Below are 58,888 nucleotides of genomic sequence, written 5' to 3'. Positions count from 1 at the left end.
TGGTTATATGGTTTAAAAAGAGAAAACTGATGTCTTTCTTTGAAATGTGGTTATATGGTTTAAAAGGAGAAAACTAATGCCTCTCTCTGAAATGTGGTTATAATGGGCCAAGCTGAAAGATATATATGTGTGTGTGTGTGTGTGTGTGTGTGTGTGTACATATATATGTAACGACTCCACTGGGGATCGAACCCAGAATTGCTGGTTCCGTGGACCAGCACCTTATCCATTGGGCCATGGCGTCATTGATGGAACAATTTGAAAATTGTTCATTCAACTTCTGTAGACATGCATGCAGACTCCTTGGCCCCCCGCCCCCCAACACACACACACACACACACACGCACGCACTTACTCGAACCACAAGAGATGCTCAAACCATGACCCCATGTCGAAACTCCAGAGAATTTACCACTGAGGCATGGCAACAAGTGCACCATTTTGCCACATGCCTGTGGGCTGTGGCCTCTTAATGACTGGATCATCTTTACTACGACAAGGGACCCACCAGATGAACCAACCAGATCTCACACATGCATTGGTAGAGTGGGAATATGATAGCAACCGGTTTATCAATCTCATGACGCCCTAAGGTTGTGATGCGGATTAGGTAGTCAGGCCCGCACCACGCTGACCGCTGGTATGTTCTCACGGTGAGATGTGATTGGTGGGGCTGTACGCCATCGGAGGGCCACATGAGCATTCCGCCAAAACCTTAAAAAAGAGAGCGGATAAGGTGAGGCCCAGAACGTGGGGCCCATCTTGATGTATGTATTGTACATCCACTCTGTCCATCTGTTTTACCAGCTGATTTTAGGGCACGACCCAAAATCATGATGATGGGGCCCACAGATTTTCCTGCACCATCCTGTGGCACCAGACGGGTAACTGCCAAATCCAATATTTGGAGAAATCTGCCAAAGTTTTCACAAAAGCCATTCTGAAACGCACACTCAAGGTGAGCCACTCCAAAAGAAAGGGTCTGATGTAGGCAGTGATTTGGAAATAATTTTAAAAGAAAGGATTGATATATCAATAGCCTAAAAAGCAGGTGAGTGTGCAGCAAAGATTCTTTAAAGTTGCACTAGTTGCCAAATAATGCCCAAAATATCCCTGTGGAGGTATCCTTGACATCATCAATGAACAAGGCCCAGGCCATATGGCCCTCATGCAAGGTGAACTTCGTGAGATTTGGGGTCTTGTTTACAATTTGCCTAGCCCTCCAGCTACCTACCTTTTGATTGAATGGTTTAGAACCATTCTGTCAAAAGTGTTTTTAGGAAGGGATGGGCAATCAAAGGTGGGATGCAGGATGGTCGATCTAGATCAATCATAAAACATCTATCATATGATCAATCAAGACTGATAATATCACTTTTATCGATTGTTTCCAATTGAGTGGCCCAAAAGTTTTAGGACGGCACATCTATCATGTGGCCCATTTTATGAACCAGCTTGGCTGCAGTGCTAGATCACAAAATAACGAGTGGAAAGAACATATTTTACACCAATACGAGATCATTGTAAGTTGGAAGATATATCTTAGTCTTTGAATTGTACAATATGAGAGAACTCCAATTATATATTGGAACATATATCTTTCATTAGTGGTGTGATTGAGAGGAAATACACCTTCCATCTATGCTCAACTGAAAAAGGACCATCGACTGAGCTGCTAAGATTTTCCAATCTACAAGATCTTTAGTGCATGGGACATCCATGTTTCAGATTAAAAAACCATTGGCCCACTTACATAAACTAAAAAACCAAGGACATTGTAGACATTCTGGGTCCAAGCAATGTATTAGACCTCTGAATTCAAAATGACAATCACACCCCTAATTGCAATTCCACATCTTAACTTGGACTTTAAACAATGTTGGTGCTCATTTATTATTGAAATGGAATAATCACATTTCAGTATTCAGTTCAACTGAGTATTCGGATACAGTCTGGAAAAAAAAAGTTCTGAAATTCAGCCTGACAATTCAAATTCGGTTCAATCGAGCATTCGAATCCACTGCAGATAAACAGATTCTCATCATATTGCAAATTTCCTTATAATGGTGTATAATCCCAGGCCCCAAAAGCAAAAATTCCACTTGGGGCTCACTTGAAATTCTCTTAACAGCCACTAATAAGCAACCTTCAAAGAATATCTTTCCACTAAACCAAGACAACTATGCTCAAACTCTCATCATCTCTTCATTTGCACTGCACCAGTTGTTTGGCGACAAATCTCAAACTCATGGGCCTGAATAGATGATACTACAATTGCACCACTGTTCATTCAGGTGTTAGCATTCCGTAATATCCTCTTGGCTTTGGACTCAGCAGCATGAGACCCATCTCTTCTTGCATCAGAAACACCCACATCCAAATGTGAATCCTCATGATACTCCAATATCTTTCCAGAAGATGCATTAACATAATGGTAATCAATTGACTGCAAAAAGTTAAAATATGCATATTTGATATCAAACTGCATATCATACCCTGTGAGACAGAAAAGCTTCTTAGCCAATCTTCAATGGGACAAAAGATGGGAAATAAGATAATATCGCATTGGAAATTATAATACTCACAATAATTAACGGCAATGGTCCGCCCTTTGTTGTCCGGACTCTGCCTCACGTGATGAAACCACATACTTGGCCTGCATTGTCTCCAGCCAATCATTTCCACATATCGACTGACGTGTATAATATAGGTAACATGGAAGACCAGAGATATGCATGATTCTGGAATAATGCAATCTTTTTCAGTTTGGGAGTTATCAAACTGCAATTTCATCAAACACTCCCTCACTTCAAAATTGGAATCTTCAAACAGGTATTGTTTATGCACTCTCCTTTCACACGGATAATGGTTCTAGTACATGATAAAAATTGAACTGGGAGAGAAGAAGAAGAAGAAGAGGTTCCTAGAATCAGGAGGATCCACCAAAGTCTTGTAGCCTGGTCTTAAAGACAGATTTTCATGACAGGACACAACTCCTATTCGATGGATTCAGGGGCTCCCATTTAATGCTATATCTGGTGGGCAGCCAATCACAGAACTTTTGCCTCTACCTTTCATAAGCAAAGCACATATAGCAGGGAGAAGGACAAGATATGATGATGGTGATCAGTAAAACATGTAATTACAGTGTGAACTTTATTCTCAGTCACAGAGACCATTTGGAAGCCGAAAAGGTTTCCACAATCCACACCAGCAGTTAAGGTTTAGAACTCAAGTAGGTCAAGTCTTGTTTTGTTAGAGATGAGAAGATCTTTGATGTTGTTCGTTTGGAAGCCAACAATGTTGAATCCAATGCTCCTTCGAAACATTCTCTCTTTTTGTAAGTATTAGAGGAACTACATAGTCTACCTGGTAGCAAATCGCCAGCCGATCCCAAGCCTGGTTAAAAGAGGGTTAATGTCAGGCTGCAATCAGTTGCCAAGCTTCTAAATTTTACCGAGCAATCTAGGAACGCAGCCCCAAGTCGGTTGGACCCAAAGTTTGAAATGGTGGGGATTACATAATATATCATTCGCCGTCTCAAATAACTAATTAAAAATAATATCGTTCACCATGGATACCATTACATATCGTTCCACATTGAGCTGTTTTGGGATGGTAAGAGACCAATACATCTGTTTCGTTCGGGCAATACCAGTACCTATCGAGTGATATGTACCTTTTTTTGGACGATACTTTTAAGCCTTGCTTGGACAAGATCATGATGGTGATGATAAAGACTTGTCCCAACTATTTGGGGCTGGCTTTACAAATCCTGTTTAACCAATCAATCCTACTGATATGGTTTTGACTAGTGGTATCTGTGGACGTATTAGCCTGGTCAAAAACCTATACAATATAGTGTCGTGTATTGGTATCGGCCCCATCCCATATCGGCCGGATTGGGCAATTTTTTGGAAGCCAAAAAATCACTGAAAAATATCAGGTAAAAAGGGAATAAAATAAGATATCCAAGAAACTATCTTTTGTGCACGCGCGTCTGTGTTTTGAACAGGTATTCAATGGTCTGTCCAACCATTCTATGCTACGAATGTTGTCTATCGGGTTGACGTATTGTAAGCTATGAGGTTGAACCTTTTTACTCTCTCTCTCTCTCTCTCTCTCTCTCTCTAAGCTATGAGGTTGAACCTTTTTACTCTCTCTCTCTCTCTCTAAGCTATGAGGTTGAGCCTTTTTACTCTCTCTCTCTCTCTCTTTAATGGTATGATATGTTACTAATATGATTATCTATCAACCATTCAACTATCATCTTCATCAATTGATGATGTATAAAGTAAAAATAGCCCAAAAATATAAAATTCATAATCAATAAACAAATAAAAAATTTCAAAAACATAGCCCAAAATTACACGCATAAATAGAATCCAGCATGAAGACAACAGATCTATGTTTCTGAACATAGATCTACCTAATTTATCATTCCCCTAAAGTAATCTTCTCAAAAAATAAAAATAAATAAAAAAATAAAAATAAAAAAATAAAAAAATAAAAAAATCAGAAAATGCCCTAGAATGGCTGAAAATGGATCGAATATACACAAATAATTAAAATCTAGCATATAGATGGTATATGCTCAGAAAACATAGATGTACCTAAATCTATCATTCTCCTAAACTAATTTTGGAAAAATAAAATACAAATGGCAAAAATTACCAAAAAAATAGGAAAAATAAAATAAAATCCAGCATAGAGAAGGTAAATATATGTTCAGAGAGCATAGATCTCCCTAGATCTATAAAAAATAGATCTATAAAAATAAAGAAACTTCAGAAAATGGCCCAAAAATATGCTTATAATTAAAATTCAGCAATTGATGGTAGATCTATGTTCAAAGAATAAAGAGTGACCTAGATCTATCATTTCCCTAAACTTGTTTGAATTTTAAAAAAAAATCAGAAATGCCCCCAAAATGGTCGAAAATGGCCCGTGTGTGTGTGTGTGCGCGCGCGTGAAGCTAAGGTAGATGAAGAACTAGATTCGCCATTAATTGGCATCAGAAGTGACCTAGACTCTGATGGCAACCCTCTTTCTTCAGAGTCTGATGATGGATCAGGCATCCTGGCATCAAGGAACAAAATCCCATGGACAATTATTATACCCAAGTATTTATTACTATTGTAATCCAGCACTATAGTATATTACTATTTTGTCGACAGCATTGTAGCTAATAGTGTCACTGTAACAATTTGTCTTTTTGTGTCACTGTTTTGTCGGTCAAGTCCTGTAGTAGAATTAGAAAGTTACGAAATCTATATCCTTATCCTCTGGTCCCTGTAGCGCAACTCGAAGGCCCTAAAATCTGGATTTCCCCATCTATAAAAAGGTAGATCCTCTCATCTGCCAAGTAGAGTAAGTCCTGGCTGAGATTCTTGTGGCCCCTTGTTTCAGTATTGTAGTAGAAGCCCCTTGTATGAAGAAAAAATATTTGAATAAAGATTTGAAATCCTTATGTCTTGCTTGTAGAATTGCTCTTGTTGCTCTAGTGTTTTTCTTCATCCGAAAAAATATTTGAAATCTTTGTGTCCTGGTTGTACAATTGCTCTTGTTGGTCTTGTGTTTTTCTTCATCCGAAAAAATATTTGAATGAAGATTTGAACTCCTTGCGTGTCATGGCTATACAATTGCTCTTGTTGGTCTCGTGTTTTTCTTCATCCTTTTACTGTGCATAGTTGGTATCAAAGCCATTGTTGCTCGCACATTTAGAAGTTTGTTGATCGTCTTATAGGATGTCTTAACAAAACAATTTATTTATGAAATGCATCTGTACATCTATAGTAGTAACCTTGTATTAATAAATCATTGCAAAATTTATTTGAAAAAATTTAAAAAAAAAAAATTGAAGAAAAAGTAAGAAAATTGCTGAAAATTTCAAAAACGAAAAGAAAAAAGAAAATGCAAATATCCCCAAACTGAACAAAAATCAAGCATGATTTAGTCGATTTTGGGGTTATCATGTTGATTTGACACCATTCCAAAAAGATTAAAAAATAGATATTTTACCTTTTTTCAAATTTTCCCCAAATTTGTGATCGGACGTTCAATTCTTTGATTTGAGTCCAAATCTCATGTTTTGATCTTCGAAATGTGCATAGATGTGGTCAGAAATTAGTTTACAAGAATGCTTAACACTTCACCCATATATTATAGCCATGTTGCCTTCTAACCACCTAACACTTCACCCATATAGTATAGCCATGTGGTGATCACACGAAACTCTAAAGGCACATCTCCACTTCATCCACCCAGCTCTAGTCCTGCTGAAAACAGCATCGCAAATCTACCCATCTTGTTTGAATAACATATTCAAGGTAAGAAAACACATTGTTTTGAGGACCATCAAATTTTAACTACAACTTTCCCTCTACAACCTTCTTGCTGAATTTGTATTCCAAATACTTTTTCTTCTTCTATTAATTTTTAAACCTCTAGAGTCAAATGGCTTGCTCCAAACCTCCAATTTAGCATTTTCCCTCTCTAGTCTCATTGACTAATACCACAAAATCCACAACTATGCCAAGAGACCTCACTTTGGAAACTAGCAGTTAATTCATCTATAACAGGTGTAAAAAGGTAACGGGCCTAACCTTGAGGAATACCAATGCTACTAGGAAATCCTCAATCTCACCACAGGTTGTTCTCACCCTATTGATACTCAGGCATAGTGTGATGGATGATACACAGGCAGAGAAATTGCATACATGGCATACAAGGAATTCAAAATAAACCATGCAAATTATGGGTACCAGCTTAGACATGTCTCGAACTAAAACTACTTTTATTTAGTTATCTAACTATTAGATTGCAGGACATTTATTGGATGGTAAAAAATGAATAGCATCCAGTTGTCTTATTTCAAAAAACAAGTGTCCACGAATCAGAGGTTAGGACTGTCCAACAATATGATTTTCAGATTGTAACTTATGGACAGTGGTTTCCACAATTTAGTTGGTTTAATTTGAATTAATGTATTTCACGTGTACCATCTCAAGTGCCTGTGTAACAAGCATCATACACAGCCAAAGTCTCATGTAACCTCCCTCTCCTCAAATTTGGTCCTCCATCGTCTCTCCACATGCATTCCACTTGCCACACCACCTTGTGTGTGTGTGGGTGTGTGTGCATGTGTATGTATATATATTGTGTATTCCTTTAAATTAAATAAAATTTAAAAATAACAAAACACAAAAAATGGTAAAAAAAAAAACGTAAAATAGAGAACAAATAAAGAATCAAGGCTTTACGTAACAGTATTGACCAGCATATTGGCTAGCTTGTTGGCCAATACTATATGGGCCGTATCAGCCATATAGCCCTGTGTTGGCCAATACGAGCCTATAACGGATTATTTTTTTTGTAAGAAAAAATCTCAAAACTGTTGGTAAATTCTATTAAAAAAAATGTGAGGATCCCAAATATATTCTTTTTTTGGACATGTATTTGATTGGTGTAACAAGCCATTCTTTGGTAAGAATGTTGTGTGTCAAGAAGTGTTAGCTTGACATGCTAAAAATCGACCAACTAAAACCTAATTGAACAAAAATCAAGCATGATTTGGTGGATTAGGGACCGTGACATATGAATACAACAAAAAGATGAAAACATTTTTTTTTTTTTTAAATTTAAATCACGGTTTATCCCTTCCTTCGATATTTCCTCAAATGGTCGACTCCACTTCAATGCATTAAATCCTACCCAAAATTTGTGCTTTGATCCTCAAAATAAACCTAGATCTAGTTTAAAATTAGTTTCCAAGTTTCCTTCATGGTTGAAATGAAAGAAAAGGAAAAACGATAGAAAAATTGAAGAAAAACTTTTTTACGAAATGGCCCTTTACGGCCATGTTGGTCTGTGACGTTTTAGTTTCAAAATAGCCCTTTATGGCCATATTGGCATGTGACGGCTGAATCAGCCCTGTAATAGTGACAATATGAGCGCCCCCTCTTTTTTTTACAACGGACAAATTAAACCCTGTATCGTGTGACAGGGGTGTGAATAACTGAATATTAAAGCTGAACTTTGATTGCAGAGATGTTAGGCAATTCGAAGCCAATTAGGATGGAGGTCTCATAAGAGACTAATAAGGGAGTTTCTCGGCACAATTAGTGTTGATAAATCAGTTAAGTGGACATTAGAACTTTGTGGTTTGGAGTTTTAAAAAAATGGTTCACTCCTCCCCAACACTGCCAATGATTAAATTTTAAACTGAATGAGCATTGAGGGCCAAGTGGCTATGCATGCAAGCTTGTCTATTGGATTGAGAATATTCACAAGATGTGTTCTACTTATACAATCATTTCCTAGTAATTTGGAGACGGATGCTTTAGTGGTAGAAGGGGCTTTAGACCTTCTTTGTCTTTGGGAATGGGTTCACTTTGATATACTTGTATCTTTTCCCTTGTTTCGATAAAATCTTTGTCAATGATTTAAAAAAAAAAAAACATTGCCTGAAAGTAGAAATATGCAATGAATAAAGGGAAATGAATAAAATGATGTTAGAAAAAAATGCGCGCGCGCGCGCACACACACACACACAATAGGGAACACATTAGGTGCCATGAGGTTAGAATCTAGCAAGGTTAGTGCAACTTCAACATGATGAATCAAGGCAAAGAAATGATACGATATCTAATTAAAAGCACAAGAAAAGGCTTAGTGGAGGCTGATCCATCATAGATCTACACTGGTGATTCCAATATGACTGCTCTAGCAAGATTTTCACAACAATGACATTTCTATTTCTCTAGTTCTTCTTTCGCAGTTCATCATTATCACTTTGATATATGTGTGGTTTGATTATCCTAGCACCCCAATGGATGAATTTAGTTGTCTAATCAATTTCAATCAGAAAGTAGAACCACTTCTTCCCTAGTTTTTTTTCCTTTCTTTCTTTCTTTCTTTCTTTCTTGAACAACGATTGCTTAATTAGGATTGAAAACAGAGTTTAGAAGAAGTTTTCAACTAAAACTTCCAATTCTCTATCAGCCAATAGAAGCATCAGGGAATAAGGAGTTTCATTTAAATACCAAAATACGAAGCAAAAACTAAATTGAATATCATGACATGCAAATGCACACATACAAGCATGCAACAAGAAGAAGAAGACGAAAAGAAGTCTTCTTGAGGGGGCTTCGTCCTCATGCAAAGCAAACCATGCAAAACCCAGTGCCATAAGGTCGGCACTAAAATGAACCACCTCATAAGCATTTTTTTTCACCCATAATCAAGAGCTTACCATATGAAATTTCCAAAATGGTTCAAAATCTACACAACCACAAGCATTGTCAAATTTCTACAGATAAGAAACCAATAAGGATATGGCATGGAAGGTACTGTTTTTGATATTCTCTCACATCGCATCCAATGTTTCTTTTTCTTTTTCCTCTTTTTTTTTCCCCCCAGAGGAAAAGGCATCACTGGATGAATTCCAGAGAAATGGAAGCACAACAAGGGAGCAATTTCAGTTAGAAATGGAACGACATAACAAGGAACACATTGTGCAAACAGTGATTTATGATGTAAGAAGACAACAAAGCAAGTTAAATTAAAGAAGCAACTTACAAGTAAAGGATCTCCCCAGCCTTAACAGTACACTCAAATGGCTTGGGGCCATTGAAATATAATGGGTAGAGTGACATCTCTCGCTCCTTGGTTGAGGCAGAAGGGTAAGGGTTTACACTGCACCAAGGAACATATCTCAGTGGGCTTTCCAGTTGCAATGTGAACTCTCCAGTTTCCTGTGAAATTGAGGAAAAAATAATAATAACAAGGGCATGGATTCCAGATTTATTCAATGAAATGCAAGGGAACAATAGAGAAGGAGAAGTTGAAATTATTTAAAGCGATGCTATGAAGTTGAAGTTGCATTGTATAGTCTTCACCTGAAAAGAGAGAAGAAGAAGAAGAAGAAGAAGAATAGGGACCTGAGAAAAGGAGTATCGAGCAGCAGGGTAATCACGTATGTACATCCTATGGAAGTCAGTGGGAGGGAGGAGGAGGAAATGCTTCTCTCCAGAGATGACAGCATAGAGGTTCTCGTAATGGTCCTTGTGGAAGGATGTCTCAGAGAGGTGATTTCCAATCCAGAGGTTGACTGCTTCAGGAAGGGTGCCGAGGGCTTCAGTGGCCCATGGGATGTGAGCATCGATGTCGTGGGCAAGATGGGAGTACTCAGAGCGAAAGCAGTCGTTCTGCTCCTGAGCATAAGCAACGTAATTGGGAAGAGGAGGAGAGACGATGTGTTGGAGGGCTTGGTGGAAGGGCATGCGCTGGACGTGGGCAGAGGCGAAGCAAAGGGAGGAAGGATCGTCGGGTAGGGGGACGAGGGAGTCAGCTCGGCCATGGGGGGTGAGGTGGACGGAGACGACGTGGTGCTGTTCGGGAAGAAGGGAAAATGAAGAAGGGGAGAAATGGGGCCATGTGGAGAGAGCAGGCCAGTGAAGAATGGCGTTGGAGATGATGCAGGGTTTGTTGGAGGAGACATAATGTCTTAGGAAACGGAGTGAAGAAGGAGGAGAGTCGAGACGGTCGATTGAGGTTCCCACACCCAGACTCAGCTCCCTTACTTCTCTCCATAAACCACCAATAAACCCACCGCTCCCCTCCAATTCTTTCTCTTCCTCCATTTTGTTTCCTTCCCTCACCTCCCTTTATTCGCAAATCAATCTCCCTTCCATTCTCATGCTCCAGTTATACTTTAAAAAAATAAATAAATAATAATAATAATAATTTACAAGAGCGGAGGAACATCAAGGTTGAGACGGCCTTTTGCCGGTCGAAATCTAAGCCGCCAACGGACAAAAGTTTTTATGACGTGCACAGGACAGCTGAGGAACAACTTCATCAGACCGAGTGTAGCTGAAGATGAGGATGTTAAAACAGAGAATGCGACGAAGAAGAGCTCAAAGGCCATGTCAAACATAGTCAATCTTATTTTTTATTTATTCTTACGCTTTACTATACATCTCGTTATTCTCCAACACCGTCGCTATGTTATCCTTGGATTAAATTAAGTGCCCGTGACTATATGTAAGCCCTAACTTAGAAGATCAATTAGATATTTATCTCTCATTTTATTTATTTCTCTAATCTATTTAAAACTCTATTCATTATTATGAAATTCATTCACAAATTAATAAAATTGATATTGTTATAACTTTATGTTTTTTAATCTATATATTTTTGTTCTTTCAAAAGTTACATCCATTAATTCAAAGAAAAGTTCTAAAGTTATAAAGCCAAAAGATACATCCATTAGCCGAATTTAGTACTATGCATTTATGTTGGCAAGTTACCAAGGTTTGATATTTTTTAATTATACACAAAATCTAAATACCGGCCGCCCTGATCATATATATATATATATAGGAAAAGTACTACGCGCTAGACCTCGCGATAAGCTCCCATGAGGTCGAGCTGTGTAGGCCTCACTGTGATGCGTGTCGACCATCAACACCGTGCATTTGATGGGTCCCTTCTAAATTATGGGATATCTCAAAAATCAGCCATATACGGAACTCAGGTGGGCCATAGCATCTAAAATCATGTGAAGACACCGTTAAAACATATAAAAGCACTTGGTGGGGCCCACTTGAGTTTTGAATGCTGCTGAAACTTGGTCTGAACCCTCATCCAAGTGGGACACACATAATGGATGGGCCGGATTTGCAAACCACATCCCGATGGGCCCAAAAAATGGTTATGAATGTTTTAATGCTGCACGGCCCCTCCTCACTTCTGTATGTGGTGTGGCCCACAAAAGTCACGGATTGACTTGATTTTTGAGACGTAGGCCCACGATGGAATGGTGCATCTGACTGATGGGGTAGATGTTCGAAACGCATCACGGTGGGGCCCACACAGCTCGACCTCATGGGAGGGACTCGTGAGACCTAGTGTTTGATTAAATTGTGCAAACAAGGCCCACAATATCCTGTATATTCCATCCACCTACTCATCAGGTGCACCTCACCATGGTGAAAGAACACATCGAAATTCATTCCGGACAAAAGCTCAGGCAGGCCATCCTGCCAGAACTATAGGAGCTATGATGAGTGATTTTACATTGTTCCTAGTGGTGGGGCTCACTCAGATGGAGCTATTTTTCATCTGTATGGTAAACATGACCCCTTTCACCTGATGGGCAGAGTGGATGCCACACACAAAACATGGCAGGCGCCACAAAGATGGGGAGTTGTAGATGCCTCCCATAACAGGTGTTTGTGGAGGTTTCTGGTCAATGAGTCCATTAATTAAGCTAAAAGCTAAGGAAAAACAACACGTGTCTATACATGTTAGGGTTTGGCTAGCTATAAAGCAAGCAAGACCTTCTGCACGGCAGGGCTACCAGGGGAACTTACTATTCAAACTCTACCAAACGTTAGTTCGTCCTGGCCAGCTTGTCTCAAAGCGCTATTGAAATGCTTAACTATTCTTAAGAAATGAGCATGCCCTTTGATTAGATGTATCGATCAAGGTTTTAAATAGGGGGAGCAAACTTGGTCAAGGCCAAGTAACACCTAATTGGGTTAGGTCATAACTATGGGGCCTGCCTTGATATATGTGTTGCATATCCACTCCGTGCATCCATTTTGCTAGTTACTTTTAGGGCAAGCGCTAAAAAATAAAGTAGATAAAAATTTTAGGTGAACCACACAAATATCAGAACTTTTTAATGGTGGGCTTTCAATCACCACTATTTCCCATCGTGTGGTCCACCTGAGATTTAGGGTCTACTTCAATTTTGAGATTATGTTTTAAAATGATCTGGCAAAATGGATAGATGACCTAGATATACAATACAACCGGGGCCTGATCCACCAGGTGTTACCCTGCCTTGACCCAATCGGATTCCTAAAATAGGTGTATCGGGTGCCATATCGTTCGCCACTGAAGTAGCCTCGTATCACCCTGTATGCATGGTGCCGTTTTGGGCTACTTACAGGCAATGAGTACTAACTTTGGACAATACTGAAAACCTTGGTTTTGATAGAATGCAGGCGGATTGGATGATGTAACCTGTGTGATTGATGTGGACAGCTCACCGGTGGATCATGGGAGCTATGAGGTGGGTGCTTTCATTACTGTGGGGCCTACCTTGATGTATGTGTTTTATATCCATGCCGTCATTTTAGGGAATGGGCGTTAAAATGAAGTAATCAAAATCTCAAGTGAACCACACCATTGGAAATAGTGTTGATTGAATGCTCACTATTAAAAACTTCTTAAAGGGCACAGGAGTTTTTGATGAAGCTTATATATTATCATGGGCCTTAAAAATTTTCACTTTAATCCAAGTCCATCCCACCTTATCAATAGGGCCTTAGAAAGTATTTAATGGTGGGCCTTCATTCACCACTGTTTCCTATGGTGTGGTGCTTTTCTGGCTCATCTGAAAATAAGCTAGCAAAATGATCCGATAATGTGGATCCAAAACACATATATCAAGGTGACCACCACAGTTGCAGAACCATCTACCGTGAGCCTGGTAGTCACAGAAACACAAACCAGTGGATCCACCAAAGTGCGTCCCACCAATATTGATCATTTATCAGGTAGCGCACACAATAGACATGCCAATTATCAAAATCAGTTCAATGAACTCATCAAGCAAACCACACATGTACATTCAAGTTTACATAGATTTTATTTTATTTTATTTTTATTATGTAAACCTTAGTTTATTTGAGGTTTTTTATATATATATACACACACACACACACACACGGAAATGCTCACCCGCGAACCAGTTCGTACGTACTGCGTACGAACTTTTTTGACAACCCATCATACGTAATGTGGATCCAAAATCTGAACCGTTCATGTGAATCAGCACCTCCTTTTACTTTGATATGAAACTTTGGTGGGCCATGAAAAATAAAAACAGTTTCCTCCCTTGATTGGCATTTCTCTTTGCTATGGCCCACCAGAATATTAGATCAGGGTGAAAATTTTCCACATGAGGTTTTATGGGATTCCGCATCACACGGACCGTTTAGATTAGACACCTATGGCACGTGTGCAAAGGTGCGCACGTGCGTAGGTGCACAGGAGATATATATATATATATATCAGAAAGCCATTATTATACTGAGAGCTGCTTATTTGTTTTTTGCCTTTAACTATGGCAGTGAATGCTTAGAGAGAGAGAGAGAGAGAGAATAATGTAAATCTCTGTACCGTGGTTTGGATCCTTCTTTTTTCCTCTTTCTTTTATTCCTCTTTTTTTTTAATTATTATTTTGATTTTGATAATATTGTACATGTGGTCGAAAAGGAATTTCTCTCCTAACAGGGAGATCGATATCTCTCTCCCTCCCTACCCCCAAAGGCTCAACCTCGAGTATCCGCAAGCAAGTGATGTGCTACGGGCCTACGGCCTATTTTTTAGGTAAGCAAGTTGGACTTTTGACTTTGGACACTAAAATGGGTAGGAATCACGTGGACTTTTGACTTGACTTGTCATCATGCATCTGTCCTTTGTGGACATTTCGCCATTAATGTGGAATCGGTCTATCCATCATATATATGTGTGTGTGTGTGGCATGTTAAACTCATTTTTCATCCATCGACACTTGATTCTTTTACTTGCTAACCTTCAAGCCATCTTCTTCCGTTTCTAAATTATTTTTTTTTAATTTGGCAATAGCTCTCAATGCAGTTAGCGTGGCTGGCACTTTCATAGTTTTCATTTTTGAGCTTAACCTACTGTCCCTGTGTCTGATAGGGAAAGATGAGGAGATTGCAGCCCACGCACTGCAGCCATTGTTGGCCTTGAACGACTTTGCTCGACTTTATGCGGTTGTTCTGTGAAGACTTCAATCCATTCTTGAAGACTTTAATGAAGCTTGGAGTCTCCATGACCTAGTGACTCAATTGCTCAAGACTCTTCAATCTTCATGGGCCTAACTTAAACAGAATGAACAAGAACAAAATAATACTCGAGCTTCTCTGGCCATCCTTCGTGCGGCTTACACTATATGAATGTATACGTCCGTTGAGAAATCCTTAATAAAAAATGCTCAATCAGATATGTTTGCATGCATGTTTTTATATATGAATTTTCATCAATGCATTCTGATTGTGTCTAAACATTAGTTTTCAAGAGTTTGCACGTCCAAAGGCCATCAATATTAGTTAGTTTCTTTGATGTTTATTCTGCAGATTTCTGCTTATTTATGTAATGTTGTTTTACATTCTTTCGTCCAATTTTAATGTGAAAACTGTGAATATCAAAGCCTGCAACTATATAAATGCTTGCCTTGAGTTAGTGTTTTCAAATTTCTTTTACACAATTCATTGTGGTTTCTTTGAAAGAAGAGATGTTCAACAATGCCAACGTTTTCTTCCGGACTAAATTCGTTGATGGGTTTCCACAGTTGAGACAACTGCTGCTTCGAGACAGAACGAGTGAATATCTCTAACAATCAGTGGGCAGTTCTAACTGGTAAGAAGCTTAGAAATCCATTCGAGATTCATTCTAACCGGTTCTAACAGTCAGTGATATTCCTTCCTTTTAATATGATTTTATCATCATTTTTTTCTTAAACAGAATTGGGTGATCTGGCGCTGTTGGTGAATCTCTTGTTAAGATGATGTGTGAAAGTTGGATATGTTGGTTTCATCTATGAAAATTGGTTCATGTATTTAGGGTCAGCTTGCATCGATTTATATCTGACCATTGAATTCTAGACAAAACAATCAATAGTAGTGGTTCAGGTCTGACTATACAGGAATTGCTTGACAAAAGGGATCGGGAATAGGTGTGTTGGAGATGGAAGTCTACATTAGTGGAATTCGGGTGTTAGGCCTACATGCATCGACAATGGGCTATATATGGTGTTTGGGTCCACATATGTAGGTTGCATTTGACTATGATGGGCTATTTTGGCCTAACTATCTGTTAGCCCTATTAACAACACAATTCTGACAATACGTCTCATTTTTATTGCACTCAGTTTTTTGGTCACCGGCTTACCTATACATCATCCATGGGTTTGTTTGCCATTTAACTCATCATCTCCTCATTGATGACTTTTGTTTGTAAGGAACGTGGATTACCTACTGACACCGCTAGCACGTTGCTATATATTGGACTGTGTTCTGTAGGCCCCATAATGATGTATGCATTTTATCCACACCATCCATCCATTTTAGAGAATGAGCCAAAAAAAAAAAGAAAAAAAAAAGGAGGCAGATCCAAATCTCAAGTGGACCACACCACAGGAAAACATTGGTGATTAACGCCCACCATTAAAAACTTCATAGGGCCCACTGTAATTTTTATTTTCCATCCAATAAATTGAGTGGGTCACAAAGACCTGGATGATCGGAAAACACTGATATCACCTTAATCCAAAACTTGTGGCCCCCAAGAAGTTTTTAACAGTGGGAATCACCACTGTTTACTGTGGTGTGATCTACCTGACATTTGGATCTGCCTCATTTTTTGGATAATGGGCTTAAATGAGCTGGCAAAATGGATGGATGGTGTGAATAAAAACATACATCATGGTCGGGCCCACAAGGAACCCTTCAGTAGCGACTCCCACTGGCAATGTCAGTAGGCAATCCGTGTTCAGTTGCCGGTTGATACATGTGGGGACCACATAGGCTTACAATCTTAATGGCTCAAGGCTTTATCTGTTATGACCTCATTGATAGTGAATTTTCTCCATATCAAAGTTCTTGAGACAACCATTGATATGTTTCCTCTGCAACACAGGGGCCATGATCTGATTAGCTTTGGGCCTCATCCACGAGCCTGCCGCATAATATTTTTTTTCTTTTAATGGGTCATGTCAATCATCTTTTATCCATCTTATAGAATAGGTTTATATATAAACTGTGATTATAAATAAACCACGGCAAAATAATTTTGGTTCAAAGGGACGTGAGTGGAACACACTTCACTAAATCTGCACTATCAAAATTAAGTTTATATATATATATATATATATATATATATAGTAATCATAAGGGCCTATAGGTGAGGTTGTGTAGACTCATCATAAAGAATCGAACTGTGGACACAGTTTACATAGAAGTCAAATCTTATAAGTTTTGGATTAAATCAAGAATCTTATCATTTTAAGACTAAATCGGCCTTCTTAATCAAGGCTATTGGACAAACCTATGGTGCTTGTCCGGACTATTAAGGGCTCAGAGGGCGATAAAGTGGCTAAATAAATTAAAATGTAATGACCACAGATGAACTAATTACTTGTCTCCTTATCTAAGGACATTGTGTGTATCCGTTAGGATCAATGGATTTGGTGGGACCTCTTCTTTATATATATATATATATATAAGGATTGGAGAGTAACATTAAGAGTTTTTTTAATCACCGTAAACCCCACCTTTTACCCAGCGGTTTTTCTAAATGCTCCCAAACTTTACTTTTCAAAACTAAATCATTCTGTACAGACACACTATTTGCAAACGAAAATACCCTTGTATTCACAATGCCACAGTGGAACTCTCTGTTATGTCCACCATCCAATACCAGGAAAAGGGTTAAAGGCCGTAGCTAAAGGCATCTGGCTATAGATTACAATCGTAACCATTGGCAGCGTTGCCATTGCTTTACTAGGTGGGTACCATGAACTCTATGGCTACGGATATAAACCGTAGCCATTTCTCCTCTAGTGAAAAGTTCATACAACCATGGATAATTGAGCAAGCCTCAACGAGCCTCAAAGGAAACTGAGTGAGGCAAACATGAGATTCAACGACTCTCAAGGGAAATTGAGTGAGGCAAACATAAAATTCAACGAGGCTAATATAAAATTGAACAAGACTAACATGAAATTAAGTGAGGTAAAGAGAAAATTGAGTGAGGCTAACTAAAAATTAGGCGAGACAAACTAGAAATTCAGCGAGGCAAACATGAAATTCAGCAAGGCAAATTAGAAATTGAGCTAGACAAACATGACATTTAACAAGGCAAACTATAAATTTAGCGAGGCTAACATGAAATTATGCAAGGCAACATGAAAATTAAGCGAGGCAAATTAGAAATTGAGCTAGACAAAGAGGAAATTAAACAAGGCAAACTGAAAATTAAACGAAGCAGACATGAAATTTAGCGAAGCAAACTGGAAATTGAGAGAGGCAAACGTGAAAATTGAGCGAGGCAAACTGAAAATTGAGCGAGGCTAACATGAAATTGAGCAAAGCTAAATGGAAATTAAGCGAGGCTCAGAGGAAATTGAGTAAGGCAAACATGAAATTGAGTGAGGCAAACTAGAAATTAAGGGAGGCTAATATAAAATTGAACGAGGCAAACTGGAAATTGAGCGAAGCAAACTGAAAATCAAGCGTGGCAAATTAAAAGTTGAGCAAGGCAAACTTGAAATTGAGTGAGGCAAATTGGAAATTCAGCAAGGCTAACATGAAATTCAATGATGCAAACATGAAATTTAACAAGCTTCAAAAGAAATTGAGCGAGGTAAACATGAAATTCAACGAGGCTCAAAGGAAATTGAACAAGACAAACATGAAATTCAACGAGACAAATAAGAAATTGAGAGAGGCAAACATAAAATTCAGTGAAGCAAATATGAAATTCAACGAGGCTCAAAGGAAATTGAGTGAGGCAAACATGAAATTCAACGAGGTAAACAAGAAATTGAGCGACGCAAACATAAAATTCAACGAGGCAAACATAAAATTCAATGGGGCACCAAAAACTAAATGCCCTCATTTAGTTTTTTTTTCCCTTTTCTTTCAAAGGTGGTGAAATCAAGTATTATCCATAGGAAATTGAGCGAGGCTAAAATGAAATTCCACGAGCCTAAAAGGAAATTGAGTGAGGCAAACATGAAATTCAACAAGGCTCCAAAAACTAAATGCCCTCATTTAATTTTTTTTTCCCTTTTTCTTTTAAAGGTGGTGAAATCAAGAATTAGCCATAGGAAATTGAGCGAGCCTAACATGTATTCAATGAGCCTAACGTGAAATTCAACGAGCCTCAAAAGAAATTGAGCGAGACAAACATGAAATTCAACAAGCCTCAAGGCAAATTGAGCGAGGCAAACATAAAATTCAACGAGTCTAACATGGAATTCAACGAGGCACAAAGGAAATTGAGCGAGGTAAACATGAAATTCAACGAGGCTCAAAGGAAATTGAGTGAGGCAAACATGAAATTCAACGAGACTCAAAGGAAATTGAGTGAGGCAAACATGAAATTCAATGAGGCAAACAAGAAATTGAGCGAGACAAACATGAAATTCAACGAGGCAAATATGAATTTGAGTGATGCAAACATGAAATTTAGCAAGGCTAACATAAAATTCAATGAGGCTCAAAGGAAATTGAGTGAGGCAAACTAAATGAGGGCATTTAGTGTTTGGAGCCTCATTGAATTTCATGTTTGCCTTGCTCAATTTCTTGTTTGCCTCGTTAAATTTCATATTTGCCTTGCTTAATTTCCTTTGAGCTTCGTTGAATTTCATGTTTGCCTAATTGAATTTCATGTTTGCCTCGCTGAATTTTTTGTTTGCCTCGCTGAATTTCCTATTTCCCTCGTTGAATTTCATGTTTACCTCGCTCAATTTCCTTTGAGCCTCGTTGAATTTCATGTTAACCTCATTCAATTTCCTTTGATGCACGTTGAATTTCATGTTTGTCTCACTGAATTTCATGTTAGCCTTGCTGAATTTTCAGTTTACCTCACTCAATTTCTAGTTTGCCTCGCTCAACTTCCAGTTTTACGTGCTCAATTTTCAGTTTTCTTCACTCAATTTCATGTTAGCATTGCTTAATTTTCAGTTTGCCTTACTGAATTTCATGTTTGCCTCGCTCAATTTCCTGTTTGCCTTACTCAATTTTTAGTTAGCCTCGCTCAATTTCATCTCTGTCTCGCTCAATTTCCAGTTTGTCTCGCTTAATTTCATGTTTGCATCGTTAAATCTTCAGTTTGCCTCACTCAATTTCATGTTTACCACGCTCAATTTTCAGTTTGCCTCGCTCAATTTCCTCTAAGCCTCGCTCAATTTCATGTTAGCCTCGCTCAATTTCATGTTTGCCTCGCTCAATTTCCTCTGAGCCTCGCTCAATTTCCGATTCGCCTTACTCAATTGCATGTTAGCCTCGCTCAATTTTCTCTTTGCCTCGCTAAATTTCATGTTAGCCTCACTTAATTTTCAATTTATCTTGTTGAATTTCATGTTTGCCTCTCTGAATTTCCAGTTTATCTCTCTCAATTTCTTCTGAGCCTCGCTCAATTTCCAATTTGCCTTGCTTTATTTCATGTTAGTCTCGCTCAATTTCTAGTTTTTCTCGCTCAATTTCCTTTCTACCTCGCTCAATTTCATATTAGCCTCGCTTAATTTCCAATTCACCTCGCTTAATTTCATGTTTGCCTCATTAAATTTTTAGTTTGTCTCGCTCAATTTCTAGTTTGCCTCGCTAAATTTCATGTTAGCCTCGATCAATTTCCAGTATGTCTTGTTGAATTCCGTCTTTGCCTTGCTCAATTTCATGTTAGCATCGCTTAATTTTCAATTTGTTTCGCTCAATTTCATGTTTGCCTCACTAAATTTTCAATTTACCTCGCTTAATTTCCTTTGAGCCTTGCTCAATTTCCAGTTTGCCTCGCTGAATTTCATGTTAGCCTCGATCAATCTCCAGTTTGTCTCGCTGAATTCCATCTTTGCCTTGCTCAATTTCCAGTTTGCCTTGCTCAATTTCATTTTTACCTCACCGAATCTTATGTTTGCCTCACTGAATTTTAGTTTACCTCGCTTAATTTCCTTTGAGCCTCGCTCAATTTCATGTTAGCCTTGATCAATTTTCAGTTTGCATCGTTGAATTTCATGTTTGCCTCGCTCAATTTTCAATTTGCCTCGCTTAATTTCATGCTCAATTTTCAGTTTGCCTCGCTCAATTTCCAGTTTGCCTTGCTCAATTTCATGTTTGTCTTGCTTAATTTCTTCCGAGCCTTGCTCAATTTCCATTTTGCCTCGCTCAATTTCCTCTTTGCCTGGCTCAATTTCATGTTAGCTTCGCTCAATTTTCAGTTTGCCTCACTGAATTTCATGTTTGAATTTTCAGTTTTCCTCACTCAATTTCCAGTTTGTCTTGCTCAATTTCATGTTAGCCTCAATCAATTTCCAGTTTGCCTTGCGGAATTTCATGTTTGCCTCGCTCAATTTCCCTTGAGGCTCATTGAATTTCATGTTTGCCTCACTCAGTTTCCTTTGAGGCTCGTTGAATTTCATGTTAGGCTCGTTGAATTAAATGTTAAGCATGTTAGGCTTCTTGAATTTCATATTATGTTAGGCTTGTTGAATTTCATATTATGCTTGCTCAATTTCATTTTAGGCTCATTTAATTTCATGTTAGGCTTGCCCAATTATCCATATTGTAAGTACTTCTTGCTACAGTAGAAATGTTAGCTACTGCTTTTACCCTTTTTCTGGTATTGGACGGTGGCACCATAGATATCACGGTGCCACCATGAGTGTAAAAGGTGTGGTTTACCGTGATTAAAAAACTCTAAAATTAATTGGGCATTCCACAAAAATGATGGTAGCTAAGGATGCTCGTCCTTCTTGGATCCTTATGTCTAAATGATCTATATCAACATATTTGTATATTTTTCAACTCCTATTGTTGTAGGTTGGAAGATGCAAGATTATATAGGTATTTTGTATACTAGCATGAGGTTTTCATTTCCCACATGCACCTTTACACAACACCAAGTCATGTGTTCGAGTATCAATTCTGGCATCACCCCCAATAACAATGGAAAAGGTCGGATCACTTTCACACAAAGGTGAAGAAACAGATGATCTACCGATTCTGCATCCCTCGTGCACATAAGACAGACAACGGAGACAACCGTTTTCCTTTTCTTTTCCTCTCTTTTCTCATCTTTTAGAGGTTGTCCGACTTAAAAGAACCTTACTTCTACCTAAGCAATCACTGGGGGATAACCATCTCCCTTTTTATAAGGTGATCCACTGCGATAACCTTACTTTTACCAACCAGCTAAGAAATCAAGAGAAATTCTATTTTGAATTCTGCCTAATGCGATCTATAAAGCCAGCCCAGGCGTGGGGCAAGGCTATAACTACGATGATGTGCGGGCATTCTATTTTGTAGCTGCACATATGCAGTTCCATAAACCCAGAGACCCCACTGGTGTACACAGCGCAACACCAACATTCATCGAGTAGACCCCAACGTTAATATGCCCTAGGCGAATCTGTTCATCAGGTGTACAGCTGCATAAAATGAACAGAGAGATTAAAGACCATTGACCCACTTCCAATGCACATGTGGCCCACCTGATGAGCAGACAAGAACCAGCCTGATTCTGGACCAGACCTCTTAGTGGTGGGGACCACCCGATGAACAGCCTGAATCTGCCAAAATGGCAGCATCTGAATCTTATGGTGCGCATTTGGAGAACCAGGTGTCACGGGTGATCCACGCTCCATTGTAGCCGCGCTCTGTACAGATCCACCAAGGAGATGACCCCCTTTTTCTTTTTCTTTTTTTTCTAGTGTTGAGACTAGGGATCTCGGAGTCACCAGTAACTGAGGATGATGGAGAGAACTACCCTACTTTCACTATCCAGAATGATTGTCCATGGCCAGTCGAAGAAGAGGTCACAAGTTGGACAGTCGAAATGGGAAAGGGCGCTGATTGTACTACATACGCATTCACTTGCCCTCTCGTGGTCGTGAAAGTTGTGAAATCAATTCCTACATGCAAAGCCCGAATATCCCCGTTTAAAGAAGCTCAAAATGTTGGGTCGGAGCTGAAACAACTTCAAAACGGAAGGAACAAGTGTGTATAAGGCAGCATATGTACATACCACTACATATAGGTATGAGATCCAACCCATCCAACACAAGGCTCCTCACTATTTTGATATTCTGGCACAAGATTCAGGTCAGGAAACCAAACAGGTGGACCAGGTTTATGAAGCAAATCTTTCGCTGAAAAATATTAAAAGCTTAACTTTCCTAAACCATAAATCAATTTCAAACATAATGTCCCACACCTGATGGGTGGACTAGCCTAATTTTTCGGCAAGAACATCTCCCTATATAGTCAGTTCCACCTGGTGAACGTCTTGGATATATCACAACCATCTGCCATTCTAGCACACATTACAGCATATTGATGACATGCCTTGTACACTACTGCGTTTAGCAAACCTCAAAGGGAAGAGTAGATTAAATCCGTGGGAGGTTTGCTCGAATACATCCTGACATATTACAATAAGATACGTTGGGACTACTAGCTGAAAACATCCCAAGAACGGAAAAGGAATTTATGGAATAGTTACAACTAGGATAGCAAAAACAACACAGGCATTAGATGGAAATATACCACTACCCATTTCTGTTAGCCAGCCAGCTTCAGCAGAAATTCGCAGCAAACACCTAACATATCATTAGATGTAGTGCACACATGTCAAGATAAACTACTCAACAACAGCATGAGCATGTTTATGATGCCCAATGAATCAGCTTATAGAGCCTCCTTCAGTAACCAGAAACCAAAATGACAAGAAGCATCTGGAGAGGTAACATCCACTTCCACTGAATTAAGCAAATCCCAACAGGCTGCAGAAAAAGAATTGATGTCAATATACAGGATGTTGTGCATAGAATTCAAGCTGGGTGGAAAAGTGGATAAGTGTCTCTGGAGTTTTATGTGACTGCTGCATACCAATCAATCTGAAGGGAAAAGTCATGCCATGCTTTATGGGACACAATGTTGGGCAGTTAAGGGAACAACATGTTCATAGGATGAGTGCTGCTGAAATGAGGATGTTGAGACAGATGAGTGGCAAAACAAGGAAGAATAGAACTAGAAATTTATGCATTCAAGAGAACTTAGGAGTATCACCATAAGTTAAGTAGAGGCTTAGATGGTTTGGTCAGGTGCAATAGAGAACAATAGTGGAACTGGTTAGACGGACTAGGTCGGTTCAAGCTGAAGGCTCTAAAAGGGCAGGGGCAATCCCCAAAAAGACATGGGTAGAGATAATAAGAAAAGACTTGACCTATGGTTTGACTGAAGTTATGGCCTCGATAGAGTGGAATGGCAGAAAAGGATTCGTGTAGCGATGATGATGGTACGACAAGCTATCACTTAAAGAGGCACTTAAAGTAAGAGGAATTGCCCCCATCAGTACATACCTCCCAGGAACCCAAATTCATATGGGGGGACTGTAGCGAAGATGCTGCTCATAAAAGCCAATCAACTGCCATTGAACAACCAAATGAGAGAAACTAAATAATAACAACAACAACAACAACAACAACAATAAGCAGCTTCAAATTCGGTAGTGTTTTAAGTAGGCTAATCTGAGAGTGAGGCAGAAAGCAGCTCGCACCAGCAGTGGATTGTTGGCCTTCAGAAATTTGTTATCCACCACCACTTCCTTCCCATCAGACCTGTAAAACAAAATAATTCGATCAATATAAATAAATTCTAAGAAACAAAACAGAATTTTATAATCAGCATTCCTCTACAGCAAAAAATAAAAATAAAAAAAATAAAAAAATAAAAAATAAATAAAAAGAAAAAAGAAAAAAGAAAAGAAAAGAAAAGAAGAAGAAGAAGAAGTCTGGGTGCTCAGGAGCATATATAGAACCATTTGCTTCATGTGTAAAATTAAGGTGGAAACAGTAAATCATCTCTTTGTTTGCTGTGCAATGCCTCGATTAATTTGGCTATACTTACTACTGCTCTTTGGAATTGTATACACGTATATTTCTAGATTAGGCCTTCTCTCTCTGAACCATGGGCCATCTCTTACTTTCCTCTTGTTTCTCTTCTTCTTCTTCTTCTTCTCCTTCTCTGAACCATGGACCATCTCTTACTTTCCTCTTATTTCTCTTCTTCTTCTTCTTCCTCTTTTTCCTTTGTTGCAAGGGTATTTTATGTAATTTGGGACATTACCTAATATAAATAAAAAGGGAGCTGGACTTCCTTTTTCTCCCAAAGGCTTTTTTTCTCTCTGATACTGTATCAGAGTAAAAAAGCTCCTAGCGTTTTCTCATCTTCTCTGATACTGCTAGTTCATCACCAACACTTCAGACAGTTGATCCCATCACCTCCAAGATGAAGAGGTTGGTTGCACATTCTGAGAATCCTGGGTTGCAGATTACAACTCGTAAATTTTAAGTCCAGTAATTGTCTTCAATGGTCAAACCACGTTGAGATGTTTGTTGGGAGAAAGTAAAAGTTGCGATATATGGATGACACTATTTTGAAACCTCCTACGACAAATCATTCTTATGGAGAGTGAAAATCAAACAATTTGTTAGTTATGCCTTGCTTCCTGAATTCAATGAAACCAGAGATTGGTGATGGACTTTCTTGGTTGTCCACTGAAAGTGAGATTTGGTTGGCTGCTTCTGAATTATATATTGATCAGAATAATATGGTCTGAATTGACAATATTTATCAAGAAATTAGTCATTTGAGATAGAATGATCAATGTTTGATTATTGTGATAAGATCCGTGGGTATGTGATAGGAATTGCCTTTCTTAGATAATCTTTAATTTCTTTATTCTACGATTTAAAGGCATATTAAAAAAAAAAAAAAAATTTTAAAAAGGTGTTTAGAAGAAAATGATATTTGACAAGCCATGATTCTGAATTTAAGCATGTTTGATCCTAGATTCTTGATTTTACAACTTTAAATTCGCTTAATAGTGTACATGCCTCGCTTTTACGAGATAAGAAGTGCCGTACAGCTATGTGATTGACTATTGTTGAAAACCTGCCATAATGACAGGATTCAAGAATTTTGATAATAATAATGCTGGGCGATCGTCGGTGCAATCATTATGGTAGATATAGGCATATTATTGTTGGGTCCATGGTTGACCTCAAGGCTGAGTTGCTAATTTTGTAGCTGCATATGTTAAGGATTCTCAGGATATTGTTGGAGACATTGTACCATTGGAAAATTCACTTGTGATTCCATAAATTGGTTATGCGGTTCATCTGTGGAAAAGTGAGCATGATGCCTTACTATGAGATGCCACTCGAAATAAGGCCTCTTCATTTACATCTTTGGCTCTAGCAGGCAATACTTTCATAGCCTTTTACACTACCCCTATATCAAAATTTTGGATAATTGATTCAGAGGCTACTAATCATATGACAGGTACATTGACTTTTTTCTTTTTCTTTTTTATCTCCACTCCTAAGTCGTGTGAAATTAGCAGATAGTACCCCAACACATATGAGAGGAAAGGGTACTATTTTCGTCACCATCATTCTCCTCATCCTTCGTTTTATTAGTTCTTAATTTAACCATTGGTCAAATTACAAAGGATCTAAATTGTAGTGGGACATCTTTTCTTGATCATTATGTGTTTGTTAAGCAGCGTGTACAGGATATTATCATTGTGGGTGTGGATGTGGATTATATCATTTTTACAGGTTATGGTTCTAATACAATGTCTAAGTTAAAATTCTTTGTGAGCAAGGTTTTTGGCATCAAAGATTTAGTAATGCTGAAATACTTTCTAGGAATTGAAGTCTCTTATTTTAAGAAGGGCATCGTTTTGTCTCAACGAAAATATGCCATTGATTTATCGACTTCAATTGGTAATCTTAGTATCAACCATATTAATTCTCACTTAGAAATTAATAAGAAGCTTCGCCTAATGATGAGTCCTTTAATAATTTTGTTCTTTTGTACCTTTCTTAAGTGTAGAATCATGTTAAGAAAAAATGGCATTTGATTCCATTGTGAATATTGTTTTGGGTTTTTTAATCAAAATCCCCAAATCTCTCTCTCTCTCTCTCTCTCTCTCTCTCTCTCAAAAGAAAAATAAAAATGAGGATATATTTAATTGGGGAGGCCTTTTTCATGTTTTATGAGCAAAAGGGTACAAAGATATAAGAAATTTTTGAATAATTTTTTTAATTGATTTTTAAGTAATTTTTGGGCCCATTTATGTAATTTACAATTATCATATGATTATTGGGATTTTTACGATTTGGGTGTATGATCATACGATACGATATGAATCGTACAATTCATATTGTGAATCGTACGATTCTGATAACACTAGTTGTGGTTGTGGGCATTATCTCTACTCACTTTATTCCATCTACTACTCAACTTGCAGATATCTTTACAAAGGTTCTTAATGCTGAAGTTGGAAAACATGTTCTTGGCAAGCCAGGCAAGATTGATATCTATGCCTCGACTTTAGAGGAAGTGTAGACATGACATCTCTAGAGCGTGAGCGCCCCCCCCCCCTCTCTCTCTCTCTCTCTCTCTCACAACCATAGCACATCTCTTATTTTCCTCTAATTTTTCTCATTATTTTTCTTTCTTTTGTTTTTCCTCTTTTGCCTTTGGTTCTAAGGATATTTTATGTAATTTGGGAACGTAAGTCACGTCTTAATATAAACAAGAAAGGGGTTGGACTTCCAACTCTTATTAGAGCTTTTTTGTCTCTCCCAAAGGCTCTATCTCTAATAGGGATCACATGGTCCTTCAAAAAGACCATAAGCAAGGTATTCCAAGATTAAGTTACTTTCAAGAGGAGAGGTAGAATCTTAGAGCACCTAACCATTGCACCCATAAATTGAAGGATTCACAAAGAGAAAATTGTTAAAACAATCACGAGCAATATGCTTAGGCGGACCCTCATTCTTAGGGGGTGTTTAGTGCAAGGGATTAGTTGGTATTATGTGGGATGGAATTGCTTTTTTCCAATAAATGCACTTGTCGGTGGATTATCTCTTAATGCCATGGGAGTGAGCCTATTCACTTTGGTGTTTGGGTCATCTAGGAGGTATGGCTTAAATACATGTTTTGATTCCATATAGTGTTTGGTTGTACATGGAAAACAACTTACAATCTTGAAAACCGCGTTTAAAAACCATATTGGGAAGCAAGGTGGGGCCCACCTTGATGTTTGTGAGGAATCCACCCCGTCCATCCATTTTGCAAGATCATTTTAGGGCATTCTACCAAAAGTCAGGTGGATCCAAAACTCAAGTGGGCCATACGAGAGGAATTCCTACTGTTGAAACATTCCCGAGCTCCAACTTGAAGTTTATATCTCATCCCAACCGTTTATAATTTCATTCTTGCCGCAATAAACGGACAACACAGAAAACCTTAGCGTGATACAAAACTTTTGTGGCCATATGAATGTTTCAATGGTGGTCACTCAATCCCCACTATTATCTCTCCTGTGGTCCACTTGAGTTTTGAATCTACCTCATCTTCCCTAAACTCATCACGTAAAACAAATGGACGAGGTGGATTCCTCGCAAACTCAAGGTGGGCCCCACCTCCCTTCCCAGCATAAGAACTTCCTACGTAAAAGTTTTAGGAGGAAATCCGAAGGATTTTGAAAATCCTGCTTACAGCGGAAAGGATTGCGGAAAGCCCTCCCTACTCCATCCGAATGAGCACAGGACCCGATGTTGGAAGCCTATGATAAACCAAACAAGGGATGGTTTTTCTTACAAGGGATTTGTAGTTCCATCCCACTTAATACCAACTAATCCCTTGCGCCAAATAGGCCCTAAGGACTCTATTATTGTAATTAAATGGGTTTCAAACTTTCAGTCAAACAATCTGAGAAGGTGTGAGCCAGTCAGCTCTTTGTATTGGGAAACTCTTTCTTAAGGGCTCTTATGCCTTCTGAATATCAATATGCACATGCAAGCTACGAATGTGTGCGCCAATCGATTCTTTGTAATTGCCCCTTTGCTCCTCAATATCAACACCAAGGTATTCCGTAATGGCCACCACCGTTACCAATACAGGTATCGGTCGTAACGACTGATAGGAGGGTGTAGCAATCGTAGCAAACCCCGAAATGATTCAAAATAATAATAATAATAATAATAATAATAATAATAATCTAGAAAATCCATAATAATGTAAATATTTCAAATTTGTATTCATTTTTTGTTTTGAGCATGTTTATGGTAGTGTAACGGTCCACTCTTTGGTGAGAATGTCATATTGGGTTGTCTGGTGAATTTATGAACATGGTTATGTGCATTTAATGTTTACACATCATAATCAAACATTACAATTAGAAATTGGGGGGGGTGGTTTAGAGTTTTTATTTTATTTCATTTTATTTAAAATGGCCCTTGGAGTTTCTGGTTGCCCAAATCGGTTCAATTTACTATTTTGATCCTAAAAATTATAGCACAAGGTTGCCAAAATCTATTGTAAAATGTAGGAAAGTTTTTGGAATGAGGAAAGTGAAAATTTGGTTTGGGGGGGGGGGGGGGGGGGGGAATAGATTTACATAGAAAAAAAAAAAAAAAAAGTGGTCGTTTTTTACCATTACGGGGGTAGCGATCGTTATGCCCCGTTATGGCCCTTGTAATGGCTAATATGGTCTGAAAAAAGCAACTGCCTCGTTTCACCACATGCACACACCCACCACCAACACGCACACAAAGCAACATATGCGAACTAATGCAGGACACATGATTTAATGCTAGCATGCAACGTGGAGATTATGAAAGAGTCCATAAAGTGATTCAATTAACAAAAGATGATAATCCACTAACTAATTAAGAGTAAACAATAGGAAATAAAATAGGATTTAACATAAATCGCATGCCCACATGCTAAGAAATCACATAAATCAATTAAAACTAGGCCCAATGGAACTTTCAATTTAGCATAATAGGCACGTTCCCTACTCAAGGGACAAATTTATAGGTTTTATAATTAGGGTTGGGAAGGGGGGAATGTGAAATTTGGAAAATTAGAATTCATGGGAATTAAGGATTTTATAATTATTTATAAAATGAGGAAAATAGGAAATTGGGGATCTAGGATTTAGGGTAGGGTTATGGATGGGGAACCAAGGGGTTTTGATGGAGGCATAATGCAGGGGCATTTTCACACCGGGCTCGAGTGGGGTCGCTTGTTGGATGCAGGGGCACACTCCGGGTGGGTGCGGCCCACGGAGGTCTCGTGTTCGAGACTCCTCACCGGGAGTGATTAATGCGCATTTTACACCAGACTCGAGTGGGGTAGCCCGTGGGATGCGGGGGCACACTCGGGGTGGCCGGCCCATGTGATTTGGGGCCCACGAAGGGGGTTCGACCGAGGTCCTAACCCATGCGATGTGGGGCCTGGGCTATGAGATAAAGGGATTAATTTGCCATGCTCTAATAGTTCGAGCTTTTAGAGCAAGTGGTTAATTGTCCTGCATCAAATTAGTATCAGAGCAGGAGGTCTCGTGTTCGAGACTCCTCACTGGGGGTGATTAATGCAGAGGCATTTTCACACCGGGCTCAAGTGGGGTCGCTTGTTGGATGCAGGGGCACACTCGGGGTGGATGCGGCCCACGGAGGTCTCGTGTTCGAGATTCCTCACCGGAGGTGATTAATGTGCACTTCACACCAGGCTCGAGTGGTGTAGCCCGTGGGATGCGGGGACACACTCGGGGTGGCCGGCCCATGTGATTTGGGGCCCACGAAGGGGGTTCAGCCAAGGTCCTAACCCATGCGTGTGGGGCCTGGGCTATGAGATAAAGAGATTAATTTGCCATACTCTAACAGTTTGAGCTTTTAGAGCAAGTGGTTAATTGTCCTGCATCAAAGCAGCAAGGGGAAATCAAAGGATTGAGCAGTTGTCCATACATTCAGGCTAGGGGCTCGCATGTGTGGGTCATTGGCTAGGGTTTTTGGATCCTCAATGATTGATTTTAGTTGGAGTTGAAGTTAGATGATGAGAAGTTGAAGAAAAAGATTACTTGGATGGTCTTGGATAGGAAGGGAAGAATAAAGATGAAGTTTTTTGAAAAATACCTCTTTTGAATAGAAAGGAAAAAAAAAAAAAGGAAGATAATAGATGGAAGCCCTATACCTCCGTTGAATGGGGAATGGAATCACACCACACCCAAGCTCCAAATCACATGGAGTATTCTTAAAATCACATGAAAAAGAGAAAACACAGCTTTTTTTTCAAAATAATGACATTAAGGCTTCACATACCCATCTTTCTCTTTTAAGTCTCAAAAAAAAACCTTCTACAAAAAGACGCTCTCAGATAAGATTCTCAACATAAGACCCTTAATAAATTAGAAGTTGTTCCTAACTCCCTAATCTCAACAAAAATACAAGGTATACCAAAAATAACAAAGCATGTAAACAATCTAAATAACTAAACTATTTCGTGGCCCATGGTAGTCCACGATCAATATGTCCAATGATGATACAATGGTCCGATCATCGTGTCCACCCAATCCAACAGTCCGATGTGTCCATCAAACTTTTATATGCAACTCACGTGTATCTTCCCAGTGTAAGGTCTTCAAAGATGCATGGACACGCATGTGGGGTCTTGAACGTGGCTAGAAATGTGAATTGGGCCGAGTGGGCCCCATGTAATGGTCGTCTAGCCATAAAGAGATTGGCTCAACCCTCCTCTGGTATGGTACTCGGATGTCCTCAATTGAGGAGATTTTGCCTCTCGCAAAATAAAGCTACAGTGATGCTCAAGGAGATCCAGGTCTCATTGTTGAAGCTTTGCATCTGTGATCCACATACTCTCCGACTTTAGTCTGCCCTTCCACTTGACAAGGTACTCCTGGTAACCTCCATGTCGTATGGAAAGCACTTCTTCATCTAAGATATCCTCTATCTCCCCTCTTCTCGCAAGTATGGATGGTATAGATGGTTAAGGTTGAGAAGACGGGTTAGGTAATGGCCATGGGTTTTGGGACGGGTCAGGGGCATCATCATCAAAGTTCATGTGAGGGTTAGGCGAAGGTCTATGAAACGGTACAAGATCTTCCACATTAAATGTGGAACTGATACCCATGTTAGGTAGAAGATTCATCAAGTAAGCATTTGAACCCAATCTTTTCATGATTTTATATGGTCCAGAGCTACGGGCTTGTAATTTTTTCATGATTCCCTGTGGAAACCTTTTTGGATGTATTCTAATCATGACTTCTGATAAGGGTCGAATATTTCATATCAGGCCCTAATTATTGCATGATTTTACGTACATGATAACGCTTAATGGAATATTTTAATCGTGTTTTTTGTTGAAGGGTGTAATCAGGAGCGTTGACTAAAAAAAAGTACTAAAAGCGTGGATTTGATGCTCCGAAGCCACCAAAGCAAGGGACAGACCCCAGGGGACCAAGATCAACAGATTTACATGCCAGGGATCCAAGAAAATTAAGCCGCTCACATTAAAAAGGCCCGAAAATAGTCCAGATTGCAAGATCACGTAGTACCCGCCATCCGATTGACACGAAACCTCATACATGGTCTGGGGAATATAAATTAACCGTACATGTAAAATTTCATCCATTGAATATCTCGGAAAGTGGCCCAACGGCCAGATCAGCCCTTTAATTCATTAATTGGGGCCCACCTATAATCTGGCTATACTTCAAAATTGACCTAGACAGTTTAAATAAGATGAGAAACAGGATGGATGGATTGGATTTCTCGACAGCATCACAGTGGACCCCATATGTACATCGTGTACATAGTGTACACACGCTCGACGAGCATCGGACCAACTAAGGCGGGTCAGCAGGCGCTGACCCGTTTCTTCCTCTCAAGACGGCAGTTGCCGTTTCTGGCGCAGCGAACGGACGGACGTTGTCCGTCTTACGGAAGCTTGTGGGCCCCACTCATGACCCGTAAGGTAGATCCAAGCCGTTCATCTTGTATAGGGGGAAAAACCCTTCAAAAAGATGCTGAATGTTTATTTCCATACAAACACATGTGTGAGATACAGAGGCCACAAGTGGACCGTCCTGTGACGTTCAAAATTGATTTTATTGTGATTTCTTCTATGGGTCGCGTCAATGGACGTTCAAAACCATCTATCTTTGAACGAAATTCCGTCCTGAATCCAATGTACGGGGTGGATTTTCCCAAAAACACTTCTGTGGGGCTCACCGATCATCACAGCGTTGTACGTGCGTAGGCTTACGCACGTCCTTGAAAAACGGACTTTCGGGCGGTTGTGGCCCACCATCTTTCATCAGATGGAAGATCTGATCCGCCCATCGTATAGGCCAGCCAAAAACGTCCCAGGAGACGGTATTTCTTTGGAAACCGAGCGAGGAAAGAAGAGTTGTTTTGCGTCTGAACTTGGCTGTGAAAAGGAGTACGCGGCTGTTGCTGCGAGAGCCTCTCCACCGACTCCAGCCTTTCCACCGCCCTTCCAGCACTTATAAGAGGAGTCTTGGACGTGGTAAGGAGGTAGATCAAGAGCTTGGGGAGAGCCAGGGAGGCAGAAGATTGTGAATGTGAGCGAGAGCAGCAGCAAAAGAGAGCAGATCCAGAGCTTGGAGGAGAGCTTGGAAAAAGAGAAGAAAGAAGGGAGAGAATGAAGTTTTTCTTTTATAAATCTTATTTTTCTGTCTTCCTAATTGATTCCATGAGTTGCTAATCTTTTAGCTAGGGCTGAGATGAAGCCCCTAATTTGAATAACTCTTGTTAAGTGTTGATTTTATCTAAATTTGATTGGGTTGTTTCTTTCTCTAGTGTGCTTAACCGAAATCTCTGTACTTCTCCATTCTATGAGCTTAACCAAAGTCTAGATGTGGATGTTGCTTGAAATACTATACTAGGTGCTTGTGTCTGACCATGAACAGGTTTCCTATAGAGGAAGAAACAGAAATCTACATCTCTTCATGCCTGACCATGGATGGAAAGATGTGTTCCATATGCTTTAAGGGATTATACATTCTATGTGCCTGACCAAGGACATAGTTTGTGATTTATTTAATTTATATCAATCTGAATAGGTTGAATCAACAGGTAAAACAAGGGTTAGGATAATTAGGGGTGGATTCGAAAGTCCTAGTCTTCTCCTTAATTGAATTTTCCTCATTATTCTCAACTATTTTCCGTATATTTGTGTTAGTAGTTTGCTCAATTATTTGTTGGATTAGTTAAGAAGAATCGTAGATTTAAATTGTGACAACCAGTCCTCGTGGGAACGATCTCGTAATACGTACCATATTTGCATCTGATTCGTATACTTGCGAGTTTAAAATCATTTAAATCAGATTGGTTTAAAAATAAAACATCAACTTCATCACCCACAACAAACGCTTTAAACCTATGGTGTGAGTCAACAATCATTTTGTGTGTTTCACTACTTATATTGATTCTTTTTCTAATCTCCACATGCAAGTCATGCATATGTCGTGTAGATGCATGTGTAGACTCTGAAGGCCTATGGAACAATGACATGGGTATGCAATTTATAGGGGTCCTTGGCTCATCTACTTGTCTTTGTAGATCCACTTCCTCACTGGGACTCATTTGATCATGACGAAGGTTTAGTAGAGTCAATGCATGAATGTCCCACACGAGTGTAAGCTCATCCAATATATCCTCTGAAATAACAACACTAGACTCCTCCAATACCGGATTCACCTCAGGTGGTAAATCTACACTACCCTCGAGTGTAACCTCAAGTGGCATCTCCATAATAACCTTTGGTGTGACCTTATTTGCTACATGAGCATACACTATCAAATCAGTTTTAATCTCTCTTTCAAACCCTTTGGTATTAACTATAGGAAGAGACTCATGCTAGAGTTTCGTCACATCTTCAGGACCACGTTTCTTGACGTGCTCCTTTTCTAGGGTGCTTTTGGGCAGGAGAGGCTTCAAGACAATCCTTTTACCTTTCTACAGAAATGAACACATATTCGAATGACCAAATAATGATGTCTCTGTCATACAACCAAGGCTTGCCCAAAATGATATGGCGTATATCCATAGACAACATCACACCACAATGTGTCCGTATAAGAACCAAACTAGATGGGAATGGGGCAACGCTGAGAAACCAGAATCAAAGACGCATCAACCCATGATACTCGAAGGGGCTGGGGGTAAGGAACAACTAGCATACCTATGCGGCCCACAGTGCTAACAAAGACCACATTGATGCAACTGCCACTATCAATGATCACCTTGCAGTTTTTGCCACCACGCTTGGCATAAGTATGGAAAATTAAATTATTACGCCAATAATCGCTTTCTACAATCTGACTTAAGGCGTGGCTAACAATTGCAAGTGGCAAAGTCTCAACTCCTTCAATTTGATCCCCAACTTGTGATTGGACATCTTCCCCAGTAATGGGATTCACCTAAAGGGAAGGCTTCAAGCTGATTGACACGCGTATTGGTCACGGTCAATTGAGTTGCGATGGTCATATTGTGCACTTCAATAGCCATCATACAGTTGTTGATAATGTTAAGGGCCTCGGCAATTTGTTCTACATTCATAGTGGGATATAAGCCAAAACCACGTCCAAAACGAGTGGGCATAGACAAGATAACTCCTAGGTGAAAACCTAGATCCTAAGATAATGTTATGACAAAGACAAAACCAACCTAGAGATCAAATTGGACATACTAGAAGCACTAATCTGAAAATTCAACAAGTTGTTAACCTGAAATACTACCCTGAAAATTCAGCGGAATGACAATCTGAGAATACCAAGCAAAAAATTCGGCAATGGGATACTCCCAACTATGACAAAATAATAATAATAATAATAATATCAGCAATATGATCCTACATGCAATGTATGCTCTACTAACCCTAAATGTGACTCTAACCTAGATGCAACACAAAAATCCTATACTAAACCTATAGTCTCTAATACCAAATTTGATGTAGGACACATGATTTAATACTAGCATGCAACATAGGGATTACGAAAGAGTCCATAAAGTAATTCAATTAACAAAATATGCTAACACACTAAGTAATTAAGAGTAAACAATACAAAATAAATCTGATTTAACCTAAATCAGATACCCGCATGCTAAGAAATCACATAAATCAATTAAAACTAGGCCTGATGGAAGGATAGAACTTCTAATTTAGCATAAGCACGTTCCACACTCAAGGGACAAATTTGTAGGTTTTATAATTAGGGTTAGGAAGGGAAAAATCTAAAATTTGGAAATTTGGGGTTCATAAGAATTGGGGATTTTGAAATTAAGATTTTTTAAAATTACAAAAAATAAGAAATTGGGGATCTAGAGTTTGGGGTAGGGTTATGGATGGGGAATCAAGGGGTTTTCATAGGAGGAAGCAAAAGGAAATCAAAGGATTGAACAGTTGTCCATATGGTCAACCTAGGGCTCACATGTGTGGGTCTTTGGTTAGGGTTTTTGGGTCCCCAATGGTTGATTTTGGTTGGGGTCAAAGTTAGATGACGAAAAGTTGAAAAAAAAATAATTTTGATTTGCATAGTCTTGGATAGGAATGGAAGAAGAGAGATGAAGTTTTTAGGAAAATATCTCTTTTGGATAGAAATGAAGAGACAAGGACGTTGATAGCTGGAAGTCTCGTACCTCCGTTGAATGGGGAATAGAATCACACCACATTCAAGCTCCAAATCACATAGAATATTCTTCAAATCACATGAAGAAAAGAAAACACAATGTTTTCTTTTTTTAAAATAATGGCATTAGGGCTTCACACACCCATCGTTTTCTTTTATAGTCTCAGAAAAGACCTTTTACAAAAAGTCGCTCTTAGATAAGATTCTCAACATAAAGACACTTAATAAATTAAAAGTTGTTCCTAACTCCCTAATCTCAACACAAATATAAGGTATACTAAAAATAACGAAGCATATAAACAATCTAAACAACTAAACTATTCCGTGGCCCATGGAGATCCATGATCAAAATGTCCAATGATTATCCAACAGTTCGATCATCATATCCACCCAATTCAACAATCCGATGTGTTCATCAAGCTCCTATATATAGCCTACGTGCAACTTCCTAGTGTGAGGTCTTCAAAGATGCATGAACATGCATGTGAGATCTTCAACGTGGCTATGAATGTGAATTGAGTCAAGTAGGCCCCATGTAATGGTCGTCTAACCATAAGGAGACTAGCTCAGCCCTTCTCTAGTATGGTGCTCAGATGTCCTCATCATGAACTACCACACGCGCACACACACACACACAAAAGCAACCCATGCAAACTAACATAAGCAACCCATGTGAACTATTGTGCCTTTAAATAATTAGTTCGCTATTGTTGTCAATTATAATATCACAGGTGCGTGTGAAGAATTACAACTATAAGAATACATGCATACGGTGCAATAAGCTCCAAACATGCCACATGATCATCTCAAACAACTAGGTATGAGTGAAGTGCCTTCCTAATTATTGGATATCAAACTGTTTCAAAGTTGAGAACGGACACATCCCATCTAAAGATACACAACCTTAATGTGAAATTGCTTAATATTGATTCTGTAAGAGTAAACAGACTCGTAGCATGTGTGAGAGTGCACTTTTTTTCATGCCCTATAATGCACCATATGTTGGTGTATATCTTTTAAGATTTGGTAGTATCTTGGATTGGGTTTATCAGTTGTTACAAATGGTCTGTAAATAAGAGCCAATAGAGGGAGAAATTGATGAAGAAACAATTCTCTTCTCCTCTCTTTTTCTTCCTCTCCACGTCTTCCACAATGTCATTTCTTTAGTTTAACAGATTCTTAGACAGATATCCTTGCAGCATCCATTACCGATAAATGGCAGGAAAATGCATGCAATTCTGTATTTATGGAAAGAACAGCCACCTAAGCTGCAAAGGTGGGGATCCAATCCAAGTCCAAGATCATAAATCATCTTTCCTTTTCTTTTTCTGGGTAAAAATGTGAGGATATAAATTGTGACAGAAGGGTTCCACAAATATCTGGACAAGGGGAAGAGTCCATGTTTGAGCAATTTTGCAAAGTTGGTGCTTCAAATTTGCTTCATGGCATTTACTAGAAGTCTCAAGAAATGTGCCCAAATAGCAATATCTTCATAAAATTGAGGTATAACATTTTTACCAAGGAGTAAGAAAAGTTTATTAAATAAGATAAGGGCCCGTTTGGCCGGTCGGATTGGAAGGGATTGGATGGTATTGCAAGGGATTGGAAGTCAAATCCCGGGATTGGCCTGGCGTGCCAAACAAAGTCGGTGATCTGATCCCAATCCCATGTATCTCAAGACAATCCGCTGACAACACCATCATTACATTTAAATCCCATCAAATCCACCCTCATCCTTCAAATTTGCCTGGGACGTGTTTGGTGTGAGGGATTAGAAGGGATGAGAAGGTTTAATACCGGGATTGGCCGGGCGCGCCAAACAGACTGGATATAGCAATCCAGGGATATATCAATCCCATGGATCTCTAGACAATCCACTGACAACACCATCATTACCTAGAAATCCATGCCATCCACCCTACTACCATTCAATCCCTTCCAATCCACCCGGCCAAACGGGCCCTAAAACTGCACGAATGGAGAAGGGATACAAGAAAAAGGTCCATCCAGGATCAGAGAAACACTTAACACAGAAGGGACTTTCCTACAATCAGAGAGTCCCTTCTCACTTCACTTCTGCCTAAGCTATTTGCATCCCCATTTGCATGTCTAGATTATAACTAAATGTAGCCAAAAGTCATGTAAACAAAGTTCTAACGAATTAGATAAAAGTCACAAATTACAAAATGCACTCTTATGAATAAGTGCTGAAATCTCCATCTTTAAGAGAGGTATTGATTTGGTGGGAACAGTACATTCATAGAGTCAATGTTTTAAATATCGACAATATCGGCCGATATATCGTGTATCCCACTTGCGTGATACGAAATGCATAGGTAGTGCCGATATATCCCACAGGTTCGATCCGATGAGCACTTTCAATTTTCGATCCCCTTTTTTTCTTGAAATTATGTTAAATCAATGTCAAATGGTTATAAATCCATTGGTTCTTCATGTTTTGCTTGAAAAATCATGGAATTAGAGCTTTGATTTCAATATCCATTGGTTCTTCATTCTCCCTATTTTTTTCAGAATTTTCCTTCAACCAGCTGTCAATTGAGACTAATTTCGAAGTATTTAGGAGTATTTCATGAAATGATCATCACATCCAGTCTAATTTCAAAATTTGAGTATAGGTGGTCCGATTTGGGGACAATTCAAATTTGGCCCAATTTCTCCCAAATTGATTGCAATGTTGCATTCCAAACATGAAATCAGGCATGTATGAGGGTTGATCTATTGATTTGTTAAGTCATTGTCAATTTTCAAAAAAAATAAAAATACATATTTAAAATTTTAAAATATATTTATTTTTTTTCGAAATTTCCCTTCAACCAGCTATCAATTGAGACTAATTTCAAAGTATTTAGAAGTGTTTGATGAAAAGATCATCACATACATTCTAAATGATATGCATTCAATTTGAATATAGCTGCATTAGTTCAGTCAAACAACGCAAAGCTTAGGACCCTATACAAATGAAACATATTACGTGCACTTCTTTTTGAGATGTTATGATTTAAAGTATGTTAAGGTCTTTTTTTAACAATCCCTGAAGTTTCATTGAAAAATTCAATCATTTTCCCAATGTTTGGCCATGTTTCACAAAATTTACAATAAATTACCCGATACAAACTATATATCCCGTGCGATAACCGATACGTATTTGTATCCCAAGGATACGATACGTAACGCGATACCGATATTTCGAGCACTGCCTAGAGTCACACACCATAAACCATTAATTCACACCTCTAGTAAGAGAGAGTATGAAGGACAATTGTCTATAGGGATTCTCTCTATCACCATTGAACGCATCTCTCTGACATACCACAAAAGAGGAATCAGACATTTGTATGCTTTTCACACATGGTAAGAAGCAATGTTGTTAAAGAAAATGGATGTCGAAGAAAATATGTCCGTGACTAGTTGGAAGAGACAAGTATGTTGGGTGCTAGACTGGTTGATACACCAATGGACCTTTACCTTAAGCTTGAACTTGAAGAAGGAGAAGTGTCAGAAGACTGGCATGTACAGGAGACTAGTTGGCAAGCTCATTTATTTGACCTTCACCAGGCCTCATATTGCATTCCTCGTCAATGTGGTGAGCCAGTTCATTCAAAATCTGGGGACATCACATCTTGCAGCAGTTACAAGAATCCTCGGGTATTTGAAATGTTCATTTGGGAAGGGTATTTTATATAAAGCATGGCCATCTCCAAGTAATTGGTTATTCATATGCAGATTGTGCAAGGTTGAGATGTGATAGAAGGTCAACTATGAGTTACTACACCTTCCTAGGTGGTAATGTGGTTATTTGGAAAAGTAAGAAACAGAATGCAGTTGCCAGATCAAGTGTTGAAGTTGAATACAAGACAATGGCGCATACAACTTGTGAACTTATATGGTTAAAGTTTATTCTTGAAGAATTGGGATTCGGACTTCATGTTTCAATGTCTTTACACTGCAATAATCAAGTTGCGATACATATTTCCAATAATCCGATGTTTCATATGAGAACGAAACATATAAAGGTTGGTTGTCATTTCATTCAGGATAAGATATCTCAATGAAAGATCCACACACCTTATATTTCTTCTCACAATCAAGTTGCAAATTTATTCACCAAGGCTCTTAGAAAAATCTCAGTTCAAAAAACTAATCTCCAAGCTGGACATGCAAGTTATCTATGCTCCAACTTGAGGGGGAGTGTTAACAGTAGTGGCTATGAGCCTATGGCTCACTTACTTATCTTGGGATGTGTCAGGAAATAGTTTTTGCGTAAGGGATATTTTCAGCTTTTTTGCTTTTATTTACTTAAGGCCACTTTTGTAATTTCATCTATTTTATAAAATAATATAAGAGGAAAATGGGAATGTGAGCCCTAGCTTAATTCCCTTTTCTCAAGCTGCTTCTCTCCTTTTTCTCTTCTTTTAATCTTTTATTCTACTTTTCTCTTTTCTATACCAACGTACACAAAGAAATCAAGATATTTTTATTCACCACATGGAATCAAATGCCGTATTTTTCTAACAAGATTATATACTTCAAAAAGGTACAAAAGAATCAAATTATTAAAGGACTGTTGTATGTTTTTTAAGTTAATTTTTCTGAAAGACCAAAAAAGAAAACTGAGAAAAAAGACAAGAAACCTTTACTATCATGATATGTGTATACCATATGCATGTTCCCAATTGAAAATATCAAGATATGTATTACTTTTTGGGTACGTGTTGGTGGGAAATGAATGATTGATGAGTTTTTTTTCGGATTTACTTTTATTTTTTCTGATGTTTTGACTTCTTCTTCTTCTTCTTCTTCTTCTTCCCTTTTTTTTTTTTTTTAACAGTTAGAAAAAATCTTACGATTTACAATTCAATACAATTCAACCTCTATTATGATTTGCAAAACGATAACAATTTTGACAACATTGTCTGCAACATAAATAAATTCTTCCATCCATCTTCCACATCATTCAAAGCAATATGAAGGTTCAACGGTACACCAGGAATAGATTTACATTTATGTTTTTTTATGTTGTATCATTTATTTATTTTTCTTAAATAAATTTGCATTAATCATAAAAAAAACAGCGAACCAGGAATGTCCTCATATCAAGTGAAAACATGGAAGGAAAAATAGCACGAAATCAAGCAATCCAGCATAGACCTCAACAAAATAAAGCCCAAGGCACAAACCATGCCGCACAGTGTATCGCCAGTGACATCTGGGCTGCGACACAACCCCAAATATAGCCTATCAATGACATGCATTTCACAACTAGTAACAACCATCGCCTAAAATAGAGGGAACATGCAAACTTGATCTGTATCCATCCAACTAACTCTGGAACCTATAGAGGGAAACGGGTTGACCAGTGAAGGGTCGCAACCCTCCCACATAAAAACTCTGCCACAATATGCTCCCCAAGCTCACGACATCCAAAGTTATCCTCAACACGATCTGCAATAGCACCCCAACTTCTAGTTTTCTTGTTCATTGTAAAAAAGTCTAATGTCTAGGAGAGTCCAAGGTACAAGCCAACTCTTGATCCAACTAACTGATTGGTTGGGGTGAATTATGCATCCACTCAAACATCGGAGAACCCACCAAACAAAAAAGGTAGTAAGCTTGTGTTTTACATTAATAAAATCAAGTGCACTTTAGATTTCCAAACTGGAACATACCCAACTATATTATTCAAGTGAATCTAGTCCTCCATAGTTTGCTACAGCAAGGTTTGATGAAGAGAAGAAGTTGATGCATAACTAGATTCAAAGACACAACAAGAGGAGACTTTCCCTGGCTTGAAACCTAGACAAAAGCCTCAAGGTTTTTGGGATTTTAGTTCCAATGCATATTGGAGAAGACACGTTCCTTAAACATGATGTTTCATGGTCATGCCATATTCAGTCTGACTAATATCTTGTTTAGCAGAAAGTTGAGGTTGTGCAGTTTACCCTTCAATGATCTTCATATAATGGTGTTAGAGAAGGTGGCATTAGATGTGTATAGGCACCTATCAGCTACTATGTTCAATGTACCCTTTCCCTACCACTCTAGCCAATGCAATTTACACCATCCACTATCAAGGTAAAAGTTAAAACATTGAAAAGATGCCAAAACAAAAATACATACCAAGTTGTCTAGCACTGAATTGCTACCATTAGTTGGCAGTGGCAGTTGGCTACATTCTTAGACAAATACCAACTAAAGAAATGAGCAATTTGCACAGAAATTTCAAGCCCAGCGAAGCTTACTAATGCAAGAATGGGAACCCATATCTTTTTTTCATTCATTCTTTTTTTTTTTTTTTTTCGGTGGGGGAGGGGGGGGGATGTTAAACCTATTTTTCAGAATATATGTTATTCAAACAATGAAAAATACTAGAAGCTGGAGAAGATCATTTGCACCTCAAAGCCGTGAATGTTACTGACACATCTTGTACATTGTTGGATACGGAAGCAGAGTAACCAATAGGCTTGATGAGCTTGGTAATAAAAGGTGGATTTGTGCAATCATCAAGCTTGTTTCTATCGCCTGCTTCATCCCCCACTGATTCAACATCTTCGATCCCCAATAAGTCACACTTATCACGAGAGTCAATTGCACTCCTTGCAGCTGCATTCTGAGCCTCCTCGGGATCACCTGCAGCCAGATCCTGTTTAAACCTCCTCACAGAACCAGATTTCCTCTTCTTGGCTCCAGTGAAACGACTGCTTTGAGCAAGTTGCATGCATTCAATCTTTGAATGCCCATCTGTAGAAACATCTTCTTCTGAAGGCCTGCTATCAGGGAAAAGGATTGAAATGTTCCCAGAGTTCTCCTCAGTACAGCCTGTTCGCTGGAGTTCACCTCGATTAGCATTGTCTTGATTTTCTGTTTTCCTTTCCCCGTGTTGCAGGCCACCGGCAGATCCATTCTCTGTTGGCTGCTCAGGTTGTTCCGCCTTACTACCACTATTTCCATGCTCCTCCACACCATCCCCTTCACCTTCGGTTTTATCATCTGCAGTATTATCTGGCCCAATTCCATTTGCAGGATTGGGTCTTTCTAGAGTGGGTGGGAGCAGAGAATCCCCATCAAGCTTGCCACTGGTGCGTTTCTTCTTGGGTTGAATATGAGGACCCCCATACTTGCGCTTACGCTTCCGAGAGGATTTGGAGGCTCGTAAGCTTGAAACCAGAAAGAAAAAGGCAGAATAGGAAGCTGGTTCATCCATCTAAACAGTGAAAGAAAATGTGCAAAGAAGGTAAGCAGATAGAGAGAGAGGGAGGGAGAGAGAGGGTGAGGGAGGAAACCTTTCTTCAAAGGCTTCAATAATATCAGCGCAGGATTGGAGATTCTGGACAGGTTCCCAGGTGTTTGCAGTCTCTGGCCAGCCACGCCTGTAACAAAAAGAAAGCAGCAGAATAAGAGGGCAATGTCACTTGGGAGTGGAAACAGATGAGGGGCATTTGGAAGAAGAGTTCAGTTCCTCACCATTTAATAAGATACTGGAGTCGACCCTTTTACCCGACAAAGAAAAGAAAAATAATAATTATTAGAGACAGAGCATTAGGCAGTAGCAACGCTGTAGAGAAGACAACCACAGAAAGAAAGAATGAAAGAAAGGTAGTGGTTCTTTTCAGATACCTTGCGAACCCTCTTTTTCCTCACATCTTCAATCTCGTAAAACCCATCGTCGAGCTTTGGCCGATCCTCCGATTCTTTGTCCTCTCCTTCTCCTCCTTCCTCTTCATCCTCTTCTTCTTCCTCCTCCTCATCTTCCTCGGCCACCCCATTATCGTCCTCTTGCTTTGGAGAGGGAGGTGTCGGCGTCGGCGCCGCTTCCGTCTTTGTCCTCCCGCCCTTCATCTCTACTCTATCTTCAATTTCTTTTTCTTTTTGCTGCTGCAGATGCATTCGAAAAAATCCAGAGGGAACCGTGCCCTAATTTATAGCAAGTATGACTTTTCAGGAATACGGTTTGCAGCTTGCGCGCGCGCCTCGCCGCCATTGTCCTCAGACGCTGGACCAACTTCAAACTACAAATAAGAATGTGCCACGTGGACCCACGGTGAGAAAGGCTGCGGATTGCCTGGACGCGGTTTGGGCACCAGCCAGCTAGGTGGTATCAAAGCTATCTCGACTCTAAAATGATGCATCTGTTTTATCCATGCCGTTCATCCATTTTATCAGCTCACTTTATGCCATAATTCTAAAATTAAAGTAAATCCAAGTCTCAGGTGGACCACGCCGTGTTAACTGAATGTCCACCATTAAAATCTTACTAAAGGTCCACTGTAGTGCTTATTTGTCATCCACCCTTTAGATAAGGCCACGCAAGCCTTAATGAAGAGAAAACACAAATGCCAACTTGATCTGAAACTTACATGGCGTTTTCAATGGCAAAGGCTCACTCACGTTATTCTCTACCATGAGGTCTACTTGAGATTTGAATTTGCCTCCCCTAAGATGCCAAGATGAATGGGATAGAACGGATGTATCATGTTCACACCAGCCAACATTTGGCACCACCTAGCTGGCTGGTAATCGGGGGTGCTGCAGCAAGTTCTTGCTGTCGACCCTAACTTCAAGCTCTTAATCTCATAACCTAGGTGACCCACCGTGATGTCTGTAAGAAATCTGTTCCACATGTTCATGCTAGAACCAGTATAGAACCAGTATAGATTGCCAATTGATGCTACAGTGGCTACTTATTAGTATTGTGTAAACACATCATCTTGCTGTTCATCCCTTTCCTTTTCATGTCATTTTAAGACATGAAAACAATGATATTTGGATGCTCATTAGTAAAAACTTCCTACACAAAATGAAGGTAGAGTACGAACTTTAACTTGATTTAAAACTTTTGTACTTTAAGAAGCTTTTGTATATGTTCAATCACCTTTATTGTAATCCGGTCCACTTGAGATTTGAGTTTGCCTTAATTTAGAACTTGAGCCATAAAATGATTTGTGAAAATGGATACATTGATAAAATGCATACATCATGGTGAGGCCTACACAGCACTAACCAATAACAGCATCCGTAGGCAATCAAGGTCCGGGACATGGGACAAAATGAGATGGATCTAAAGACTCAGTTGAAGCACATGAGAAGATTGAGACTAATCACCCATCATTGAAGCATTGAAACATTTGTAGTGCTACAAAGTTTTGTAAGAATTTAATAGTTTTGTGTTTTTAGCTCATTTCAATTGGAATAGATAGCGTGGATGGTATTAAACACTAAGATGGACTCTAAGGAGGTTTTAATATAGCATTTATGTCCCCACTTTCTTTTGCTGCATTGCTTACTTAAGTTTTAGATTTGCCTCCATTTTTAGCTCATGTCATGATATGCACGGGTAAAATGGATGAAGAGGAGACTTCTCGCGAACACCATGATGGCCCCACCCCAACTTCCCATTATAAAATGACAGGCAATCCTAGACATGGGGCATGGCTTTAGTGGATTTCCTAACTGTGAGGCCCACCATCACATATGTGCCTTAAATCCCCACCATCCATCCATTTTTACAGCTCATTTCAGGGCATGACTCCAAAAATAAATCAAATCCAAATCTTAGGTGGACCACACCATACCAAACAATGTTGATTGAATACCCACCATTAGAATTATCTTGGGGGCCTCTGGAATGTTTATTTATCATCCAACTTGTTGATAAGGTCACAAAGGCCAGGATGAAGGGACAAGACAAATATCATCTTGGTCCAAAACTTTTGTGGCCCACAAAAGTTTTAAACGGCCAATCACCTTTATTTCCAGTGGTGTGGTCCACCTTAGATTTGGAACTACTTCATTTTTAGTATCATGCCCTAAAATGAGCTATGAAAAAGGATGTACAACATGGATTTAAGGCATATACATCACCGAGGACTCCACTGAAGCTGCACCCTTGTATGTGGGGGTAAAACTTTTCCGACAAGAAAAGACCATTTTACTCCTTTTACTTTGGATCTCTTGCTTATGCCCACAGGTGTGCATTTGTGACCCGATCCGGTGGATCCGACCCGATCCGACCCGTTCCGAACAGAACCGACGGCCAAGATAAGGCCTGATCAGGTTGTGATTTCCAGATCTGATTTTTTTCGAGTCGGGTCTGGATAGACCTCTATCCGGACCGACTCGACCCGGATACCTGAACCGATGGGACCCGAACTACACCGAACGGACCCGGATCGATAAGCGGGCGAGTAGTATAAAATATATTTTTTATTTTTTACCTTAACTTCCTAAAAATGGATAGACGGTGTGGATAAAACATATGTTGATCAGGTCATAAGGACCCAGATGAAGGGAAAAAATAAAAAACAGCTTGATCGAAAACTTTTATGACCCACACAACGTTTTTAATGGTCAAAATTCATTCAACACTGTTTTCTATAATGTGGTCCACTTTAGATCTCAAAATACCTCATTTTTTTTCTAATAGCTTAAAATGATCTATAAAAATAGATGGAGGGCATGGATGAAACACATACATCTTGGTGGGGCCCACAGAGCACCGACGTCCAGTGGCAAGGGGAGTAGCCGGTCCGTTTCCAATACAGCGTACAGTTGTACTACGTCTGGCCTCCTCAAGCTCCGTGTTATATGAACGGTTCAAAGGAGATCAAAGTTATATGGGCCCCATAGTGATGTATTTATTATATCTACACCGTTCATATATTTTTAGAGATAATTATAGATTATTATTCAAAAAATAAATAATATCCAAAGATCATGTGGCCCACACTACAAATAGCAGCAAAGAATGATTTTCACTGTTAAACCATTCATGTGGTCCACTTGATAGTTAGATCCATCTTATTTTTCGTCTCAAGCCTTAAGATGAGCTTGGAAAATGGATGAACGGTTTTGATATAACACATACCCTATGATTAGACCTACAGACCTCGCTCACGTGGATTAAGAAATCACCCCTACAGGCTCTGCTTACGTGAAAGGCAAGTAGTTCGATTTCATGCACTGCACGTCAAAGATTCAATAAAAAAGCTATATACGGTAGATTGAAAGTTCTTTCATAGCTACATCGGGCCCGCCTTGATGTATATGTTTTATCTAAGTCGTTCATTAATTTTTACATATTATTTTAGCCATTGACTACAAAAAGTAGGTATATTAAATATTAAAGTAGACCACACCACATGAAACAATTTAATTAAATTTATATATCTGAATTCTACCCAACCCGATCCGACTCGGTTTTCCTAACCGAGTTGGACACTGTTCGAGTCATGGAAACCATGCATCGGATCTGTCCGAATCATGTGACTCGAATCCGGGCATGGATCGGATTGGGTTCGGGTCAAGCCTTTGGGATTTCGGGTAAGGTTGAGTTGGACCTAATCCGATCCGACCTGGGCCGATGCCCAGCTCTACTTATGCACCCATATACGTTGCTTTTTCACTAGCATCTAAGGCAGTGATAGATGCAACATGCATCCATCATAAATCTTATTCTTGCTGGCTACTCACAAAAAAAAAAATGCATGCATACTGATTCATCGCAGGTGGACCACACCATCAAAAATCTTGCTAAAATAATCAAATAAAAACGGCATACATTGATAAATAGTTTAAAATTTTAAATAATTGTCACAATAATATTTGGATATTTGCATGGTAAAATAGCAAAAATTTTAAAGCATCTGATACTTTGAAAATATAATGACACTATTGCAATAACTTTTTTTTCATTAATGTTGTGCAAGAACAATAAATCTCAACGATGTTTGTCACATTAACTGTTGGGGTTGATGTGGCACCACATGCATGAAGCATCAAGTAAGCTCACAATGAGTGCATTCTTCAGTGAAAACAAGCTAATGCGTTCAGGGGTAGGTCAGGCACTATCGTTAATTGCCAATCAGTTCTAACACACACATTCTTAAGTAGTCGTTGCAAGGACGGAGAGCAAATTTTGGCCTATCTACTACTATTTTACACTGAACATTTCTAAGAAAACATTGCATGCACTCGAAGCAAAATTAATGAGATAATGCCTAGAACAACTTATAGTGTAATGTACGAATCTAAAACGCTTTGGAGTTTCTGTCCAGATGGGCCCCTCGAACAGGAACGCCCCCGGAGAACCTCAGTGAAGGCCCGCCTGCCAAAACTGGCATCCCGAATTTTTTCAGCATCTTCACAACACAAGAAAAACTGGACGACATACCTAAATCCCTAAATACCCTAGCAACGCTTCCTTCCCTCTGTGTTATTCTCTAAGACGCAAAGCGCATCAACTATAAACCGACGGGGCCTGGAATTCCGAGAAGTTAACCAATCTCCTCAAGGCCCGCCACCACTTGGCTACTTAGTCGGCGGAAGAGCAACCAATGGGAAGAGTTAAGCGGAAAGGAAAATCCACCACTATGTTGGAATAGTGCAGTTGAAATCCAGGGATTCACCGATGTGAAACCCGAAAGGAGTGCAAGGTTACTTCAATTTCATGGGGGGGTAGAAATTCCATTGAAGTAGGACGCCACGCCACGACGTCACCAGAACCCATTATTATTACGTTGATGGGCGCAGCCGCCCTTGTCTCACTTTTCTTGTAACTTATTGGCTTTGGCCGCTCTACGGTGACGGGTACGGGGAGAAATACATCAGCCGAGGGAAAGGGTTGGTGATCAAACCCGAAACTTCACTGGTTCCAGGAGTTCGAAGACACTGTAGCTACAGCAGGGAAAAAGGTGAAATAACTAGCTGACTACGGCAGGGAATAGCACATGGACCGGGAAGCCAATCGGCATTAGCAGGATTGGAATTGGAGTCGTCAATTTTGCAGCAGCAGGAAGCATTAGCGGCTGGGCCTTAATCGGAGTTAAAGAGAACTCTTGGCTAGAAACAATCCTTATGGTTTTTATATCCAGTAGGAATAATAAGAATCAAAGTCCAGGTTGGTTGGTGAGCCTAGTGATAGGAGACTACCTTGCTTGGTTCGGAGAGCACTTGTTGGGTTAAAGATTTGTTTGTTGCTAAATGTTACGGCCTAAATGTTAAACTATTGACCCTACTTGTTCGGATGGGTGTTCACCCCAAAGTGTTCCCGGACCACATGCATACATCCGTAAGTAACTTAGTGCAACATGGCAAATTTTATTGAGAGGAATCAGCAAAGAAAATAAAAACGGGTCCTTATGTGTATTTGAGAGATTGTCCTCGGGGTGAGGAGTGTCCACATGAGTTCATTGAGGTGTCTACACAAGCCCGCAGTCCTCTTTTATATTTTGTTGAGAGTTCGGATTGCTCCACCTAAGTAGAACGAAAAAGAGGAATTGGAAATTCAAAGGGGGGGAGCCAGAAGCTTTGCTTCCGGTAGCTTGCTGACTCTCCTAGTTAGAAGAAGGCTCTTTGGCAGATTATTTAGATCTGGATAGAGTCTCGCTCAATAAAGAGAGTTGTAGATTCGTTAGATCATGATAGAGTCCCCTCTTTTAAGAGCTAAGATTATGATTCTATTTAGGTGGATACTGAGCACCGTCAATATAAGATAGGATTTTTTTGCTTTTTTAAGAAGAAGGAGAACTCTCCTAGTTCACTATAGGAATCCTTCCATTATCCTCAACACCCATCTGTCAACCTTTCTTCTAGATGCTCTCCATTGATTTTGAAACCCTCACAGGCATCCGATGCAACAAGAGATAAGAAACCGGAAGAGACTGAAGGGAAGATTTTGACAAGGTCATCTTTCCAGCTTGAGTGAAAAGCGTAGCTTTCCAATAAGAAAGCTCATGCCTCATTAGGTCAAGGATCGGGTCCCACAAACCTTTAGTACCTATTGTGGAAAAGAGGGATACCCACCTTAAACTGAATCAAGAAAAGACTACGGATCTCCTGGTCCTTTATTTATAGAACAGATGGTTAGCTCTGCTGGTGGTCTTACTCGTTATGCTATGTTTCAATCAAGTGTAGGCCGCAGGACTTTCTTGTTAACGTACTGGAGTTACATAATATTTGAATTTCTCGTACATTCCACGTTCCCGTAACAGATCCTATCAAATATTTCACATTTTCGATGATCATCTCTATTTTAGGTATTCGGGGAATCCTCCTTAATAGACAAAATATTCCTATTATGTCAATGCCAATTGAATCAATGTTATTAGCTGTGAATTCAAACTTTTTGGTATGTTCGAATTCACAATTAATACCTTTTGGGAATCAAATGGTATTTCCAAAAGAAGTGAATAAGTGAACAAGTTGACGGCAACCAGATGAACGAAGTGAACAAGTGAACAAAGCGAGGGGGGCATAGCACATTTGTTTCACCTAAAAGCTTATTTTAGGTGAAACAAATGTAGCCCCTCTTGGGTGATAGGATTTTACATGTGTAGCATAAAGAGGAAGGGTCACCATGTGTAATATCCTTTGGTGCCCGTGTTTTGCTAATCAAATGGAATTCATAGCTAATACCTTTTGGGAGAGTAGAATTGTCTGGCATGATAATCAAACGTTTTAGTGAAAGGTTCTGAGGCAACCACAGGACCCGGAGAAACCTTGTGTCGATTGATCAAACAAAGATTTCCTTCCCGATCTTTATGACAAAGCCATTGAATGAAGCGGTGCGGTTGCAGGGCATCTGACTATTATGAAGAAGCTCTTCATTCTCCGTCTTCTTGAAGAAAAGACCTTCGGCATTTTGGTAGTAGAGTAGTCGATCTGATCTCGCGCGTGGGCGGATAAAGAGGATGGGTCATCATTTGTTCACTTTAGCCCTTCCTGGGTGATAGGATTTTACATGTGTAGCATAAAGAGGATGGGTCATCATTTGTAATATCCTTGTAATGTTGTAAGCTCTTTAACTCTAGTGTGATACATCTCTGATTTGCTCTCTTTTCTCTTCTAAGAAGTTTGGCTAGACTTGGGTGATTGATTGACTGGACCACAAACGAGATTAAGAGCCAAGTGATACACAACCTCAATTTGGTAAGCACTTAGGCCACAATGGTCCTGATGAAAAGATGATTCGGATGTCTAATCAAAATAAAAGATCACCACAATGCATTCTTGTTTAATGGGTATGATCATGAATGACATACTTAATCAATAGTTTTTGGCATGTTCGGATGCGTGGCTCAAAAAAACAAGAATCGATCACTCAGGGAGAGATTCAACAGGTGAACTAAAGGAGCATGAGTGTTGACGAGTGAAATTTCATTTTCACAGGCATGCATGCAAGCATCTTGAGCCATTCCTTTTGTGGCCCATGACACAATCCCCCGAATGACAGTCCTACTTCCTCGATTGGAATACACATCGGTGAAAAAATAAATCCAAAGAAGCCGGCTCTTAATAACCCAACGGCTTGTGGCTAAAAGAGATCTTTCATCTATTGAAGATGTACGTCAGCCGACAGAAAGGTCCGTGACCAGCACTAAGAAAATCTTCAAACCACCGGAAGACTTTTGCAAAGGACAGCCTACTTCCTGCAAAACGAAAAAGTCCACATTAGGGCTGTCAAGTGTCAACAGGTCAGGTCCCATGGTATTCATAGGGGTTTCTCAGATCCGGTCCAGTTCTTGAAGATTCGTACCCGAATATGATAGAATTAGGATATCCATGGGTACCCACCAGGCCTTTGAATACATGTTTTGAGTTGTGTTCAAGACAAATAAGGGCATTTACACGATGGGCCCACACAATGGATGTATAAGATTACACTTGTTCCACTTTGACACGTATATCACATGTACATGAGCCTACTTAATTGTGTGTGGCTTACCAAACCTCATTTTGTTATTGGATATATAGAGAGAGGATTGCACCAGGTCTCACTAGAACTCGTCGGACCTTTTTCATAACTAATCTTCCCTCATGTGAGCACAAAAGAGAGAAAAATCAAGAGAGGAAATTGTTTACTTTTGCCATGGCCCACCAAAGTTTTGGATCAGGGTTAAAACTGAGTCCTAAGAGTTTCATGGGGTGCTGCATTACATGGACTGTTCAGATTTTATGCTCACATCACAGGATTTAAGTTCTAAAAAAGTTCTCACCAGTGCACTTATGCACGTGCGCACCTTTGCACATGTGTCATGGGCATCTAATCTGAATGGTCCATATGATGTGGAATCCCATGTAACTCTAAGGGACAAATTTTCACCCTGATCTAAAATTCTGGTGGGCCATAGCAAAGAAAAATGCAAATCAAGAGAGGAAACTGCTTTCATTTTTCATGGCCCACCAAAGTTTTGGATCGAAGTAAAAATTGGGCTCGGGGATTTCACGAGGTTCTACTTCACATGGACAATTCAGATTTTGGAGTCGCATCATGTATAATAAGTTCTCAAAAAAGTTCACATGAGTTTTGTGAGAACTGGCAGCTGAACATTCGGGGTGTGTGTGTGTGTAAGGTCCTGAAGGTCGATACCCAAAGCCCATTTAATTTATGGGTCCAGAAAATGGTACCCAAACCCATTTTTTAACCTAGTCAGGTCCATTGGGTACCCACGGGTCCGGGTACCCATTGACAGCCCTGGTTCAGATGGAGAAACTCCATTTTGAGATAAAAGGGTTCTTGGTGACCTTTGTACCCTCAACCACGTCGCCTGTCAGCAACCCTAAATGGTCCAGGCTCACCACTCTACCCAGTCGACAGCCTTTGCATAGCCGATTTATAATGCCAGGTGTGAAGAATTGGTATGAACTTTCATGGTATCGATAGTGACAAAACACTCCTCAATTCCATGACTTTTAGCATGTTGAATGCAGGTACAAAAGGCAGCTGTTGCCTCCAAAAGATCAACTACTGCCGAATTGTTGTTAGATAATTGTAGCTGTTTTGCAATATAAAAGAAAGTTTTGCCAGGATTGAATTTGAAAAAATCAGAAATGAGATGGCCCCTGGATTTTTTATGAAAAAGAAAAGAAATTCACTTGTATTCAAGTTGCTCAAGAACCCATTAGAAAACGTTCTTCTTTGCATTCACGTCTTAAGAAGATCAATTGAAAAACTTCCAACTGTGATCTGGACAGAACAAAGTGTAGAAAACGTGCACAGGATTTGGACCAAACGATACTCCAATGGATGCCCAGGGAGGATAAATAGTTATTGTATGGTAGTAAGATATGATACCATTTGTATGATTAGTTCAATACATATCCTAATTATTTGGACTGTGTTAGGAGATCGCAAAAGCAAATTCGAAATTCGAAGTAAATAATTAAAAAACAAATGCAGACAAGTATCGCAAAGAACACACGAGTTTTACGTGAAAAACTCTTGCCGGTAAAAACTACATTACAAAAGCGACATCAAAATCTACCATAAAAGCAGAAGTACAAGAGATGGATGCACTTACAAGATTAGAAAATCCTTATTTTCACCTCTCCAATCCCTATAATCAATTAGCCTCAATACAATATAGCTCCCATGGAAGCTCATATTGTTTTTAAGAAGTCTCATGGTGATGACCTGAACATGTTGTTAGAAGAAACAAATCAAGAAAAAAGAAACTATAAAAGGTAGTTAGAATTTGGGTGGAAGAATCTCTCCAAAGAAATGATAGAAGTTGTTAAAATAGGGGTTTGGAAGCCCTTTTCTTATATATTGCACCCTCATTGGGTAGCAAAAAAAAAAACCAGAAATGGGGTACACGGAAAAATGGCACACTTACTGCAGGTATGCCTTGGTGCACCCATGCACGAAGTGCTTGGTGAACGCTTAGGCACCCACCTAATGTAAATGCCTCATCTAGGTCCAGGCGAGGTGCAACATGCCCAAAATGCTTTGGCATGTGCATGGGGCTGATTTTCACTTGTAAGAACAAATCTTGATTTGAAGGATAATGTGTTTGTCCTTCCTCCCATCTAGTTTCAATAAGGGCTTCTTTGGACTGTAAGTTGCTTAAGATAAACTACTTATTTAACAAGTAGTTTATCTTAGTTTCTACTAATTAAGAAGATAAGTATTTGGCAAAAAATATACTTATTAGCTTCTCCTCTCTTTCGTCTCTCTTGATGCCTCTTTTGAGCAACTTATGAAAAGTAGAAAGGCTACAAAAAATTAACTGAAGTGATTAATTACTTTTAAGTAAAAATGTTACTTATAAATAATCATAAACCAAACTTGTCTACTGCTGTAAAGTAGAAAAAAATAACTTATTTGGTGGTATCCAAGGGGGCCATAAATGATTAGATTTTGTGCAACCCACTCACTAGTGTGAAATTGAACCATAGCAAATAGGTCCCCAAGAACTGCTATGGCTTTGATAGATAAATGGAGAACCTTTCAATTCATTGTGTGGTCAAGGCCTGTACTTTCACATACGAGAGATCCACTGAGCGGAACCCTTGTTCCCAAATGCAACCTTCAATAGGTATTGGATGTGATGCTTTTTGGTTTTGAGGTTCATTAGGAAAAAACAGTCTCAAATATACCGTGATCTGAACGATCTCATGCTTAAAAAGGAACTGTGTGAAGCAATAGGGTAGAATTTCCATGAATCCTGAAAAATCAAGTATAGTTTCTAATTGAAATCTATGATGCATACCAAATTAACTTAAGGGTCTCTTTTGGATTTGTAAAAGCATGGGAAAAGAAATTGTATTTATTGAGAAACCATGTTTCAAGAAAGTGTGGGAAAGGAAACATTGTTTCTTAATAAAATTTTCTCAAGAAATTGAAGTTTGTTTCAAAATCATATGTTTGGCAAAAAAAAATTGAGAAATTATTTTGGTATCATGGTGTCTATGTGTCTGGCATGGGATGCATGGAATTAACAATTAATATTTCCTTTGTAATATGTAAGTATTCATGAGAGTGGCGAGGGGCATTTGATGAGCAGTTTAAATGGAACATATCAAACATTTATATAAACGCATGTTCATCTTATCCTTATATTTTCTTGTAGTGTATCCCACTTAAATTGTAGATAAGGCTGATTTTTTGTCCTAATGCCTAATATTGAGAGATAATCTCGATGGACAAAGTGGATTTAACAAAGAGAACATGGTGGCTACATGTGAAACTCGATTAAAGAAAGTTATCCTACCCCTACTTTCAGAAAATAGGGATTGTGACTTGGAATGTGAGTTATTTCATACTCTCACAGGCTTGATATAGAGGAACTTAGAAATTGTGTGCATCGAACTCATTAACTTAAGTCGACCATGGCAGGCATTGTCTCCAAGTCACTTGGCGAAGATTAGAATCGTGGAATAATCATAACCTTTGATTCATAAATACTTGTCTATTGAAATAGAGCGTTGAATTTTTATTTTTGTTTTTTGTTTTTAACTATTGCATATATTTTCACAAATCTATTGGGAAGATGGTCCAATAAGAGTAATACTAGGTTCATGACATGTCCAAATTGTAATTAATAATTTCTACAATATATTTTAAATTGCTATATTTCTTGCAAGCAAATTTTAAATGCATGTGTATTATCTATATCCCCTAGGAATATACAGACTTTTTCAATGACAAAGTTGGATGTAGATTGCCTATAAACACCGCCTGTAACATTGTCTCTAGTGGTTGGTGCTTTGTTGGTCCCACCATGGTGTATGTGTTTTATCCGTGCCATTCATCCATTTTACTATATCATTTTATGGGACGATCCCAAGAATGATACATATCCAAACCTCATATGGACCATATCATAGGGAATTGTCGTGATTAAACACTCACCGTCAAAAACTTATTGGGAGCTATAAAAGTTTTATATCAAACTGCTATTTGTGTTTTCCCTTCATCTAGGTATGTGTAACTTTATCAATAGGGTGGATGACAAATAAACATTTAATAGGCCCTAGGAAGTTTTTAATGATATGTGTTCAACCGCCATTGTTTTCTTATGATAGGGTCCACCCGAGATTTGGATCAGCCTCATTTCTAGACTCGTGCCCTAAAATGATAAGGAAAAAATGGATGGTTGGTATAGATAAAATACACACGTCATGGTGGGGTCCTTAGAGCACTGACAATAGCAAGGTAATTTAATAGGCAATCAACAGTTGACAAAAATTTCTTGACGAGAAAATGTAGGAAAAGAAATGCAGTTTTTGAAGGGACTGAGTGAGAAAATAAAAAAGTGATTTTTAGGAAAAATTAACTGAGTAGGAAATTGAACCTCCCTTAATTTCATATGTTTTCGGTCTATATAAAAAACAGAAAGAGTGTTTCTCAATAAACCCTATTAACTTTGCCATTGTTTCATCGTAACCAAATAAGCACCAAGTGAAAAGAATAACTTAATGACTCAACATAAGTTAAATAACTTATTTGATGGTATCTACACACACTCTAAGGAGGCATTTGGATCATAAGTTACTTAAGCTACAATGCCACAAGTAGCTTATCTTGATTTCTACTTATTAAATTGAAGTAATAAAGTAAATTTTTTAAAAAAAATCAAACTTACTCATTTCAAATAAGTTACTTATCTACTGTTGCAAGTAGAAAAAGTAACTTATCTGATGATATCTAAATAGATTGTTTGGATACCACCAAATAAGTTATTTTTTATACTTACTAAAGTAGAAAGTAACTTATTTAAGATGAGCAAATTCAGTTTAAGATCAATTATAAGTAACTTTTTTATTTAAAGTTACTTAATCACTTCAGCTAGATAAGTAAAAACCAAATAAGCTAAGTAGCTTGTGTTAAGTAACTTGTGATCCAAACATCCTATAAATGACTTTACATTCTTCACATCAACACAAGTTAAAGTCACTTTTGGATTCACGTATAAGGGTGTATTGTATTGTATTCAACTATTGTTCATGTATACGTTCGATCAATTTCAGATTACATCCAAATCAGCATGCCTCTGATCAATGTTTGGATACGAATTATTAAGACTGCATATTGTATATACGTATAATATTGATAGCACTTGTACGACGGTGACTATTTTTAAGTTATCAAAATAGGAACCCAAGTGGGGGCCCATTATCATGTTTGTGAATAATCGTACCCGTCCATTCGTTTTGTGATTTCATTTTAGTACATGTTGCCGAAATTGAACCGTATCAAAAGCTCATGTGAGTGTAATTGTATCTATCACTTTCTTTTTAAAAAAAATATCCGTACAATATCATGGAAAAAAAGGACGTAGAATACAAGGGAATAAAACCTTGAAAAAATGTTTAAAAAAAGACTAAAAAAATACCAAATTCCAATCCTGGGATCCTACAAGGAGGATTTTCAACATATTTTTTTTAACGGAGCATAACCATAAACATAACCCAGATACAAACAACAACCTCACCACATATCTACTATAATCAAAAGCTTTGAGTACAATGTGGAAGGGAAATACGAGATATGTATCCAAAACTTTAGAAGCTCTGCTGCACGCTCCTGCCTCAGCATCGACTGAGTCCTAACGTCACCTGCACGCATCTATTGTACATAAGCTTATATAAAGCTTAGAGGGTGGTGTACGTGTGTGCACAATGTAGGTGCCAAGTATACAATACAAGTCCATAAATCATACAGTGTCGAAAATATTGGCAAGTTCATGAATCATACGATATTAGAGTAAACAGAAATACTGACGAGTCCGTAAGTCATACAATATCAGAATAAGCAAAAATGCTGACGAGTACATGAGTCATACAATATCAGAATAAACACAAATACTGACAAGTCCATGAATCATACAATATCAGAGCAGACAATGCAGATCGGTTATGCAACACGGGGTCATGGTAATCCAAATATCATATGATGGGGATGCATTGCAACATGCGGTGCGAAAGAAATGACCAAGTTAGAATGTGAAGTCGAGATGATAGTACGTGGTATCGCAAGCTATGGAGTCTATCACAAGGGGCTTCTATCCAAACCAGTCCCATACATAAATTTGGATAGTCAACCTCAATGTGGTAGACTCCTGATCTTGGGTTGGTCGCGCGCCCCAACCGAAATCCTAACCTTTGCGAAGGTACATGTAACAAATTAGTTGCGCACTACCAGCCCGAGTGGATAGTGAATGAATGAATGAATGAGTAAAATGCTGAGTATGCAACTCTTGCTCAGTAAGTCCACATATCAGTATAGTTCCTCTCTGAAAAATCACCAGGGTCAAATACACTTCACATATACTGCCGCTCTCCTAGCCGCACAGCCCAGCGAGCGGAAGAGACTTCATTACCCGCCTGTGGTCAGCTAACACCTACAAGGCTCGTCGGTAGCGGACTCATTTCATGAGCTGATCAAACTCAGCTTAGCTTATAGCCCCCTTACTCAGGTGGATAAGGCCACACCCTTTCCAACCGACAACAATATAGTGGGAGACGTGACCTGATGGTAACGGCAACGACGCTCATGTTTTCTACTCGGTCTCGACGTTGGAGCATCCTTAGGTACCATGAGGGTTTTGAGACTTTCACCCAAGGATATCCTACGTGTCCACAGTGCTAAAACCAAGCATTTTCGGTGTCCTATCTGGCCATCTACGATGTGCCTGTAGAGGCTACGACCTTGATGACACTAGGGCGAATAATAACCGTGCCATGTAAATGCGAGATGTATGAATCATGCCAATCAACCATGCATTAGTCTTGCATATAC

The 58,888-nt window shown here is 39.0% G+C and overlaps 2 protein-coding genes across 5 annotated transcripts; both read right to left on the bottom strand.

The window, feature by feature from the left end:
* Positions 1–1,862: 1,862 nt before the first annotated feature.
* Positions 1,863–10,940, bottom strand: LOC131232810 (lysine-specific demethylase JMJ32). Of its 4 annotated transcripts, none has more exons than XM_058229293.1 (4): positions 9,942–10,936; positions 9,580–9,755; positions 2,586–2,656; positions 1,863–2,496 (listed from the first exon to the last, which is right to left on the bottom strand). In XM_058229293.1, exons 1-4 carry the CDS (start codon positions 10,641–10,643, stop codon positions 2,291–2,293), a joined length of 1,155 nt encoding a protein of 384 aa, XP_058085276.1. In that variant the 5' UTR covers positions 10,644–10,936; the 3' UTR covers positions 1,863–2,290. The 4 variants fall into 4 exon arrangements, 2 of the variants coding, with proteins under 2 accessions (XP_058085276.1, XP_058085277.1); XM_058229294.1 differs by having other exon boundaries at positions 2,322–2,446; positions 9,942–10,937; XR_009164947.1 differs by having other exon boundaries at positions 2,418–2,496; positions 2,586–2,781; positions 9,942–10,940.
* Positions 10,941–23,115: 12,175 nt separating this feature from the next.
* Positions 23,116–44,365, bottom strand: LOC131232508 (chromo domain-containing protein LHP1). Its single transcript, XM_058228787.1, has 7 exons — positions 43,987–44,365; positions 43,834–43,859; positions 43,653–43,739; positions 42,765–43,526; positions 24,379–24,439; positions 24,182–24,246; positions 23,116–23,602 (listed from the first exon to the last, which is right to left on the bottom strand). The coding sequence occupies exons 1-6, from the start codon at positions 44,254–44,256 to the stop codon at positions 24,199–24,201; spliced, it is 1,254 nt and encodes a 417-aa protein (XP_058084770.1). The 5' UTR covers positions 44,257–44,365; the 3' UTR covers positions 23,116–23,602; positions 24,182–24,198.
* Between the last annotated feature and the right edge of the window lie 14,523 nt (positions 44,366–58,888).

This window comes from Magnolia sinica, chromosome 18, assembly GCF_029962835.1.
Source record: "Magnolia sinica isolate HGM2019 chromosome 18, MsV1, whole genome shotgun sequence".
Classification (NCBI taxonomy): Eukaryota; Viridiplantae; Streptophyta; class Magnoliopsida; order Magnoliales; family Magnoliaceae; genus Magnolia; species Magnolia sinica.
The sequence above is the reverse complement of the archived record's forward strand: the minus strand, read 5'-3'. Positions and strand labels throughout refer to the sequence as shown.

What these genes read in the sequence shown, in the direction of transcription:
- LOC131232810 (XM_058229293.1), bottom strand. Translation starts at nt 10,643, where the DNA reads ATGGAGGAAGAGAAAGAATTGGAGGGGAGCGGTGGGTTTATTGGTGGT. An exon ending in CTCGATACTCCTTTTCTCAG is followed by an intron (nt 9,756 to 9,941) that starts GTCCCTATTCTT and finishes TCAATTTCACAG; the next exon opens with GAAACTGGAGAGTTCACATT. An exon ending in GACCATTGCCGTTAATTATT is followed by an intron (nt 2,497 to 2,585) that starts GTGAGTATTATA and finishes TCTGTCTCACAG; the next exon opens with GGTATGATATGCAGTTTGAT.
- LOC131232508 (XM_058228787.1), bottom strand. Translation starts at nt 44,256, where the DNA reads ATGCATCTGCAGCAGCAAAAAGAAAAAGAAATTGAAGATAGAGTAGAG. An exon ending in ATTGAAGCCTTTGAAGAAAG is followed by an intron (nt 43,527 to 43,652) that starts GTTTCCTCCCTC and finishes TCTGGTTTCAAG; the next exon opens with CTTACGAGCCTCCAAATCCT. An exon ending in GTAACATTCACGGCTTTGAG is followed by an intron (nt 24,440 to 42,764) that starts GTGCAAATGATC and finishes TTTGTTTTACAG; the next exon opens with GTCTGATGGGAAGGAAGTGG.